We start from the raw sequence: 72,089 nt of genomic DNA on the forward strand, positions 1-72,089 counted from the left end.
ATATATATATATAAAATTCAATCTATGTTTGTTTATTTGTTTGTTTGTTTGTATGTTCCGAGTTGGCTCCGAAACGGCTGAACCGATTTATTTGAAACTTCCAGAGATCGTAGGTGGCCAAAGTTGACCGATTTGCTTGAAATTTTCATTGAAGATTGGGGTTGGCATCTAGACAAAGATCCGCTACTTTATATTTCGATATTTGGAGGCGGAGGGGGCCTCCCTTTGTTTGACTTTTTTTAAAGTACAGTGAAAAAACTAAAATTTTCTAAATTATCTGAGATTTACAGAGAACATGTGGTGAGGTTATGGAATTAATATGGGGTACCTGATGATTTCATATGTGGACGGGGAGGGGGACCTTCTCCTTGCCCTACTTTTTGAAACTTGGAACAAAATTATGTGATTTGCTCGAAAGTAAAGTACAGTGAAAACAAAACTAAACTCCCCCCACTGAAATTTTACGGAAAAAATGGGTGAGGTTATGAAATTTATATCTGGTTCCTGATTATACCCTGCGCCACACTGTGGAACAGGGTATTATAACAGGTTGGCTGATAAGTCCCCGGTCTAACAAAGAAAAACACATTTTTATACCCTGCTCCACACTGTGGAACAGGGTATTATAAGTTAGTGCATATGTTTGCAACACCCGGAAGGAGACGAGATAGACACATGGTGTCTTTGGCAAAAATGCTTAGGGTGGGCTCTTGAGTCGATATAACGATGTCCGTCTGTCCGTCTGTCCGTGAACACATTTTTGTAATCAAAGTCTAGGTCGCAGTTTTAGTCCAATCGACTTAAAATTTGGCACAAGTTAGTGTTTTGGCTCAGAATAGATCCCTATTGATTTTGGAAGAAATCGGTTCAGATTTAGATATAGCTCCCATATATATATTTTGCCCGATATGGACTTATATGGCCCCAGAAGCCAGAGTTTTACACCAATTTACTTAAAATTTTGCACAAGAAGAACAGTTAGTACTATAGTCAAGTGTGCCAAATTTCATTGAAATCAGTTCAGATTTAGATATAGCTCCCATATATATCTTTCGCCCGATATGGACTAATACGGTCCCAGAAGCCAGAGTTTTATCCCAATTTGGTTGAAATTTTGCACGGGGAGTAGAATTAGCATTGTAGCTATGCGTGCCAAATTTGGTTGAAATCGGTTCAGATTTAGATATAGCTCCCATATATAGCTTTCGTCCGATTTACACCCATATGACCACAGAGGCTAATTTGTTGCTCCGATTTAGTTGAAATTTTGCACAGGGAGTAGAATTAGCATTGTAGCTATGCGTGCAAAATTTGGTTGAAATCGGTTCAGATCCAATATATATCTTTCGGCCGATTTACACTCATATGACCACAGAGGCCAATTTTTTGGTCCGATTTAGTTGAAATTTTGCACAGGGAGTAGAATTAGCATTGTAGCTATGCGTGCCAAATTTGGTTCAGATTTAGATATAGCTCCCATATATATGTTTTCTGATTTCGACAAAAATGGTCAAAATACCAACATTGTCCTTGTAAAATCGCCACTGCTTAGTCGAAAAGTTGTAAAAATGACTCTAATTTTCCTAAACTTCTAATACATATATATCGAGCGATAAATCATAAATAAACTTTTGCGAAGTTTCCTTAAAATTGCTTCAGATTTAAATGTTTCCCATATTTTTTACTAACATTGTGTTCCACCCTAGTGCATTAGCCGACTTAAATTTTGAGTCTATAGATTTTGTAGAAGTCTATCAAATTCCAGATCAAGTGATATTTAATTGTATGTATTTGGGACAAACCTTTATATACAGCCCCCAACACATTTGATGTATGCGATATGGTATCGAAAATTTTGATCTACAAAGTGGTGCAGGGTATAACATAGTCGGCCCCGCCCGACTTTAGACTTTCCTTACTTGTTTTGTCAAAATTCGTTTTTATTATTCCACATAAAGGGTGATACGGTCAAAATTTGGGCAATATAAACTTGACGTATTTCTTTCAATTTTGCATTTAAGAAACCTGAACACCCCTCATTTTGAAGGTGTGTGTGTGTAGAATGTTGCTCCTATTTTGATTTTGCAATTCACTCTTCAGTTGTCAAAATGCCGTCCAAGCAAGAAGAGCAGCGTATCAAAATTTTGCTCGCGCATCGCGAAAATCCGAGCTACTCGCACGCAAAGCCGGCAAAATCGCTAAAAGTTGCCAAATCAACCGTTACAAATGTAATTAAAGTGTTTGGGGAGCGTTTGTCGACAGCCAGGAAGTCTGGATCGGGGGGAAATCGAAAACCGGAAGCCGCTGAGACGACAAAGAGAGTTGCCGGTAGTTTCAAGCGAAACCCTAACCTCTCTCTCCGAGATGCCGCAAATAAGCTGGGCGTATCGTCTACAACCGTGCATCGAGCCAAAAAACGAGCCGGACTATCGACTTACAAGAAGGTAGTGACTCCAAATCGCGATGATAAACAAAATACGCCAAAGCGCGATCCCGGAGGCTGTACACGACGATGCTGACGAAGTTTGACTGCGTGGTATTGGACGAAGAAACCTACGTCAAAGCCGACTACAAGCAGCTTCCGGGACAGGAGTTTTATACGGCAAAAGGAAGGGGAAAAAGTGTTTGAATAAACGTCTGCTGCCTTTCCTGAAGAAACACGGTTGTTCCGTACTGTTTTGGCCGAATTTGGCATCTTGCCATTACGGTAAAAAGGCCATGGAGTGGTACGTCGCCAACAACGTGCAGTTGGTTCCCAAGGACAAGAACCCTCCCAACACGCCAGAGCTCCGCCCAATTGAGAAATACTGGGCTATTGTCAAGCGGAAGAAGAAGGTGGACAAGGTGACTGTACAAAATCTGATGGCAGGTGTCAAGCGTGAGGCCCGGCAATTCGGATTTGGAAAAGCGAAAGCCTAACTGAATATTTTTCCTGAATTTTATACTAATTGAACTTGAAAAAGAAATTTAATTTGATTTTTTAAATAAACGATTTCACCGATTTACACGCGTTTTCCCTTGACCCAATTTTGACCGTATCACACTTTAGTTCCCTTCAAGAGCAATACAACGATTATAATGACCTTCCAATTTTTTGATACCATTTTGGTAGTACTCCTTCGATTTTGCTTCAAAATAGGCCTCAGTTTCGGCGATCACCTCTTCATTGCAGCAAAATTTTTTCCCTGCGAGCATCCTTTTTAGGTCTGAGAACAAGAAAAAGTCGCTGGGGCCAGATCTGGACAATACGGTGGGTGGGGAAGCAATTCGAAGCCCAATTCATGAATTTTTGCCATCGTTCTCAATGACTTGTGGCACGGCGCGTTGTCTTAGTGGAACAACACTTTTTTCTTCTTCATATGGGGACGTTTTGCCGCGATTTCGACCTTCAAACGCTCCAATAAAGGGTAATACGGTCAAAATTTGGTCAATATAAACTTAACGTATTTCTTTCAATTTTGCATTTAAAAAACCTGAACAACCCTCATTTTGAAGGTGTGTGTATGTAGAATGTTGCTCATATTTTGATTTTGGAATTCACTCTTCAGTTGTCAAAATGCCGTCCAAGCAAGAAGAGCAGCGTATCAAAATTTTGCTCGCGCATCGCGAAAATCCGAGCTACTCGCACGCAAAGCTGGCAAAATCGCTAAAAGTTGCAAATCAACCGTTACAAATGTAATTAAAGTGTTTGGGGAACGTTTGTCGACAGCCAGGAAGTCTGAGTCGGGGGGAAATCGAAAACCGGAAGCCGCTGAGACGAAAAAGAGAGTTGCCGGTAGTTTCAAGCGAAACCCTAACCTTTCTCTCCGAGATGCCGCAAATAAGCTGGGTGTATCGTCTACAACCGTGCATCGAGCCAAAAACGAGCCGGACTATCGACTTACAAGAAGGTAGTGACTCCAAATCGCGATGATAAACAAAATACGACGGCCAAAGCGCGATCCCGGAGGCTGTACACGACGATGCTGACGAAGTTTGACTGCGTGGTAATGGACGACGAAACATACGTCAAAGCCGACTACAAGCAGCTTCCGGGACAGGAGTTTTATACGGCAAAAGGAAGGGGAAAGGTAGCAGATATTTTCAAGCACATAAAACTGTCAAAGCTCGCAAAGAAATATCTGGTTTGGCAAGCCATCTGTACCTGTGGCTTGAAAAGCAGCATTTTCATAGCTTCCGGGACTGTCAACCAAGAAATTTACGTGAAAGAGTGTTTGAATAAACGTCTGCTGCCTTTCCTGAAGAAACACGGTTGTTCCGTACTGTTTTGGCCGGATTTGGCATCTTGCCATTACGGTAAAAAGGCCATGGAGTGGTACGCCGCCAATAACGTACAGGTGGTTCCCAAGGACAAGAACCCTCCCAACACGCCAGAGCTCCGCCCAATTGAGAAATACTGGGCTATTGTCAAGCGAAACCTAAAGAAGACCAAAAAAACTGCTAAGGACGAGCAGCAGTTCAAGGCAAACTGGCTTTCTGCGGCGAAGAAGGTGGACATGGTGGCTGTACAAAATCTGATGGCAGGTGTCAAGCGTGAGGCCCGGCAATTCGGATTTGGAAAAGCGAAAGCCTAACTGAATATTTTTCCTGAATTTTATACTAATTAAACTTGAAAAAGAAATTTAATTTGATTTTTTAAATAAACGATTTAACCGGTTTACACGCGTTTTCCCTTGACCAAATTTTGACCGTATCACCCGTTAACACCATATAATAGTCACTGTAGATGGTTTTTCCCTTCTCAAGATAATCGATAAAAAATTGTTCCATGCGCATCCCAAAAAACAGAGGCCATTACTTTGCCAGCGGACTTTTGAGTCTTTCCACGCTTCGGAGACGGTTCACCGGTCGCTGTCCACTCAGCCGACTGTCAATTGGACTCAGGAGTGTAGTGATGGAGCCATGTTTCATCCATTATCACATATCGACGGAAAAACTCGGGTGTATTACGAGTTAACAGCTGCAAACACCGCTCAGAATCATCAACACGTTGTTGTTTTTGGTCAAATGTGAGCTCGCGCGGCACCCATTTTGCACAGAGCTTCCGCATATCCAAATATTAATGAATGATATGACCAACATGTTCCTTTGATATCTTTAAGGCCTCTGCTATATCGATCAACTTCATTTTACGGTCATTAAAAATCATTTTGTGGATTTTCTTGATGTTTTCGTCGGTAATCACCTCTTTCGGGCGTCCACTGCGTTCACCGTCCTCCGTGCTCATTTCACCACGCTTGAATTTTGCATACCAATCAATTATTGTTGATTTCCCTTGGGGCAGAGTCCGGAAACTCATTATCAAGCCAAGTTTTTGCTTCCACCGTATTTTATCAAAATACGAAATTCCTTTTTTCCATTTTTTTTTTCACAATAACAAAAGTTGCTTCACAAAAGACGCTCTTTCTCACAAACTTATTGACTTACATACGTCAAATTTTGACACGAATCATTTGAAAGTTGGTACTATATAAAAATAATAGGTTGGAACTATATAAAAATAATACTAACGACGCCATCTATGTGTCAGACCGGGGACTTATCAGCCAACCTGTTAAGTTAGTGCATATGTTTGCAACACCCAGAAGGAGACGAGATAGACAAATGGTGTCTTTGGAAAAAATGCTCAGGGTGGGCTCCTGAGTCGATATAGCCATGTCCGTCTGTCCGTGAACACATTTTTGTAATCAAAGTCTACGTCGCACTTTTAGTCCAATCGACTTCAAATTTGGCACAAGTATGTGTTTTGGCTCAGAATATAACCCTATTGATTTTGGAAGAAATCGGTTCAGATTTAGATATAGCTCCCATATAAATGTTTTTCTGATTTCGACAAGAATGGTCAAAATACCAACATTTTCCTTGTAAAATCGCCACTGCTTAGTCGAAAAGTTGTCAAAATGACTCTAATTTTCCTAAATACATATTTCAGATTTAAATGTTTCCCATATTTATTTTACTAACATTGTGCTCTACCCTAATGCATTAGCCGACGTAAATTTTGAGTCTATAGATTTTCTAGAAGTCTATAAAATTCTGTCCAGATCGAGTGATATTTAGATGTAAATATTTGGGACAAACCTTTAAATATAGCCCCCAACACATGTGACAGATGTGATATGGTATCGAAAATTTAGATCTACAAAAAGCGCAGGGTATAATATAGTCGGCCCCGCCCGACATTAGACTTTCCTTACTTGTTTTTACTAACATTGTGTTTCACACTAGTGCATTAGCCGACTTAAATTTTGAGTCTATAGATTTTGTAGAAGTCTATCAAATTCTGTCCAGATCGAGTGATATTTAAATATATGTATTTGGGACAAACTTTATATATAGCCCCCAAAACATTTGACGGATGGTATCGAAAATTTAGATCTACAAAGTGGTGCAGGGCATATATAGTCGGCCCGCCCGACTTTAGACTTTCCTTACTTGTTATACCCACCACCATAGAATGGTGACGGGGTATAATAAGTTTGTCATTCCGTTTGTAACACATCGAAATATCGATTTCCGACTATATAAAGTATATATATTCTTGATCAGGGAGAAATTCTAAGACGATATAACGATGTCCGTCTGTCCGTCTATCTGTCTGTCTGTCTGTTGTAATCACGCTGCAGTCTTCAATAATGAAGCAATCGTGCTGAAATTTTGCACAAACTCGTCTTTTGTCTGCAGGCAGGTCAAGTTCGAAGATGGGCCATATCGGTCCAGGTTTTGATATAGTCCCCATATAAACCGACCTCCCGATTTGGGGTCTTGGACTTATAGAAATCGTAGTTTTTATCCAATTTGCCTGAAATTCGAAATCTAGAGGTATTTTATGACCATAAAGAGGTGTGCCAAAAATGGTGAGTATCGGTCCATGTTTTGGTATAGCCCTCATATAGACCGATCTCCCGATTTTACTTCTTGGGCTTATAGAAACCGCAGTTTTAATTCAATTTACCTGAAATTGGAATCTGGAGGTATTTTAGGACCATAAAGAGGTGTGCCAAAAGTGGTGAGTATTGGTCCATATTTTGGTATAGCCCCCATATATACCGATTTCCCGATTTTACTTCTTGGGCTTCTAGAATCCGAAGTTTTTATCCTATTTGCCTGAAATTGGAAATCTAGAGGTATTTTCGGGTCATAAAGAGGTGTGCCGCAAACGGTGAATATCGGTCCATATTTTAGTGTAGCCTCCATAGGAACGATCTCCCGATTTAACTCCTTGGGTTTCTAGAAACCGTAGTTCTTATCTGATTTGCCTGAAATTGTAAATATTCTGGTATTTTAGGCTCACAAAAACGTGTATCGGATTAAGTTGTTATTGGTCCATTTGGTAATGCATCCATATAGACCGACTTCACTTCTTGAGGATGTATTTAGAAGGCGCACTGATCATGAAAGTTGCTTGAAACTCAATGTTAAATTTCCAGATTTTACTTCTACAGATTTAAGATTTCAAATCAAGACGTTATTTTATAATTTTCTTGCACACTTACAAGAGATGTTAATGTTTCCTCTAAAACTCACACAAAAATGATTCTTATAAATCCAGAATCTGATATAGTCCTCATAGGTGAAATCTAAGTACATACAGAGAAACAATTAAACTTTACCGAGTTACTTGAAATTTATAGAGGACTGGGGAGAGGTTACGATATTAATAGTTGATACCTGATTTTGTGATATTTGGACGGAAGAGAGGCCGCCCCTTTAGGCTTATTATTTGCTATATCACTTTTCGATATTTGGTCGGGGAGGAGGTCCTCCTCTAAAAATGCAAAAAAAAAAATCTTAAGTTTTCTTGAAATTTACAGAAGCAGTGGGGGAAGGTTATGAACGAAGAGGCAACCTTCCTTGCCCCACACTTGAAGGAAAGTTTCAAGAATTTTCAGGGAAGGTTAGGGGTGCTATTCACTACGGTGTTTGTCGATATTGTATCGGGGAAAGTGACGTCCCTTTAAAACAATAGAGCAAAATTTAAACATCTCCGATCTACTTGAAATTTACAGGAAACGTGGGAAGAGGTGATTAAATTTATACATGATTTTTAGATTAGTATATCATTTTTGGATATTTGGTTGGGGAAGGGGAAAATTGAAATAAACTTTGTCGATTTACTTCGATAGAATTTATAAGGACAATTGAGTAGTTGTGAAATTAATATAGGGTACGTGATAGTCCGATATCAGGTCGGAGTGGAGCGAAGGTGGGGAAAAGTTCCCTTTTGCCGGTTTTTTTTTTCTTAAATTGAAAGTAGAGGGTTGTCCGTAAATGGGAACTCGGTACATAATTTTATGATTTTTGCACAGGCTTCTGCCAGACTTCTTTTTAGTAAAGAACTTAAATTTACATGAAATTGGCAGCCAACGTATAGGGTGCATCATTTTCCAACATTTTAGCAAATGTTAATGTGGTAAATTTTTTTATTACTTTTGCTTTTTCCGATTTATTGGATGGGAAACAGTAATTCTTTGTATGTTATTGTAATATAGTGCTTAATTATAAGATATGTTGAGGAGAAGGATACCTTTTCTTGACAAACCACATTTAAAATTCACAAGAAATATAGAAGATTGTCCAACTACTTGAATACAGAATATTATGCTATTTAAAAAATTTGGAGGAAAGGGTACACCCTCTCCCCGAAATTTTTTAAGACGAATCGTTTTACATACGCATATCCGCCGTATATGTACCTATAAACGAAAAAGCAAGTAGTCCGATTTGTTTGAAAGAATTAAAATCTTTTCGAATTTGTTTTCAGCACGAAGGATATGGTTGACTATGTTAACGCAAAATGTTCCTAAAAATACGCTTCGGAAGGCGCAGGAAAGCGGGCCGGATTACGCTAATTTTCTATAAAAGCAAAGTTTTGACAAAATTTTCTACAAAAATAAAATTTTGACAAAATTTTCTATAAAAATAAACTTTTGACAAAATTTTCTATAAAAAAATTGGACAAAATTTTGAGAAATGTTGATATAGAATTAAACTTTTGAGAATTTTTTTTTCTGTATGTTCGGATAAACCACTGTGCGAGAAGTCTCAATAACATCAATATCTACCTGTAGTAACAGCATCCAGCATTGTACATATGGCTAAACATACAAACGTTGCATCAGCCACGCATAAATATGTATGTTGGTGCGTTTACCCCTGAAATGCATTTTTACGCTCTTTTTACAACATCAACAACAACATGCGATGCAATGCAAAAATGCATATTGATATTCTATCAACTTGCCTAAAGAGACAATGATCAACAAGAAGACGATAATGATTTTGATATTTTTCTCATTCCTTTTTTGCATGGAGAATTTTTTATATTCTGTTTTCGATAGTTAGTTGAGTTGCATTGTTACAGCCAAATAAAACGATCAATTTGGATCACTAAAATTATAAAATTTTCGAGTTTTAATTTTTGAAATAATAGCCTATAAAAAAGCTTATAGGCTCAACATTGGTGACCCCGACGTGATTGATTGGAATCACGTATTTTTAGTGCCAAGTCGGGTATTAAAATATAAAAATTTCGTCGGATTTTAAGCCAAAAAAAAAACTTGAGACTTGCTCAGACAGCGAATATTGCGTAATCCATTGCGTAATTATAAAAGCTGAATTTTGGATTTTTGATTAAAAATTGGAAAAATATGCCAGATTTTAATACATCATCATCATCTAATTCCAAGGAATCGGGTAAGGAAAGCTCCGATTTATCGCAGTGCTTAAAAAAAGTGGAATTAATCGGTAAGCAGCTGGAGAAATTTAATAAGCGCATTACTTCCGATGAATTGCAAACACTGGATGAAGCTGATCTGTCCGTCCGCCTCGATTATGTTGAAAGTTTAAATACAAATTTCGAAAATTCCCTATCAATTGTGGAAAATTATCAAGGAGATAGTTTGGATGAAACTATCAGAGACAATTTTATGAAATCTTATTTTGAAGCAAAGGCAAAACTAAAGCGGAAAATTGTGGCCAGTGGCGGTACACGTTCTTTACCTTCATCATCAACTTTTCGTCAATTTTCGATAGAGGAACCAAGAAATATTCGCAAAACTCGACTGCCAGAACTAAAAATTCCAGCTTTCAGTGGTTCATACACCGACTGGCCGAACTTTTTTGCTATGTTTACCACAGTTATAGCCAACGATATGGATTTAACCAATATAGAAAAGTTCCAGCATCTACGGTCTCTCTTAACTGGATCTGCTTTGGATACGATATCATCTTTGGAGCCGAATGATGCAAATTATGATAAAGCAATTGAATTACTTAAAAATCGATTCGATAATAAATTGCTTCTTTTTCAGATGCATATCAAAGAGGTTTTTGGGTTGAAAAATGTTGAAAAAGGGTCTGCATCCAGTCTTCGCCAGCTTAACGATAAACTCAACGCTCATATACGAGCCCTCGAAACGATATGTACCAAAGAGCAATTGGCAGATGGATTTCTCGTTAATTTAGTGGTTTCTAAACTGGATCACCAAACACAAGCCAAGTGGGAAGAAGAGTTGCAAAATGATAGATTGCCAACATGGCCATTCATGGCTTCCTTTCTTGAACGAAGATGTCGTATGATGGAAAATCTTGAGAGCTCTATGAAACCAACCACATCTAATCAACAATCAAGTAAGAAATCGAATTCCCAAGGTCGAAATGTTTTGATAGCTTCCGGAGCCAAGCAATCGTTTTGTACATTTTGTAATGCAAATGATCATTACATATCGAATTGCTCACAGTTTTCAAATCTCTCCCCAACGCTACGTTTTAGAGAAGTAACAAGTATATAAGGCCGCAAGTTCGGCCAGGCCGAATCTTATGTACCCACCACCATGGATTGCGTAGAAACTTCTACGAAAGACTATCATCCACAATCGAATTACTTGGGTTGTGGTATCTTAAAACTTCTTAACATCGTTTTCTAAATTGTGATTTAGTCCATACATGGTATATATTAGACAAAAAAGTTATGTATAGTTAAGTCTACAAATAATTACGAATCGATATGGACTTTTTGTACGTAGAGAGCCAGAATTGAAATATGGCTATATATAATTATGGACTGATATGAACCAATCCCTGCATGGTTGTTGGATACCATATACCAACATCACGTACCAAATTCCAACCGAATGGGAAGAATTTTGCCCTTCCAAGGGGCTCTGGGGGCCAAATCGGGGGATCGGTTTATATGGGGCCTATATATAATTATGAACCGATATCGACCAATTTTTGCATGGGAGTTTGAGGCCATATATTAACACCACGTACCAAATTTCAACTAAATCAGATGAATTTTGGTCTTCCAAGGGGTTCCGGAGGTCAAATCTGGTGATCGGTTTATATGGGGGCTATATAACTATGAACCGATGTGGATCAATGGTTGCATGGTTGTTAGAGACCATATACTAACATCACGTACCAAATTTCAGCCGGATCGGATGAAATTTGCTTCGCTTACAGGCCTCGCAAGCCAAATCGGAGGATCGGTTTATATGGGGGCTATATATAATTATGGACCGATGTGGACCAATTTTTGCATGGTTGTTAGAGACCATATACTAACACCATGTACCAAATTTCAGCCGGATCGGATGAAATTTGCTTCTCTTAGAGGCCTCGCAAGCCAAATCGGGGGATCGGTTTATATGGGGGCTATATATAATTATGGACCGATGTGGACCAATTTTTGCGTGGTTGTTAGAGACCATATACTAACACCATGTACCAAAATTCAGCCGGATCGGATGAAATTTGCTTCTCTTAGGGGCCTCGCAAACCAAATCGGGGGATCGGTTTATATGGGGGCTATATATAATTATGGACCGATGTGGACCAATTTTTGCGTGGTTGTTAGAGACCATATACTAACACCATGTACCAAAATTCAGCCGGATCGGATGAAATTTGCTTCTCTTAGAGGCCTCGCAAGCAAAATTTTGGGGTCCGTTTATATGGGGGCTATACGTAAAAGTGGACCGATATGGCCCATTTGCAATACCATCCGACCTACATCAATAACAACTACTTGTGCCAAGTTTCAAGTCGATAGCTTGTTTCGTTCGGAATTTAGCGTGATTTCAACAGACGGACGGACGGACGGACGGACGGACGGACGGACGGACGGACGGACGGACATGCTCAGATCGACTCAGAATTTCACCACGACCCAGAATATATATACTTTATGGGGTCTTAGAGCAATATTTCGATGTGTTACAAACGGAATGACAAAGTTAATATACCCCCCATCCTATGGTGGTGGGTATAAAAAGACTAAATTTGTGTCTTAACTGTTTAAGAAAGGGTCATAGACTCCAGAAATGTAAGTTTGGGCCCTGCAATATCTGCCAAATGAAACACCACTCGCTATTACATATCGATAATAATTTTGAATCACTATCAACACCCACACAAGCTAACAACAACATCAATCAAGGGCACCCACCATCTTCCTCGCAGCCACCGCAAGTACAAACACAATCTACTCTCGTTTCATCAAATCCTACCCAACAATTCGAAACTGCTGATGGTACAAATATTTTGTTAGCGACCGCTATTGTTTTGGTTAAAACTAATTCTGGCGTATTCGTTCCATGCCGAGCGATTCTAGATTCGGCCTCCCAGCTAAATTTTATAACAACTCGATTTGTCAATCAGGCCCAGTTAAAGGTGAGAAATTCAAATATCGTAATATCTGGTATCGGCGAAGGTAACATTTTGGCTGATAAATCGACAGAAATATTAATAAAATCATGCCACAGTGAATATTCTGTTTCATTCGTAGCTGTTGTGATACCATCAATTACAGAATACCAGCCAAATCGAAATCTTAAGGTAAATGATTTCAAAATCCCTCATAACATTAAATTAGCTGATTCCAACTTTTGTGAGAGGGGAAGAATAGATCTACTTATTGGCGCTGGCCTATTTTTCGAACTAATGAGTGTTGGCCAAATACGCTGTGGAAATAATTCGACAATTTTACAAAAAACCCGTCTTGGATGGGTGGTATCTGGTGGGGGCGCATCTCACTCGAATGCATGTTCATTAGCCGCTGCATCAAAGGCCATTACAAAAGGCGAACATGAATCGTTGGCTGATATTGTAAAGAGCTTTTGGGAAGTAGAGCAGAATTTTGGAAACCCTGGGCAGCTTAATTCCGACGATGAGTTCTGTGAGCAACATTTTATTGAAAACACAGTGCGTCTATCCTCTGGTGAATATTCAGTTTCATTACCAAAGAAAATAAATTCAAATGAACTTGGTGATTCTTATGGGAGAGCCCACAGTCGATTTCTCAATTTAGAGAGAAAATTGAATAAATTGCCTGCAGTAAAGAAAAAATACAGTGAGTTCATGAGTGAGTATATCGATCTAAAGCACATGAGTCTCGTCACAGATATTCCTCCACAAACCAAAACTTATTTTCTGCCTCACCACTGTGTGCATAAGGAGGAGAGCACAACTACCAAGCTCAGGGTAGTATTTGATGGGTCGGCAAAAACAAACACAGGCCTTTCATTAAACGAAACTCTTCATTCGGGCCCTACTATACAGGCCAAATTATTTAATACGATACTTCGTTTTAGATTTTTCAAAATCGCTTTAAGTGGCGACATATGTAAGATGTATAGATGTGTTCTCATTAATCCACCAGATGATTACCTCCAATGTATATTGTGGAGAAATAGCTCTAGTGAGGACATACAAATATACAAGCTGAACACAGTGACTTACGGCACAAAACCCGCCGCCTTTCTTGCTATACGTGCAATGCATCAGCTTGCTTTTGATGAGAGAGAATTGTTTCCCATTGGTGCAAATATCGTCACTAGAGATTTTTATGTGGACGATTTGATCTCCGGAGGGGATTCAATAGAAGAGGTCATTGAAATAAGAGAACAAATCACGTCTCTTCTGAAGAGAGGAAACTTTCAAATACGAAAGTGGTGTTCTAATGATGACTCCGTCTTGGAAAATGTGCCTGCTGGTGATCGTGAAACTTTTTTAGAATTTCATGATGGGACAAATATCACTAAAACCCTGGGCCTTGTTTGGAATCCAAAGTTGGATAATTTTATTTTTTCATTTTCGCATTTTTTAGAATCAACAAATATTTCAAAGCGGACTGTTTTATCGTCTATAGCCCGTCTATATGACCCTCTGGGGCTAATTGGGCCTGTCATAACTAAGGCCAAAGTTTTTATGCAAAACTTGTGGAAAATTAAATTGGATTGGGATGAGAGCTTGCCCCAAGATTTGCACACTGCTTGGTTGCAATATGTTTCAAAATTTTCGTTTGCTAGCCAATTCGAATATCCTAGATTTGTTTTACTTCCAGATTCGGATGTTCAAATACATGCCTTTTGCGATGCGAGCATATCAGCCTATGGAGCCTGTATTTATGTGAGATCAGAGCACGAAGGAGAGATTCGGGTGAATTTATTATGCTCCAAATCTAGAGTGGCACCCCTTAAAGTTCTAACGATACCAAAATTGGAATTATCAGCAGCGCTGCTTCTCGCTGAACTTTTGGATGATGTTTCAAGTACTCTGGGCAAAGGTTATGAATGTCACTGCTGGTCGGACTCCATGGTAGTATTGTCGTGGCTGCGGGAAGAGTCTTCGAATTACAACATTTTTGTAAGTAATAGAGTGAGTCGTATCCAAAATCTGACCAAAAATATGATGTGGCACCATGTGCCTACCGCTAAAAATCCTGCGGATATATTATCGAGAGGTTCTACACCAGAAGAGCTGGTGAAGTGTAACCTGTGGAAAAATGGACCCTCTTTTTTATACAAAAATTTTGAACATTGGCCAAATAATATGAATTTCATTGAAGATTTGCCTGAACGTCGACGTGCAGTTCTAATTGCTTCGACGGTATATGATTTTGCTTTGAATTGCAAATTTCTAAATTCTTTCTATAAAATTCAACGGATTTTTGGATATGTATATCGTTTCATGAATTTTTCAAAATTTAAATCCGGCGAAAATACAATGGAAATGATATTAAAATGGGAACTAAGATACTTTTTCGAAACATTCAAATAATTAATTTTTCAGCTGAATATAAAGCCTTGAAATCAAAATCAAATATTTCTACATCTAGCAAATTACTCGCGCTTGCACCATTTATGGATTCTGATGGGTTGATTAGAGTCGGCGGGCGGTTGCAAAATTCGTATTTAAATTTCGACGCTCAGCACCCAATAATTGTTCCGAAAAGCCACCCACTTACCAAGTCAATGGTCATTTACTTCCACGAAAAATTTCTGCACGCGGGTCCTCAAAGTCTTTTGGCAAATATTCGTCAGCAATATTGGCCTCTAGGAGGCAGGAAAACTATCAGCCTAATAATTGCTAAATGTATAAAATGTTTTCGCTTAAAGCCTAAAATAGCTGAGCACATAATGGGCAGTTTGCCGCACGAAAGAGTTCAGCCAAGCAGGGCATTTTCTATAACTGGAATTGATTTTTGCGGGCCTTTTTATTATAAATCAGAGGTACGAAATCGGCCACCATTAAAAAGTTACATATGTATATTTATATGTTTTGCAACTAAGGCGATACATATGGAATTGGTATCCGACTTATCTACATCGTCGTTCCTGTCATCCTTAAAGCGATTCATCTCGATTCGAGGCAAACCAAAAACTATTTGGTCGGACAATGCCACAAATTTTGTAGGAGCCAAAAACGAATTGGGTGAACTACGGCAACTTTTTTTCAACCAAACGAGCATGCAGCAAATCCAAAAACACTGTTTTGAGGATGAAATCAATTGGAAATTTATACCGCCCAGATCACCGCACTTTGGGGGCCTTTGGGAGGCTGCGGTTAAATCGGCCAAGTATCATTTCTATCGCACAGTGGGGCAGTCAGTTCTTTCATTTGATGAATTAAGGACCCTGGTATGTGAAATATGTGCCGTGTTAAATTCTAGACCTCTATGCCAAATATCAGAAGATCCAAACGATCTCGAAGTGTTGACACCTGGCCACTTTTTAGTTGGCGCCCCATTAACAACAATTTCGGAGCCCGATGTAACAGATTTGAATATTAATAGATTGAATAGATGGCAAAAGGTTTGCTATATGCAGCAAATATTTTGGAAGAAGTGGAGTTCTTCTTATCTGGCCCTTCTTCAAGAGCGGTCAAAGTGGAAGTCACAACGCAAAAATGTTGCCATCGGAGATATGGTACTTGTAAAAGATGACAATCTGCCACCTTTGAAATGGCTTTTGGGACGAGTTGTAGATGTTGTAAGAGGCAACGATGAAATAGTTCGAGTGGCAATCATAAAAACCATCAACGGCATAATTCGACGATCAGTTGCCAAATTAGCCGTACTACCCATTAATGATAATGTTGTTGAAACGCACAGCCTTCCAACGGGGGGAGGATGTTCGGATAAACCACTGTGCGAGAAGTCTCAATAACATCAATATCTACCTGTAGTAACAGCATCCAGCATTGTACTGGCTAAACATACAAACGTTGCATCAGCCACGCATAAATATGTATGTTGGTGCGTTTACCCCTGAAATGCATTTTTACGCTCTTTTTACAACATCAACAACAACATGCGATGCAATGCAAAAATGCATATTGATATTCTATCAACTTGCCTAAAGAGACAATGATCAACAAGAAGACGATAATGATTTTGATATTTTTCTCATTCCTTTTTTGCATGGAGAATTTTTTATATTCTGTTTTTCGATAGTTAGTTGAGTTGCATTGTTACAGCCAAATAAAACGATCAATTTGGATCACTAAAATTATAAAATTTTCGAGTTTTAATTTTTGAAATAATAGCCTATAAAAAAGCTTATAGGCTCAACACTGTAAAAAAAAAAAATTCTGTAGAAATAAAATTTTCTGCAGAAATAAAATTTTGACAAAATGTTCTATAGAAATAATATTTTGACAAAATTTTCAATAGAAATAAAATTTTGACAAAATTTTCAATAGAAATAAAATTTTGACAAACTTTTCTATAGAAATAAAATTTTTCAAAAATTTTCTATAGAAATAACATTTTGACAAAATTTTCTATAGAAATAAAATTTTGACAAAATTTTCAGTAGAAATGAAATGTTACCAAAATTTTTATAGAAATAAAAATTTTCTATAGAAATAAAGATTTTCTTTGGAAACAAAATTTTGACAACATTTTCTATAAAAATAAACATTTGACGAATTTTCTATAAAAAAAAAAATTGGACAAAATGTTGAGAACATTTTCTGTAGAAATAAAATTTTCAATGGAAATAAATTTTGACAAAATTTTCAATAAAAATGAAATTTTGACAAAATTTTCTATAGAAATAAAATTCTGACAAAATTTTCTATAGAAATAAAATTTTGACAAACTTTTCTATAGAAATAAAATTTTCCAAAAATTTTCTATAGAAATAAAATTTTCCAAAAATTTTCTATAGAAATAAAATTTTCCAAAAATTTTCTATAGAAATAAAATTTTCCAAAAATTTTCTATACAAATAAACTTTTACTTAAAAATTTTCAATAGAAATAAAATTTTGACAAAATTTTCAATAGAAATTAAATTTTATCAAAATTTTCAATAGAAATTAAATTTTATCAAAATTTTTTATATAAATAAAAAATTTTCTATAGAAATAAAAAATTTCTATAGAAACAAAATTTTGACAAAATTTTCTATAAAAATTTTGAGAAATGTTGCTATAGAATTAAAATTTTGAGAAAATAAAATTTTCTGTAGAAAATTTTGGCACTAGTGGAAACCGTGGCCCTGAGTCGAATTAGCGATGTACATCTGTCCATATGTCTGTGAACATATTTCGATAATCAAAGTCAAGCTGCAACCTAGTGTTTTGGGTTATAATCGATCAAGTTTCAATTTTCGATATACTAGCCGATCGTATATAGACTTTCATGTACACCCTCAAAAAAAAATCGCTTCTCTAACATATGTTCCAAACATATTTTGCAGGAAGCACATATATTATTGGATATTGCCGAAACACTATTATGTTTGTTTTATGTGAACATATTATATGTTTGGAAGCATTTTGAGCCCAAAAATATTATATGCTTGGAAGAATTTTCTCCCCACGAAGATTGTGCTCATTCCCTCACATAATTTTCACTTCCACGAAATGTTTAGTTCTTGGCACCTGTTTCTGTAATACAAATAGTGTTGAAGAAATTATTCAATTTTATAATTTTTTTTTTAAATTTTACCTTTCGCCTGGACGGAGAATCGAACCGGGAACCTTGCAATTTGTAAGCCAACACACTACCACTGGGCTACGTAGCTGTTATAGTCACCAATAGACAATTATTATAAGTTATATTTATATAGCATAGTTTGCAGCGCCCACGAGCCCATGCAAACATTACATTATTTAACAGAAATATACATTTGTTGGCTACGTGGTGCAGTGGTAAGCATACGTTCCGATTTATATTAACGAACCAAGAAAAAAATTGTGCCCATAATGCCAAAATGATAAACAAAACACATGTCCACACATACATAAAATGCTGCTCTCAAGGCGAAAACACATGCTGTTTTTTTTTCAAATGTGTATTCTCTTGGTCCGAATGTCTATTCTCTTTACTCCGAATACTCATTCTAATATTCAAATTAAATAATATTTAGAGTTAAGCATTTCATATTTTTGGCCTTATCATAAAACAGTTTTCCGAAACAACATACAAGCGGTTTCACAGAAATTGCTCTCTTTTCATTCTCTCGCTGTCATTGGCGGAGCTAGAAATTTTCTCTGGGGGGGGCTATGCCCCCCCAGGCACCCTTCAAAATTTTGTCGAAATTTCCGAAGCGATAAATTACGCCTATTGATAAAACTATACATCCTCAATTTTATTGCGGTGTTAAAGGCAATATGCAGCAAAATCAATCAAAAACAAAAAAAAAACTCAATCACAAAAATTAGTTGTATCAATTAATTTTTTAATTGGCTTTGATGATTGATACTATCATTTTTTTTTTTATTGAATACATTTCAATTAAAAACAAGTAAGTAAAGTCTAAAGTCGGGCGGAACCGACTATATTATACCCTTCAACACTATGTAGACAAACATTTGTGTTACCATCTCAACTACTTAAAATTTGCTGGGAGCTATATAAAGGTTTGCATTTCCAGATACAAATACTTTTAATGGAAACAATTTTTTGTACTTCTACAAAAACTCTAGAATTAAAATTTAAATCGGCTAACGCCCTGGGATGATACACAATGTTAGTAAAAAATATGGGAAATATGAAGTGAGAGAAATTTTAATGCAATTGTACAAAAGAGATTTATGATTTTTCAGGCGATACATATGTATTCGAGATATAGGACAATTAGAGTAATATTTACAATTTTTGCTACTCAGCAGTGGCGATTTTACAAGGATATTGGTTAGATCTCGCCAAGATATGTGTAGGGCGACTTGGAGCCTTATTTAAAACTCATCCGTTCTGTGGAAATTTTGGCATTGCAGTGTGTAGGATATGGCTAAGATATGGGGAAATCATCACAGAATTTTGTGTAAACTGTGAGAATTTTGGCCATATTTGTATTCTCTGTGGAAACTATCCAGTCAATTGGAGGAAAATCCCATTGAAAATGGGTCTAAAATATGAAACAATCGACCATATTTCCCCAACTCTGGTGTACGTATATATGGGAGCTATATACAACCTGAACCAATTTTGACTTAATTTGGCATGCATAGTTAGAATAATAATTCTGCTATCTATGCGAAATTTCACGTAAATGGGAGTATAACTTTGCGCCCCCTGGTCATATGAGTGCAAATCGGACGGGAGATATATACGGGAGCCATATCAAAATCTGAATCGATTTCAACCAAATTTGGCACAATTACCTATACTACTAAACGTACTCCTTGTGCGAAATTTGAAGCCAATCACGGCAAAACCCTGGATTTTGAGGCCATATAAGTTCAAATCGGACGAAAGATATATATGGGAGCTATATCTAAATGTGAACCGATTTCAATCAAGTGTACCAAGCATTGGTAGAATGCCAATTCTACCCTCTGTGCAAAATTTCATGAAGATCGGTAGTAAACTTTGGGCTCTGTGGTCATATGAGTCTAAATCGGACGAAAGATATATATGGTAGCTATATCTAAATCTGAACCGATTTGGCTGATATTTTGCAAGATTTGCGAGATTCATTAAATATTTGGATGTACAGTATTTCAAGAAAATCGGTTGATAAACACGCTAACTATGACCACATCGTAGATAATTATATATGGCAGCTATATCTAAATCTGAACCGATTTTTTTCCAAAACCAATAGCAATTGTCTCTGTCTCAAGAAACGGCCCTATGCCAAATTTGAGGACGATCGGACTTAAATTGCGAGCTGTACTTTGTGCACAAAATTACATATACAGACAGACGGACGGACAGACAGACAGACAGACGGACATCGCTAAATCGACTCAGATTTTAATTCTTACCCGATCGGTATACTAAAAGATGGGTTTATGACCACTATTTCTTGGCGTTATATACAAATGCACAAACTTATTATACCCTGTACCACAGTAGTGGTGAAGGGTATAATTAATTAGATCAATTAATTTCATGGTTGAAGACAAAAAATATTTTATTGTGTGTGGGAGCCGGTTCCACGACACCGCTATAAATAATCAAATAGCAACTTACCATTATTTAATATAACAAAAAATAAAAGCATTGCTTTAAGTATGTGTTTGAAAAATATTTTATTTAAAATGTGTGTTTTAAAACAGGACTAGAAATCATAAAGCAAAACATAAACTTAACATATTCATCGTGTATAAAAAATACTAAGAATAAAAAATTAAATAAAAGGCAAAAAATAAATTGAATATTATAAAACGTCTATCTTCGATTAGTTTTTAAAAATTCTGTGAGAACAGAATACAACGAAGCAACTGTTGAGAGCAGCGGTGCCAACTCTGTGGATTTTTCGTGATTTTGACGATTTTAGATGGTAAATTGGGCATGTGACGATTCATGATTTTAATCAACGTAGTTATAAATTGACTATTTTTGAAAATGTGCGTCTCAAGTTTCCTTTTAGTGTTTTTATTACGTGTTTTTAGTTGTAATGTAAATATCAATACTAAAAAATATGCACAATCTTAATTGGATTAAACACATCGCAAAGCTTGAATTAAAATATAAAACAACTGTAGCTTTGATTATTCTGGGGGGGGGCATAGCCCCCCCCAGCACCCCCCTAGCTACGCCAATGCTCGCTGTGTTATGTTGATATCTTTCGTCAACCCTCCCAGTTTCAATCTCTATTTCTTTCTCTATACTCTCTCTGTTGCTCTCTGAATAAAATATCACGCATATATATGTTTACTCGAAATTTTTAAATTTATATATGTTTACATTCACACACATTATTTTTATAAAACATTCATAATATAAAACATTTCATAATATTGCCCGATTTTTGCAAATTTGGATTTATTACCCACACTAACTGAGCGTTTCCTCTTATTTAAAAATGGACTCAATATTAGAGGTATACTAACTCTGTAGGTGTAAAATCAAGTATAGATTCTAATATCAGGTATTTCTGTTCATATTGAAATTAACATGTACTTAAACATGTTCTTAAATATGAAATTGGGGTTTACTTACCAAACACATATCAATGATACCCCCCATATGATTATGTTTACTAAATCAGTATGGGTGGTTTAGGGTATGAGATAGTCGGCCCCGCCCGACTTTCTTCTTTACTTATTTGTTTTTTTAAATTTGTTTCTTCAAAAGTGAACTATGTCTGAAATGATATCAAATTTGAGATCAGTTTAGGTTTGTTCGAATTGACTTCACTGAAGATTTCTTGATTGGATTTAAAAATGAGTATCTTTATATGAAAGAAACAACCTGTGAAAAATTTGAGATATAAAGGTTTTTTACTGAACATTTTTTTCCCAGTAAAGACTTACAAGATAGCACCCAGAACATAGGGGTATGTGCGATATATTGCATAATATCAATTAGAAGTGTATTATAAAATATTTAATTTTAATTTGAAACCGGTAAATGAATTAATGTTAATTGGTAATTTATTTTCACACAAAAAGGCCATGAATTGATTACACTTTGTGTCCGCTACCCTGTATGGTATGATCAATACCATGGCATATGTGTGCCTACTCATTACTCAATTCACATTAACAGGCAAACATCAAAAGAAGAAGGGACATTTCTGTGTTCATTCTTTTATGTTGGCGTCATCGTTAGGAAAAACTACAACAAAAACTACAGAAACACCCTCATGACAAATGACGAATTATTTTGCACATATGTATGTATAGTACAACACAGCAATATTTACATATAGATTTCAACACAAAACAAAAGCACTTTTAAATTCATACAATGAGTTGGTATGTGGATAAAAGCAATGCGGTAATCATACATACGTAAGAACGCACATTCTTTGATTCTGCTCAAATTTGTCTTATGGAACTTCTGTCATCGAAATATTTTGTATTTATACACACTATGCATAAACACATACTCACACTCGCCCATACAAATCCAATGGTGATCTTTCGTATAGCAACAGCTAAAGTGCTATTCGGCTGATCGGCTTTAGCCAGAGAGTTTGGTGAGTTTATCCACCATACCATTAGCGTTTAATGTGTGTTGGTCTAACACACCTATAGAAGTGTACTCAAAGACAATTAGATTTTAATATTTATGGGTAGATTAATCTCCTGCAATAGATATAGAGACACACTCTCACAGTTCTCCAAATAGCCATATGATTTAAAAAAAATGCATTATGGCGCAAAATTATTTATTTGGTGAAATTAAATTAATATGTAAAAAACACACTAAACATTGTGCTAAATTATATTTGAAATGGATGAATAAAAATGTTTATCCGCAAAATATACACGGAGGAAACATACGGGTTGGAAATTTTGTCAACATTTTATTTCTATAGAAAATTTTGTCAAAATTTTATTTCTATAGAAAATTTTGTCTAAATTTTATTTCTATAGAACATTTTGTCAAAATTTTATTTCTATAGAAAATTTTGTCAAAATTTGATTTTTATAGAAAATTTTGTCAACATTTTATTTCTATAGAAAATTATGTCCAAATTAGATTTCTAGAGAAATTTTTTCGTGTTGTTGCATTGCTGCAGTAATTTTGTCAACATTTTATTTCTATAGAAAATTTTGTCAAAATTTTATTTCTATAGAAAATTTTGTCAAAATTTTATTTCTATAGAACATTTTGTCAAAATTTTATTTCTATAGAAAATTTTGTCAAAACTTGATTTCTATAGAAAATTTTGTCAACATTTTATTCCTATAGAAAATTATGTCCAAATTAGATTTCTAGAGAAATTTTTTCGTGTTGTTACATTGCTGCAGTAACAAAACGAAATAAAAATAAGATTAAGGGACTTAGGTTAGGTTATGTGGCAGCCCGATGTATCAGGCTCACTTAGACTATTCAGTCCATTGTGATACCACAGTGGTGAACTTCTCTCTTATCACTGAGTGCTGCCCGATTCCATGTTAAGCTCAATGACAAAGGACCTCCTTTTTATAGCCGAGTCCGAACGGCGTTCCACATTGCAGTGAAACCACTTAGAGAAGTTTTGAAACCCTCAGAAATGTCACCAGCATTACTGAGGTGGGATAATCCACCGCTGAAAAATTTTTTGGTGTTCGGTCGTAGCAGGAATCGAACCCACGACCTTGTGTATGCAAGGCGGGCATGCTAACCACTGCACCACGGTGGCTCCCAGATTAAGGGACTTGTAGTTATATGAAAAGATGATGTACAGTGGGAGTAAAGATGATTCAATTTGTAAGAGGAATATTCCTAGATGTTTTCTTCATAAGGAGTTAGCATAAAGGGCCCAAAATTGAGTTATCTATCCCAGACAGATCTATACTAAAGGCTGTGGAAAAGTTCATTCGCCCGAACCGAAACATGTACAGTCTAGGCGAGTATAGATTTGTATCTGGCGTTTTTTTTTTCAATGACTCTATTAATCAAGTTCCTTAATCTAAATTTGTCCATAAAGCTCGATTGATAACTGTAAAATTGGACGCTAAATGCCTGTTTCGGCATCAGGCTAACATGAGAAATTTTTTTCATTTTTTTTGCTGTAGACAATTTGGTCAAAATTTTCTTTCTAAGAAAAATTTTTCCAAATTTTATTTCTATAGAAAATTTTGTCAAAATTTTATTTTTATAAAAACTTCTTCAAAATTTTATTTCTATAAAAATTTTATCAAAATTTTATTTACTCAGAAAATTTTATCAAAATTTTATTTCTTTAGAAAATTTTGTCAAAATTTTATTTCTATTAAAAATTTTATCAAAATTTTATTTCTATAGAAAATTTTGTCAAAAATTAATTTCTATAGAAAATTTTGTCAGAATTTAATTTCTATAGAAATTTTGTCACAATTTTATTTCTTTCGAACATTATGTCAAAAATGTCTTTCTTTCGAACATTTTGTCAAAAATTTATTTCTATAGAAAATTTTTTTAGTTTTTGTTCTGTAGACAATTTTGTCAAAATTTTATTTTTTTAGAAAATTTTATTTCCAAAAAAAATTTTGTCAAAATGTTATTTCTGTAAAAAATTTTGCCAAAATTTTATCTATATAGAAAATTTTGTTCAAATTTTATTTCTATAGAAAACTTTGTCAAAATTTTATTTCTATAGAAAATTGTGTCAAAATTTTATTTCTCTAGAAAATTTTGTCAAAATTTTATTTCTATAGAAAATTTTTTCTAAATTTGATTTCTTTAGAAAATTTTGTCATTATTTTATTTCTATAGAAAATTTTGTCATAATTTTATTTCTATAGAAAATTTTGTCCAAATTAGATTTCTAGAGAAATTTTTTCGTGTTGTTGCATTACTGCAGTAACAAAACGAAATAAAACTAAGATTAAGGGACTTGTAGTTATATGAAAAGATGATGTACAGTGGGAGTAAAGATGATTCAATTTGTTTTCTCCATAAGGAGTTTGCATAAAGGACCCAAAATTGAGTTCTCTGTCCCAGTCAGATCTATACTAAAGGCTGTGGAAAAGTTCATTCGCCAGAACCGAAACCTGTACAGTCTAGGCGTGTATAGATTTGTATATGGCGTTTTCTTTTCAATGACTCTATTAATCAAGTTCCTTAATCTAAATTTGTCCATAAAGCTCGATTGATAATTGTAAAATTGGACGTTAATTGCCTGTTTCGGTATCAGGCTAACATGAGATTTTAAAATTTTTTTTTCTGTAGAAAATTTGGTCAAAACTTTATTTCAAAGAAAATTTTTTCTCCAAATTTTATTTCTTTAGAAAATTTTGTCAAAATTTTATTTCTATAAAAACTTTTTCAAAATTTTATTTCGATAAAAAATTTTATCAAAATTTTATTTCTATAGAAAATTGTCAAAATTTTATTTCTATAGAAGATTTTGTTAAAATTTTATTTCTATAGAGAATTATGTCAAAATTTTATTTTTTTAGAAAATTTTATAAAAATTTTATTTCCAAAGAAAATTTTGTCAAAATCTTATTTCCATAGAACATTTTGTCAAAATGTTATTTCTGTAAAAAATTTTGCCAAAATTTTATCTATATAGAAAATTTTGTCAAAATTGTATCTATATAGAAAATTTTATCAAAATTTTATTTATATAGAAAATTTTGTGAAAATTTGATTTCTATAGAAAATTGTCGGAAAATTTGATTTCTATAGAAAATTTTATTCAAATTTTATTTCTATAGAAAACTTTGTCAAATTTAATTTCTATAGAAAATTGTGTCATAATTTTATTTCTCTAGAAAATTTTGTCAAAATTTCATTTCTATAGAAAATTTTGTCAAAATTTGATTTCTATAGAAAATTTTGGCGAAATTTTATTTCTAGAGACAATTTTGTCAAAATTTTATTTCTATAGAAAATTTTGTCAAAATTTTATTTCTATAAAAAATTTTGTCAAAATTTTATTTCTATAGAAAATTTTGTCAAAGTTTTATTCCTATAGAAAATTTTATCAATATGTTATTTCTATAGAAAATTTTGTCCAAATTAGATTTCTAGAGAATTTTTTTTTTGTAGACAATTTTGTCAAAATTTTATTTCTAAAGAAAATTTTGTCAAATTTTTATTTCTATAGACAATTTTTTCAAAATTTTATTTTTAAGAAAATTTCGTCAAATTTTTATTTCTATAGAATTTTTTTTTGTTTTTTTTTTTCTGTAGACAGTTTTGTCAAAATTTTATTTCTATAGGAAATTTTGTCAAAATTTTATTTTTTAGAAAATTTTATCAAAATTTTATTTCCAAAGAAAATTTTGTCAAAATTTTATTTCCATAGAAAATTTTGTCAAAATTTTATTTCTATAGAAAATTTTGTCAAAATTTTATCTATATATAAAATTTTGTCAACATTTTATCTTTATAGAAAATATTGTCAAATTTTTATTTCTATAGAAAATTTTGTTCATATTTGATTTCTACAGAAAACTTTGTCAAAATATTATTTCTATAGAAAATTGTGTCAAAATTTTATTTCTCTAGAAAATTTTGTCAAAATTTGATTGCTATAGAAAATTTTGTCAAAAATTTAGAGGATGCTGATGAGGAATGTGGTAATTCCGAAACGAGCGTCCGTTCAACCATCTTGCAGTCTATAGGGCTTTGCCCAAATAAATTTGACAAACATTCTTTTCCTCTGTTGGTTAAGCTACACTTGTAGTTTAGTCAATGTATGGTTTTAAGCTGCAATAAAAAACAAGAATGCTTAAAGAACAAAACCAACAATAACAAAACAAAACGAATGGAAAAATTTATTTCTATAGAAAATTTTGTCAAAATTTTATTTCTATAGAACATTTTGTCAAAATTTTATTTCTATAGAAAATTTTGCAAAATTTTGTCAAAGGCCTCTGCGATATTATAGAACAGTCCTTCGCTACGCCATGTAATGTATTTACTTGTACTAAAATTAAATGATGCCCCAATAAATAATTTCCTCTATGGAGCATTATTATATTGGGGCGCTATTTCATCGAGCCCATCATAGGGGAGAAGTTGGCTTTGTTCTGCGTTGGATGTTAGTGGAAATATTTAAGTTGTTATTTTGTTTTTCATGTTTCTAATAATTTCTTTTCCAATAAAACATTTCTCAGACAAATATCCCAATAAAAAATTCAAATCATTTTCCATGTTAATAATTTTTTAGCACTCAATATTTCATAATGAAAAAATTTGAGGAATTTCAAAATTTGCAATAAATATTAAAAGTTAAAAATTCCACCGGAAAAGTGAATCAATGTGGACGCATTTACCAGACGCTTTTCCACAATAATTTTTCCATCCAACTACTGCCCACGTACTTCCGAGAAATATTTAGGTCCCTCTTCAGAAATCATGGGTCAACGCCACTTTCTTTGGCGAATGGATGATCAGACTGTCCGTTTTTTGTCTTTCCATTTGACGTTGGCTATTTTAACTCATGACACTCATTCGTTGCATACATTTTCCATCGTTGCTGTGTTTTTTGTTTTTATAGTTTTGTTTGGCCGATAATACTTGGCGCTTTTTTGTGGTATTCTGGTTCTGTACTCTTTTTTTTTTTGGCATCTATAATGTGTTCATTCTTATTGTATATTCATACTTATACAATTAACTTTTCAGAAAAGCAAGCAAATCGAGCAGCACCACAACAAAATATTGAAAATTAATATTTCATTTCGGAAAGTTGAGTCTAAGTGAGCAGACAACGGCCAGTTTTTAGTCGCAACGAATTAAAGTGAAATACGGATAAAGCATAAAGCTCGCGAAAAAGGCCATTAGTTTCCAAACGGCGCAACTGAATGAATTAAGAAAAACAATTAAAAGAAAACAGAGACATTTCTGTTATAAGACATCTGTGCCAGTGATTTTCCATCTGACGTTAATTGCATTCTTCAAGATGACTACAATGACAAAATTTCTAGCGATTTGTCTAATTTTAAGTGCAACAATGATGCTGTTTTCGGTACCGGTCGTAGAGAGTATAACTCCCCTTTCGAATGGCCAGTGCAAGGAATTAAGTAAGACTGAATGAATGTGATGTAAACGACAGACTTTGATAATCAGAATGACACTTACGGTACCGTCGTACTGGACAAATACTTCACAAAAAAAATTCTGATTCAATCACGAAATTAATTGATCCAATTAATTTTTAATTGAAATGTCTTCAATCACAGAAATTATAGTATCAATTAAAACATTAATTGAAGGTCAATTAAAAAGTTAATTGACCCAATTAAAAAATTAATTGATACTATTACTTTTGTGATTGATTTTTGTTTCAATTAAAAAAAATTTGTTGAATCAATTAAATTTTTAATTGAATATTTTTTAAAACTCAATTACAATTTTAATTGGAAAAATTTTCGTGAATTTTTTTTGTGTGTTGACGGACATCATAAAATATGTCGTCAACACTTAAACCAGCAAACATTTTAGCTTATATTGGATAAAAATATAACACCACGATAGAAGTATTTTACAAAAAAACCCTATTCAGGAATTTCGAAAATGCAACTTGGAAAATGTTTGTCATAACTCATGGCTTAGTTCCTAATGTAGAATAGCTAATCAAAACCAAAAATCAAAAGAAAAATATCGGAAATAACATTAAATTTTAAACTCAGTTTACATTTGTTCGCATTGGCTAACTTTGGCACGAGTTATGACCGACAAAACCATCACACGTTGCACGAAAGTGGCTCTGCCGTATTTCGGCCCATTGATCGACACTTTGTTATTTTTAGTGCCCTCTAACTCTCTAAAATGTCCCAGGCACAACAGTCCGACGGATTGAGATTCAGAGATTTTGGTGGCCGTTGTGTAGTAAAAATGAATCCAAGAATCTCAACTCTTCAATACTGACCTAAGGTAATTTTTCCCAATAATATTAGGGTAGCGATCCTAGGCCGTTTCAGCCGTCCACACCATTATCATCGCTTAAATTCTGGTGGCTAATCGAAGAAGTAAATTTTCCACTTTTCGGCAAATAAACTCGATCATTTTGTTTGTCCGCAAACTGCTCAAATTTGTTGCTCATGAAAAACAAAAAAAAAACAAATTCGGTAACTGGGCACTTTTGTGCAGGCGAAGCTATCCCTTCGCTTTTTTCTGTCTAACTTTTTTGTGCATCGGTGAGCCTTGCACTTCTTGGCACTTCAATGGCCTTAGTCAAAGCTCATTTTTATACCCACAACCATAGAATGGTGACGGGGGCATAAGCGTAGGAAGGCCTCTGGGGAGGGGGCTTAGACCCCCCAGAAAAATTTTAGCCCCCCCCCCAGAATTTGAAATTCTATTTATGATTTTCCATTTTTCAATAAATGTCAATAGTTTTTTTTTTTAATTTTTATAAAAATTAAACAAGTATATACAATCGCACAAAGTTCCGCTAAACTTTCATGAACAATCGATTACTTGGTTTGTGGTAGCAGTTGCCGATGGCAATGTTTGAAGTCAGATATTTATGAAATAAAGCTGTGGTTGAACTTATGATTGATGTATCTTAGTCAATTTAATTTAAAAAAATAGTAATTGATATTAAAACTATTCTTTCATAAATTAATATCTTAATAATGCTGCGAAAAAGCGTCGCCAAAAAAGTAGTGAAAATGTTCTTTTTGGGTATAGAAGTGGTGCAAAATTGGCGGAGAAGCAACAGCCGTTGCAATGAATTTGCATCACTTCTTAAGGTGAGATCCGAATTCAGTGTTTTGAATGTGAATTAAAACATTTTGTGATATTTTAACTAAATAATTTTTATATTGTTTTTATGATTTTTAATGCATCCTGACGCTTGTTTGAAACGTTTTTCCTCGAACAATTGCCAAAATTATCAATTTTTCTATAATGGATTTAGCAGTTTTGTGGCAAAATTTGAATAATTTGTACCAATTTATTTATGCTTACTCTTTTTTAAAGTATTTGAAAAAAAGAAAACAAAAAATTACACATAAAAATATGAAAAAAATCAAGTAAAAAAACTTCCTGTGTAGTTAAAATAATTGAGGGCATTTTTGGAAGTTCTTTTAAAGTTGTGCCTTTAGAACAACTCACAATTTTTTTTGCTGGTAAAAGTGTGGAACTACTTTTAGTTGCTTTATTATAAATTAATTGACGAGTTATTTTGATGTCTAATTTTTTATTCAATTTTATGAAATAAAACATTAATTGAACCTATAAGTTCAGTCTATAAATTTTTAGCTAGGGGGGCTATAGCCCCCCCTAGGAAAATTGTCTAGCTACGCTAATGGACGGGGGTATAATAAGTTTGTCATTCCGTTTGTAACACATCGAAATATCGATTTCCGACTATATAAAGTATATATATTCTTGATCAGAGAGAAATTCTAAGACGATATAACGATGTCCGTCTGTCCGTCTGTCTGTCTGTTGTAATCACGCTACATTCTTCAAAAATGAAGCAATCGTGCTGAAATTTTGCACAAACTCGTCTTTTGTCTGCAGGCAGGTCAAGTTCGAAGATGAGCTATATCGGTCCAAGTTTTGATATAGTTCCCATATAAACCGAGCTTCCGATTTGGGGTTTTGGGCTTATAAAAACCGTAGTTTTTATCCAATTTGCCTGAAATTGGAAATCTAGAGGTATTTTAGGACCATCAAAAAGTGTACCGAAAATGGTACCTATCGGTCCATGTTTTTGTATAGCCCTCATATGAACCGATTTCCCGATTTTGTTTGTTTTTTTTTTAACAAATAAATAAATTGTATAAATAAAATATGTGTTGTATGCATACTCGCGTTATGTTCAGCTCACGAGAAGTAGTTCAACCTTTGTGGCATAGATTTTGACCAAATCTGGCCTTCAATTCTCACTTAATCGTACTTTTTGGACGCGATGCAACCACGGTTGCCAATCGTGCCAAAAATAATCTACCAAAAGAAGAGTAGAAAATTTGACCAAAAATCTACCAAATTTTTTATTTATTTTTTTATTTTGAAGTTTGTGGTTATTCTTTTTTTTTCTCGAAATAAATGATTTACAATTTTGTTTTAAAAATTTATTTCAGTACTTAAATATCATATATTTTGACCACTCCTATTAGCGAAATTTTTTTGAGACTATAAATATCTCTTGAATTGCAAATGTGCTGTATTTTAAATGTTAGAACAATTTTAGCTTGCACCAACAAGGGAAAGTTACTAATTCTACAAAAAGGAAGAACTTACTCATAATGAATTTTGATAGTATGATCCAACACGAAAGTTAAAAATTTTAAAGATATTAAAATTACAGAAAATTTTGACAATATTTTATTTCTATAGAAAATTTTGTCAACATTTTATATCTATAGAAATTTCTTTTCCAAATTTTATTTCTATAGAATTTTTTTCTCAAAATTTTATTTCTACACACAAAAAAATATTTTTCTTATTCAATCACGAAATTAATTGATTCAATTAATTTTTTAATTGAAATTTCTTCAATCACAGAAATGATAGTATCAATTTAAATATTAATTGACAGTCAATTAAAAAAATAATTGATCCAATTAAAAAAATTAATTGATACTATTAATTTTTTTGATTGATTTTTATTTCAATTAAAACATTTGTTGATTCAATTAAATTTTTAATTGAATATTTTTTAAAACTCAATTAAGATTTTAATTGGAAAAAATTTCGTGAACATTTTTTCTGTGTATAGAAAATTGGAGAGGAATATTTTGCAAAATCTACCAAAACTTCAAGAATTCTATCAATATACCAAACAATAAAACCTACCATTTTTTGGTAGAATACTAGCAATTGCGGCAACCGTGGATGCAACACTGGCAGTATCGCGGTAACGAGCAGTGGTACTAGAATTGCTCACCGAACTTTATTTCTAAATGCAATAAATTGAAATGCTTTTATTGCCACTGGAATAAATCTTTCAGACCAGCGTTTTCAAAATTATACCATTGAACGGTCGTTTTGGTATGTTCATGGTCTACGGTTGAAATGTTTGTAAATACACCATTCCAACGCAGCTTCCACAATATTTTCCGAAAAAAGTTCGCATTTACTTTAGGCCAGACTCATGGAAAACAATTAGGGCATTTATTTCAGTGCATTGAAATTTACATGGTTTCAAGAGAAGGTCGGACGGACACCGTCAGATCGACCAAGAATAAGAACGACCAAGAATGAGGACGACCAAGAATAAGGAAATATCAAAAAAAGATATGAATATTGTTGTGTAATGGCTTGCACTAAGAAAAACTACACTGAAAAAAATATTGTCATGAGGCCAAAGATTTCATGTCCTTAAAATATGAATGTAAATTTTGCTTAGCGTAGAAGACGCATTTCTCTAATATAAAGTTTTTATCCTTGTCCAAAATTCGATAAAATTTTCAATAGAATAGTGTTGTCCTATAATTAAGCGATTGGACTTAAAAATGGATATCATAGCGTGAAAGAATTTTTTTTGGGCTAAGGTCTACTTGACTTTAATAATTTAGGAAAAATCTTTAAAATTAGTGAAATTGTCTTTAAATTTGTTGCCTTTTTGCATCTTCACTACAAAGCAAAAAGTCGTTCAAAAATAGGACATGTTTTTCAACACTTTATTTTAAAGACATTTTTACTTGAAACATAGCATAATTTCTACTGGAAATCGTGTCTGAATTTGGAAAATAAGTTTGACGTTAACTTATTTTTAAAGGGTTTCGATAGCATATGAAGAAAAAAAGCTGATAAAGCGAAAAATTAAAATTTGCTTCCTAGGGTTAAGTACACAAAACCCAAATTTAAAAGAGAATGGTGTCTTAAAAGTATCCTTACTTGAATTCTCTGTTTCTTTGGCTCGGAATCAATACCAAATTGTTAAAGAAAAAAAAAAAATATATAGAACTGGGCATGTTTTTTTTTTTCAGTGTAGATGAACGGATGGACTACTAATGATGAGATATATATGACCATAAGTTGTGATTAGAAATGTGTGTTCGTGATTTTAACCCTCTAAAGCCCAAGCCCGCCTTTAATACGGAAGCTTTTAGTAAAACATACCTTAAGACAACAAAAATGGACAAAATAAAAAGAAACATTATTTAAAACTATTCAAGAGAATTTGTAGCATATTCTGAACGTTACCGTATAAATTTTTCTTGCTTAGTTCTGTTGCTTTTGTGTCGTTAACATTGAAAATTTAATCAGCTGCCAAAAAGAAATTGGGGCATTAGAGGGTTAAGCTGAAAATCTCCATTTCTCGGTATAGGATAGAATCCCAGCAAAAAAATTTGGAAGTTCTTCCAAAGGCACAACTTTAAAAGCACTACCCAGGAAGTTCTTTTAATTCAATTTTTTATAACTTGGTTTTTTCATACTTTTAATGGATAATTTTCACTTTTTTTGTTTCAAATAGGTTAAAAACAGAGTAAGAATTCATAAAATGGTACAAATCATTTAAATTTTGTCGAAAAAAATGTTAAATCTAATCTGCAAAAAATTGTGAATTTTTGAAAATATCTGAGGTCAAACGTTTCCGGCAAGCGTTAGAATCCATTAAAAATTATAAAAAATTATAAAAATTATTTATTTGACAAAATATCACAGAATTTTTTAATTTACATCCAAAACATTGAATTCGGATCACATCTAAAGAAGTAATGCAAATTCAGTGCAACGGCTGTTGAAATGGAGGACTTCCGTCCTATGACAAGCCCATGTTAAATTCATCGCTTCTGCGTCAATTTTGCACCACTTCCGGATCCAAAAAGAACATTTTCATTACTTTTTTAGCGACGCTTTTTTTGCTAGGATGCCTTGTCATAGTGGGACACTAAATACGAGGGCAGTACGGAAACTTCTTAGCCTAGAACAAAAAGCGCGGTATAAACAGAAAAATGTTAAGTGTTTTGGATACTTCCATCTCTGTTATGAACACATGTTAAATTTTGTTTCGATCTGGCAACTCCTTCATATAGAAACAGATATTCAAAAAAGACGCATCCGCAATTTTTTTACAATGGAAAAATTAGAAATGCGTGCTATCATTAAATATTTACATAAAAAAGGTTTATTGGGACAAGAAATTCATAATGATATGGTGAATGTGTTAGGTGAAAGCGCTCCTTCATATGCAACAGTAAAAAAAATTGGGTTGCTTAATTATTTAAACGTGGTCGTACAAGCATTGAAGATGAACCACGTAGGGGGCGTCAAAAAACAGCAACAACAACTGCCAAAGTGCATGATATGGTATTAAATGATCGACGAAAAAAAGTGCGTGACATTGCTAATATCATGGGCATCTCAAATGATCGAGTCCATTTAATTTTGCATGAAGAACTACAGGTGAAAAAGCTTTCTGCAAGATGGGTGCCGCATTTGTTAACAGTCGATCAAAAACGCATAAGAATGAACATATCTCAAGCTTGTTTGGATCGTTTTAAGCGAAATAAAATGGATTTTAAGCATCGTTTCATAACTGTTGATGAGACATGGATCCACCACTATAATCCAGAGACAAAAGAACACTGAACTGAAGCTGGAGGAAGTGCCCCAAAGAAGGGCAAAACAATTCAATCGATAAGGTTATGGCAACGGTTTTTTGGGACTTCAAAGGTATTTTATTGTTTGACTATCTGCAAAAGGGTAAAACAATAAATTCAGAGTACTATTGCAACCTTTTGGATCAATTAAATGTACAAATTCAACAAAAAAAACGTCCTGGCTTACAACACAAAAAAATAATTTTTCATCAAGACAACGCACCAGCGCACAAGAATGTTTTAACAATGGCTAAAATCAACGAGTTAAAGTACGAGTTGCTTAACCACCCACCTTATTCTCCTGATTTAGCTCCCAGTGACTTTTACTTGTTCCCAAATCTAAAAAAAAAAATTATTGCTGACAAGCGTTTTACCTGAAATGAAGATGCAATTACACTTGTAAACCACTATTTTGAAGACCTTGAGGAAAACTATTTTAATCAAGGGATAGAATTGCTAGAAAAGCGTTGGACTAAGTGTATTGAAGTTTCAGGAGATTATATTGAAAAATAAAAATATTTTTGAAAAACTAACTATTCTCTTTCATTGATAGGCTAAGAAGTTTCCGAACCGCCCTCGTATAGGATTTTTATACCCTTCACCACTACTGTGGTACAGGGTATAATAAGTTTGTGCATTTGTATGTAACGCCAAGAAGGAGTAATCATAGACCAACCTTTTAGTTACGGATCGGCTTAGAATTAAATTCTGAGTCGATTTAGCGATGTCCGTCTGTCTGTCTGTCTGTCTGTCTGTTGATGTATTTTTGTGTGCAAAGTACAGCTCGCAGTTTTAGTCCGATTGTCCTAAGATTTGGTAAAGGGTCCTGTTTCGGCTCAAAGACGATCCCTATTGATTTTGGCAAAAATCGGTTCAGATTTAGATATAGCTGCCATATATATTTTTCACCGATCTGGTCATAATTGGCGTGTATATCAACCGATCTTCCTCAAATTCCGTACATCCGAATATTTTATGAGTCTCGAAAAACTTGCAAAATATCAGCAAAATCGGTTCAGATTTAGATATAGCTCCCATATATATCTTTCGCCCGATTTACACTCATTTGCCCACAGAGGCCAATTTTTTGCTCCGATTTAGTTGAAATTTTGCATAGGGAGTAGAATTAGCGTTGTAACTATGCGTGCCAAATTTACTTGAAATCGGTTCAGATTTGGATATATCTCCCATATAAAGCTTTCGCCCGATTTACACTCATATGACCACAGAGGCCAATTTTTAACTCCGATTTAGTTGAAATTTTGCACAGGGAGTAGAATTAGCATTGTAGCTATGCGTGCCAAATTTGGTTGAAATCGGTTCAGATTTAGATATAGCTCCCATATATATGTTTTTCTGATTTCGACAAAAATGGTCAAAATACCAACATTTTCCTTGTAAAATCGCCACTGCTTAGTCGAAAAGTTGTAAAAATGACTCTAATTTTCCTAAACTTCTAATACTTATATATCGAGCGATAAATCATAAATAAACTTTTTCGATGTTTCCTTAAAATTGCTTCAGATTTAAACGTTTCCCATATTTTTTTTACTAACATCGTGTTCCACCTTAGTGCATTAGCCGACTTAAATTTTGAGTCTATAGATTTTGTAGAAGTCTATCAAATTCTTCCAGATCGAGTGATATTTAAATGTATGTATTTGGGACAAACCTTTATATATAGCCCCCAACACATTTGACGGATATGATATGGTATCGAAAATGTAGATCTACAAAGTGGTGCAGGGTATAATATAGCCGGCCCCGCCCGACTTTAGACTTTCCTTACTGGTTTTAAAGAAGATTGTTTCAAATGGTGCTGTTCCCGAAGAAAAATTTAAAGTTTCTATATTGGGAGACTGCATCAAATTCTCGATTTAGAAGACCCAGTTTTGTCTCAGTTTTCAAGGAATCAAGAAAATCCAAAGAAAAAATCTCTTTCAAAAAAATCTCAACACATATATATCAGGATGTTTTTGTATTTGGGCCAAAAAATTCAATACAATATAAAAAAATTCACCGTATATCTTTTGTCTGACTCAGTATGGCATCTGTTTTACCTCAAAAAAAAGTTGCAGTATTTGACATTCCATCATAGAAACCCTGTACTTACCGTTCTTGGTCTAAATATATGCAATCGAAAAATTCATTAATGTCGGCAGAAATAAACGAAAATATGTTATTGTATAATAAAAATAGGTTACCCAATTTTTTTTTAATAATTCAAATTCAAGTGGCGTCACACTTAGTATTATTACAAGTGGAATCCGACTGTATTTATTGATAAAAGAGAGAGAGAGAGAGAGGGTGATAAATACATTTCCGTAGACAAAGTATGTGTATGGGTACACTTTCGTTCCCCATAAACAAAAAGTTTTCGGGATAGAATTCTTAAAAACTGGTATAAGATTTTAGGGAAATAAATTCACCCATATTTGATTTTAATTAAAATTGTACATGGGGTGGTGTTGATGAGGTTTACATGGCTATATATAATTATGGACCGCTATGAATTAATTCTTGTGTTGTTATTGGAGGAAGAATACTGCCATCACTTACGAAATTTCAAGCGTATCGGATGAAATTTGCTCTTCAAAGAGACTTCGCAAATCTAATCTTGGAATCAGTTTATAAGGATGACATACCTAAAAGTAGACCGATATGGCCCATATGCAAAACCATCCAACCACATCCATAACATATACTTGTGCCAAGTTTCAAGGTCGGAGATCGCTAGATCGGCTCAAAAAAAAAAAAAAAAAAAAAAAGCTCTTCAAGGCTTGAAATTAAAGCTGAAGGTATCACACTTTCCACTCAAGACCTTCATCTGTGTTAAATGAAGTAAATCATTGTGTAGGTTTAAAACTAAAGACCAAATTAGTTGAAAAACAAGTATACACGGCCGTAAGTTCATCCAGGCCGAATCTTATGTACCCTCCACCATGGATTGCGTAGAGATTTCTACGAAAGACTGTCATCCACAATCAAATTACTTGGGTTGTGGTATCTTAAAACTTCTTAACATCGTTTTCTAAATTGTGAGTTAGTCCATACGTGGTATATATTAGACAAAAAAGGTATGTATACGTAAGTCTACAAATAATTACTAATCGATATCGACTTTTGCACGGTACGCAGAGAGCCAGAATTGAAATATGGGGGTCGCTTATATGTGGGCTACATACAATTATGAACTTGTTATGGACCAATTTTTGTGTGATTGGGGATCGGATGAATTTCGCTTCTCCATAAGGCACCGGAGGTCAAATCTGGGGATCGGTTTATATGGAGGCTATATATAATTATGGACTGATATGAACCAATTCCTACATGGTTGTTGGATACAATATACTAACATCACGTGCCAAATTTCAACCGAATCGGATGAATTTTGCTCTTCCAAAGGGCTCCTGAGGTCAAATCTAGGGATCGGTTTATATGGGGGCTATATATAATTATGGATCGATTTCGACCAATTTTTGCATTGGTGTTTGGGGCCATATATTAACACCACGTACCAAAGTTCAACTGAATCAGATGAATTTGGTCTTCCAAGAGGTTCCGGAGGTCAAATCTGGAGACCGGTTAATATGGGGGCTATATAATTATGGATCGATGTGGACCAATTTTGGCATGGTCATTAGAGACCATATACTAACACCATGTACCAAATTTCAGCCGGATCGGATGAAATTTGCTTCTCTTAAAGGCTCCGCAAGCCCAATCTGGGGATCGGATTATATGGGGGCTATATATAATTATTGACCGATGTGGACAAATTTTTGCATAGTTGTTAGAGACCATATACTAACACCATGTACCAAATTTCAGCTGGATCGGATGAAATTTGCTTCTCTTAAAGGCTCCGCAAGCCAAATCTGGGGATCGGTTTATATGGGGGCTATATATAATTATTGACCGATGTGGACAAATTTTTGCATAGTTGTTAGAGACCATATACCAACACCATGTACCAAATTTCAGCCGGATCGGATGAAATTTGCTTCTCTTAGAGGCTCCGCAAGCCAAATCGGGGGATCGGTTTATATGGGGGCTATATATAATTATGGACCGATGTGGGCCAATTTTTGCATGGTTGTTAGAGATAATATACTAACACATTGTTCAAAATTTCAGCCGGATCGGATGAAATTTACTTCTCTTAGAGGATCGGTAAGCCAAATTTGGGGGTTCGTTTATATGGGGGCTATACGTCAAGGTGGACCGACATGGCCCATTTGCAATACCATCCAACCTACATCAATAGCAACTATTTGTGCCAAGTTTCAAGTCGATAGCTTGTTTCGTTCGGAAATTAGCGTGATTTCAACAGACGGACGGACGGACGGACATGCTGAAAAAAATTGATGAAGGATCCAGGGATGTTATTAAAGAGAAGTGATTGTGGAACAACATTCAATTTTTATGGTGGGTAGTTAAATAAACCTGCCAGGGATAAGCCTGTTACCCATCCAAAAAATGCTCTATCCTCTTGTTTCATAATTTAGCATCAGTTTGACGATGGACTTGGTTTGGTTAGGTGGCAGCCCGATGTATCAGGCTCACTTATATTATTCAGTCCATTGTGATAACGCAGTGGTGAACTTCACTCTTATCACTGAGTTTTGCCCGTTTCCATGTTAAGCTGAATGACAAGGCACCTCCTTTTTATAGCGGAGTCCGAACGGCATTCCACATTGCAGTGAAACCACTTAGAGAAACTTTGAAACACTCAGAAATATCACCAGCATTATTAAGGTGGGATAATCCGCCGCTGAAAAACTTTTTGGTGTTCGGTCGAAACAGGAAACGAACCCAGGACCTTGTGTATGGAAGGCGGGAATGCTAACCATTGCACCACGGTGGCTCCCCGGTGGACGATGGATTTATTGTTTGTGTATTCCTGATAAGTTTCTAGTTCTGTTTCATGCTATGTCAGATCTGATTCTCACATTTCCCTAGGACAAAAAAATATATATAGAAAATTGAGATAAGTGGCATAGGTAATGTTTCATGGTCTCCATGTGTTCTCAACATTAAGTGCCCGGCCATCGTGGCTGTCGTCATTTTCTTCTTCATAGCTCCTTGTCTTTTTTCTCGTAGGGTTCACTGGCATCTACTAGTATAGGCGTTTCGTTGTAGGCTTGCATCAAAGAGTCTTGCGTTAATTAAATCCAGTCCTCTTTAGGTCCTATCCCATAAAGATACACTGATCAAAAAAACATACTCAGTTCCAATGATTTTGTCTTTACACTAATGATTTTGGTATTGATTCCGAGCCAAAAAAGCGCAGAGTTGATGTAAGGATACCTTTAATACACAATGCTCTTTTCCAACTTTAGACTCGCATTCAAATTGAAATTCATTTCCTATTTTTGGACGCTTTTTTGCTTTGTGGTCAATTCACAAAAAGTTTGCGAATTTAAAGACGATTCCGTTAATTTTTCAGAATTATTTAAGCCAGGATGACCTTAATGAAACAATTTTGTTTTCATGTAACTTTAAGGACAGCACGACTTCTTTAAAAAAATTATCGACTTTTGGGCGAAGTTCGCATTAGTATTTTAAGGACGTGAAATCTTTGGCCTCACGACAATATTTTTTTAGTGCAGTTCATATTCGAGAAGTTTATGATTCCTCTAAATTTCAAATAAAAATGTTTCTTATAAATCCACAATCTGATGTAGTTTATCCATGTGTAGAAACATAAAAATTAACTTCGGAAACCTTACTACTTGAAGCAACACTGAAAAAAATATTGTCGTGAGGTCAAAGATTTCATGTCTTTAAAATACGAATACAAATTTTGCTTAGCATAGAAGACGCATTTCTCTAAAATAAAGTTATTTTCCTTGTCCAAAAGTCGATAAACCTTTCAATGAAGTCGTATTTTCCTTATAATTAAGTGATTTGACTTAAAAATGGGTATCTTAACACGAAAGAAAAAATTTATAGACTAAGGTCAACTTGACTTTAATAATTCAGAAAAATTCTTTAAATTTAATGAAATTGTATTTAAATTTGTTGTCTTTTGGCATCTTGACTACAAAGCAAAAAATCGTTCAAATATAGGACATGTTTTTCAACACTTTATTTTAAAGAAGTTTTTTACTTCAAACATAGCATAATTTCTACTGGAAGTCGAGTCCTAATTTGGAAAATAAAGTTGCCGTTAACTCGTTCTTAAAGGACTTTGATAGCATACATAGAAAAAAGCTGAGAAAGCGAAAAATTAAATTTTGCTTCCTAGAAGCAAGTACACAAAACCTAAATTTAAAAGAGAATTGTGTCTTAAAAGTATCCTTACTTGTAATCTTCGCTTCTTTGGCTCGGAATCAATACCAAATTTTTTAAAATAAAGACAAAATCTTTGGAACCGAGTATGCTTTTTTTTCAGTGAATCTTAAGGGGGGTAATATCGGTTTAAACGCAGCACATTTTTTTATGCCAAAAATTATTTATTTATTTATTCATTATTTATTACAATAAATAAATAAATATAGAATTTTGGCATTAATCTTCTGTTTTCCTTTTTATACCCTGCGCCACACTGTGGAACAGGGTATTATAAGTTAGTGCATATGTTTGCAATGCCCAGAAAGAGACGAGATAGACACATGGTGTCTTTGGCAATATTGCTTGGGGCCGGCACCTGAGTCGATCTAGCCATGTCCGTCTGTCTGTGAACACATTTTTGTGATCAAAGTCTAGGTCGCAGTTTTAGTCCAATCGACTTCAAATTTGGCACATGTCAAATTTGGTTGAAATATATATAGCCTCCATATATATGTTTTTCCGAAAATGGCCAAAATACCCACATTTTCCTTATAAAATCATCACTGCTAAGTCGATAACTTGTAAAAGTGACTCAATTTATATTTTATTAACTTTGTCATTCCGTTTGTAACACATCGAAATATTGCTCTAAGACCCCATAAAGTATATATATATTCTGGGTCGTGGTGAAATTCTGAGTCGATCTGAGCATGTCCGTCCGTCCGTCCATTATCGCTATCGACTTGAAACTTGGAACAAGTAGTTGTTATTGATGTAGGTCGGCCGGTATTGCAAATGGGCCATATCGGTCCATTTTTACGTATAGCCCCCATATAAACGGACCCCCAAATTTGGCTTGCGATTGCTCTAAGTGAAGCATCCGATCCGGCTGAAATTTGGTCCATAATTACATATAGCCCCCATATAAACTGATCCCCCAAATTTGGCTTGCGATTGCTCTAAGTGAAGCAAATTTCATCCGATCCGGCTGAAATTTGGTACATAGTGTTAGTATATGGTCTCTAATAACCTTGCAAAACAATGGCCCACATCGGTCCATAATTATATATAGCCCCCATATAAACCGATCACCAGATTTGACCTCCGGAGCCCCTTGGAGGACTAAAATTCATCTGATTCAGTTGAAATTTGGTACGTGGTGTTAATATATGGCCTCAAACACCCATGCAACAATTGGTCGAAATCGGTCAAGAATTATATATAGGCCCCATATAGACAGATCGCCATATTTGATCTCCGGAGCCCCTTGGAAGAGCAAATTTCATCCCATTCGGTTGAAATTTGTTACGTGATGTTAGTATATGGTATCCACCAACCATGCAGGAATTGGTTCATATCAGTCTATAATTATATATAGCCCCCATATAAACCGGTCCCCAGATTTGACCTCCGGTTTCTTTTGGAGAAGCAAAATTCATCCGATCTGGTTGAAATTTGGTACGTGGTGGTAGTATATGATATTTAACAACCATGTCAAAAGTGGTCCATATCAGTCCATAATCATTTTGGTTTTGGAGCCTCTTTGAGGAGCAAATTTCATCCGAGTCAGTTGAAATTTGGTACATTGTGCTAGTATATGGCCGTTAACACCCATGTCTAACTAGGTCCATATCGGTCTATAGTTATATATAGCCCTCAGATAAATTGATCCCCAATCATACAAAAATTGGTCCATATCAAGTTCATAATTCTATATAGCCCCCATATAAGCGACCCCCATATTTCAATTCTGGCTCTCTACGTACTGTGCAAAATTCCATGTCGATTCGTAATTATTTGTAGACTTACCTATACAAAACTTTTTTGTCTAATATATACCATGTGGACCATGGACTAACTCACAATTTAGAAAACGATGTTAAGAAGTTTTAAGAAGTTGGGTTAATACCACAACCCAAGTAATTCGATTGTGGCTAACAGTCTTTCATAGAAGTTTCTACGCAATCCATGGTGGAGGGTACATAAGATTCGGCCCGGCCGAACTTACGGCCGTATATACTTGTTTTTATTTCTAATACAATCTATCGAGCGATAAATCATAAATTCACTTTTGCGAGGTTGCCTAAAAATTGGTTCCGATTTAAATGTTTCCCATATTCATACCCTGCGCCACACTGTGGCGACTTAAATTTAAAGTTTATAAATTTTGTAGAACTCTAACAAATTTTGTCCAGATCGGGTCAGATTTACATATATTTAAATATATGGGAACATAAACCTTTATATATAGCACCCAACACCAGGGATCCGGAGCGGTCCATTTTTTTCGCTCCGCTCCGCTCCCGCTCCGGAGAAAAAAAAAACCGCTCCGCTCCGAGAAAAAAAATCGCTCCGCTCCGCTCCTCTTCGAGAAAATTATAGTACAAACATTGTATTATTTGTTCAATTGAGTTTTATTTTATTTAGAAAAATCGGGCGGTACATATATGGGAGCTATAGCTAAATCTGAACCGATTTCGATGATTTTTTGCACATATAGTTAGTGCTATAGAAGATTACATTTCGCCAACTTTGAGTAAGATCGGTTGATAAATAAGGGTTTTATGACCTAATTTGGCAAAATCGGGCGATACATATATATGGGATCTATATCTAAATCTTAACCGATTTCGTTGAAATTTTCAGACTTAAAGGGTGATACAGAAGATTATTTTGTGCTAAATTTGACGACGATCGGTTAGTAAAAAAGTGCAACGTGACCCCATTTGTCGAAATCGGGCAATACATATATATGGGAGCTATATCAAAATTTGATCCGATTTCTTCCAAATTCAATAACGTTCGTCCTTGTGCCCAAAAAAACTCCCTGTACCAAATTTCATCAAAATCGGTTAATAATTGCGACCGAAATCCTGTGAACAACAAATACATGGACAGACGGACGGATGGACAGACGGACACCAAGCGCTAGATCGACTCAGGAGGTGATTCTTAGTCGATCGGTATATATTTTATGGGGTCTAAAATCAATATTTCTTATAGGCACATTTTTTGGCAGATCAAACTTATTATACCCTAACCACTATGTGGTTTAGGGTATAATGACTTTAAAACAATGTGTTTAAAAATTTTATTAATTTTGAAGATTTTTTCAGAAATATTAAATCCATTTTGACTTCATTAAAACGAAATTTGCATATATGTTAGGATACACATTTTTATGTCGAATCATTTAGCTATAAGGATAAATAGACTTCATTGAAAAGTTTAGAGACTTTTAGACAAGGAAAAACTTTTTTTTAGAGAAATACGTCTTCTATTCTAAGCAAAATTCGTATTTGAAGCATGTGAAGTATTTGGCCTCCCGACAATATTCTTTGTGCTGCACCATCTACTATTTAATATGTGATAGAAACCAAATTTATGAAAATGGACCAAAAGGGACCAAATTCTGTTTGGTCTGACCATCGGACCAAATTTAAAAATTAGAAATCTTTTGGACCAATTTTGGTCCGATCGGACCAAAACGGCAACGCTGATTGGAATTGAAAGTCTATACACAGAGTAGAAGTAACTACTCTCCGAAAGTTTTTTTTTTTGCAACAGACGTAGAGAAGAGGTTTTGTTATATTTGTAATGTGTGTGTGTATGTTTATGTTTGCAACAACCTCCATCGACATCAGTCCGTGGTATACCTACGAATATTCTTACTCAGATCTAGTGTTACCTAATTTCGCTTTTTTCCCCTTTATTGTATAATAAATGTATATGCGCACATTTTTCAACCAAAATTGAAACTATCCATAATTTTAATTAAATTTTCGAGAACTAATATCAGAAATAAGAGAATGCTAGGATATAGTACAATAGTAAAGCAAATATGAATGTCCTTACACTGAAAAAAAAAAGCATGTCCGGTTCCAAAGATTTTGTCTTTACTTTAACAGTTTGGGTATTAATTCCGAGCCAAAGAAGCGGAGAATACAAGTAAGGATACTTTAGAGACGTAATTCTCTTTTAAATTTGGGGGTTATGTACTTGCTTCTAGGAAGCAAATGTTAATTTTTTCATTTTTTTAGATTTTTTTCGTCAGTTGTTATAAAAATCCTTTATAAACGAGTTAACGAGTTATTTTTTTCCATATTAAGACTCGACTTCCAGTAGAAATTATGCTATGGTTCAAGTAAAAAGCGTCTTTAAAATAAAGTGTTGAAAAACATGTCTTATTTTTTAACGATTTTTTGAGATGCAAAAAGGAAACAAATTTAAAGACAATTTTATTAATTTTAAAGAATTTTTCTTAATTATTAAAGTCACGTTGACCTTACCTCAAAAATTTTATCTTTCATGTTATGATACACATTTTTAAGTAAAATCACTTAATTATAAGGACAGTACAACTTCATTCAAAAGTTTATTGCCTTTTGGACAAGAAAAAAAAAACTTTATTTTAGAGAAATGCGTCTTCCATGTTAAGCAAAATTTGCATTCTTATTCTAAGGACATGGAATCTTTGACTTCACGACAATATTTTTTTCAGTGTAGAAAACTAAAAAATTAAATATAAATAAGATCGTTTAATTGCATTTATTTGACGTTCATTACAACCATCTTTGTAGTAATACGGGATGAAATTGATCGAAAGTACTGTTGTTACTTTTACAACACATACTAGAGATATATTTTGACATTTGCCGTTTTTGGAAACAATTACTAAAAAAACACGTTGTGTTTTCCCCAATGTACGTACGTACAAAAATACATATCGTACATTTTAAACGTTTGCTCACACTACGCTAAGTACTAGCTAAATTTGAAATTACCTACACAGTGTAATTTCAAAGTTACACATTCCATTCAAGTAATATTTTATTCGGAGCGGAGCGGTTTTTCATTTGGAAAACGCTCCGCTCCCGCTCCGCTCCGGATTTTAGAAATGCCGCTCCGCTCCCGCTCCGGCTAAAAAAGGGCTTGCTCCGCTCCGCTCCGGATCCCTGCCCAACACATTGTGGGGTGCTATATAAAAAGAAAATGTGGGGCTACAAAGTAGTGCAGTATATAATATGTATAATATGCAGTGTATAAAATGTCGGCCACTCTCGAATTTAGACTTTCCTTACCTGTTTTTTATTATGTTTACAAAAGTTTACTTTCGAAGTTTTCGAAAATTCAAAAGACAGTTCGAACAGTTTTTTACAATACAATATTCTCTTTATTTGTTATTGAGGTACATATGAAATGAGAGTCGTGCGATATAATATAGTCAACTATACCAGATTGTTTCTTTGAAATTCCACATAAATCATCAAAAATCATCTGCATATTTTATTCATTATCAAAAATAATAATTAAAACAATATACAATTTCTTTTTTCAGATCAATGGAATTGTTATTCAGCCAAAAATGAAGGATATTTCTGTAATAGTCGTGACACAAGCAGCACCGAAATAAGATGGTACTATGACAAGGGGACATGTCGCAAATTCAACTACAAAGGATGTAACGGCAATCGCAATCGTTTCTGTACAAAAGAGGCTTGCTTGAATAGATGCTATGGATGAATGAAAAACCAGCCTCCCTCCATTCATTCACCCCAACCAACCTAACTACACTATACACTTACATATACATACACTTAGAATAGATTATAGTTTTTACACTTACAATATTTTTTGTACAATTTACGCATTCAATATATAAAAATATTTATTTTAATAATAAAGATAATTTAAATGATAGAATCACCAAAAGAAATGAGTCGTCGTTTGTAGGTAAGATTGACGTTATTATTCTGTTGACAATGAAATGACCATTCATTCATTCATTCCATCTGGTGTCTATCAACTAAAATGACGGCAGACAATCGGTTGATAATTTAGGAAAAATGTGACAAATTGTCGCATTTTAAGAAGAAGGTGTCATTTGTCAACTATTTAAAGATATAGAATAAAATGGTTTTCTTAAATATTGTAAAAAGGTGCTTCGTGGATATTTTGTTAAAATTTTGAAATTTATATGAAAGCAAAAAGGATGGATATTTAATATGTTAAGTAAAAACACTTTAGACAGCAAATGGAATTATGTCCTCTTATGATATACAAAAGTTTGAAACAAGTATATACGGCCATAAGTTCGGCCAGGCCGAATCTTATGTACCCTCCACCATGGATTGCGTAGAACCTTCTACGAAAGACTGTCATCGACAATCAAATTACTTGGGTTGTGGTATCTTAAAACTTCTTAACATCGTTTTCTAAATTGTGAGTTAGTCCTTACGTGGTATGTATTAGACAATACGTAGAGAGCCAGAATTTAAATATGGGGGTCGCTTATATGGGGGCTATATGCAATTATGAACTTGATATGGACCAATTTTTGTGTGATTGGGGATCGATTTATCTGATGGCTATATATAACTATAGACCGATATGGACCCAGTTAGGCATGGTTGTTAACGGCCATATATTAGCACAATGTATCAAATTTCAACTGACTCGTATGAAATTTGCTCCTCCAAGAGGCTCCAAAACCAAATCTCGGGATCGGTTTATATGGGGGCTATATATGATTATGGACTGATATGAACCAATTCCTGCATTGTTGGATACCATATACTAACTTCAGGTACCAAATTTCAACCGAATCGGATGAATTTTGCTCTTCCAGGAGGCTCCGGAAGTCAAATCGGTTTATATAGGGCCTATATATAATTATTGACCGATTTCGATCAAGTTTTGCATGTGTGTTTGAGGCCATATTTTAACACTAAGTACCAAATTTCAACTGAATCAGATTAATTTTGGTCTTCCAAAAGGCTCCGGAGGTCAAATCTGGTGGTCGGTATATATATGAGGGCAATATATAATTATGGACCGATGTGGACCAATTTTTGCATGGTCATTAGAGACCATATATTAACACCATGTACCAAATTTCAGCCGGATCGGATGAAATTTGCTTCTCTTAGAGGCTCCGCAAGCGAAATCGGGGGATCGGTTTATATGGGGGCTATATATAATTATAGACCAATTTTTGCATGGTGTTAGAGACCATATACTACCACCATGTACCAAATTTCAGCCGGATCGGATGAAATTTGCTTCTCTTAGAGGATTCGCAAGCCAAATTTGGGGATCCGTTTATATAGGGGCTATACGTAAAAGTGGACCGATATGGCCCATTTGCAATACCATCCGACCTACATCAATAACAACTACTTGTGCAAAGTTTCAAGTCGATAGCTTGTTTCGTTCGGAAGTTAGCGTGATTTCAACAGACGGACGGACGGACGGACGGACATGCTCAGATCGACTCAGAATTTCACCACGACCCAGAATATATATACTTTAGGGGGTCTTAGAGCAATATTTCGATGTGTTACAAACAGAATGACAAAGTTAATATACCCCCATTCGTATGGTGGAGGGTATAAAAATAAATAACGGAAAGAATGTAGAACAAGTATATACGGCAGTAAGTTCGGCCAGGCCGAATCTTTATCCACCACCATGGATTGCATAGAAACTTGCACTAAAGACTGTCATCCACAATCGAATTACTTTGGTTGCGGTAACACTTGCCGATGGCAAGCTTAAAACTTCTTAACACCGTCTTCTCAATTGTAAGTTGATCCAGACGGGGTATACATTAAACAAAAAATGCCCATTAAATACGTAAATAATTCAGTTTGACAAAATTTTCTATAGAAATAAAATTTTGACAAAATTTTCCATAGAAATAAAATTTCGACAAAATTTTCTATAAAACTAAAATCTTGACAAAATTTTCTATAGAAATAAAATTTTGACAAAATTTTCTATAAAACTAAAATTTCGACAAAATTTTTTATAGAAATACAAATTTGACAAAATTTTCTATAGAAATAAAATTTCGACAAAATTTTCTATAAAACTAAAATCCTGACAAAATTCTGTACAGTAGTAAAATTTTGGCAAAATTTTCTATAGTAATAATATTTTGATAATCGGTTATATATAACTATGGGCCGACATTGACCAATTTTGGCATGTTTGTTAGCGGCCATATACTAGCGCAATGTACCAAATTTCATCACGTACCAAATCGGATGAATTTTGCTCCTCCAATAGCTCCGGAGGTCAAATCTGGGGATCGGTTTAAATGGGGGTTATATATAATTAAGACCGATATGAACTAATGTTTGCATGGTTGTTAGAGACCATATACTAACACCACGTACCAAAATTCAACCGGATCGGGTGAATTTTGCTCTTCCAAGGGGCTCCGGAGGTCAAATCTGGGGATCGGTTTATATGGACCAATTCCTGCATGGTTGTCAAAGACCATATACTAACACCACGTTCCAAATTTCAACCGAATCGGATGAATTTTGCTCATCCATGAGGCTCGGGAGGTCAAATCTGGGGATCGGTTTAAAGGGGTGCTATATACAATTATGGATCGATGTGAACCAATTTTTGTATGGTTGTTAGAGACCATATACTAACACCATGTACCAAATTTCAGCTGGAACGAATGAAATTTGCTTCTCTTACAGGCTCCGTAAACCAAATGTGGGGATCGGTTTATATGGGGGCTATATATAATTATGCACCGATGTGGACCAATTTGTGCATGTTTGGTAAAGACCATATACTAACACCATGTAGCAAATTTCAGCCGGAACGGATAATGACAGAATGTAGGTACTAACTACAAAGGTTTTCAACCCACCTTTAATCGAGGAAAAATTCTAAGACGACATAACCATATCCGTTTGCCTGTTGTAATCACTTTACAATCTTCATTAGTAGCGCTATCATCCTAAAATTTGGCACAGTTTCGTTTTTATGTTTGTATACAGGTCAACTTCGAAGATCGGTCCAAATTGTGATATAGCCTCCATTTTAATCAACCCCCCGATTTTGGAGTTTGGACTACTTCGATTTGCCTGAAATTGTAAATTACAAGGTATTTCAGGGTATAGTCTCCATATAGGCCGATCTCCAGCTTTGACTAGAAACTGCAATTTTTAGATCGTATTTGATTTCTTGGACTTGTAGAAACCATAGTTCTTATCCGATTTGCTAAAATTGGAAATTTAGAGATACTTTAAGCCCACAAATATCTGTGTCAAATTTAGTTTTTATTTAGACCGATTTCCAGTTTTCACTTCTTGAGGAGATAGAAGACACACTGGTCATCCAAATTACCCGTAACTGATCTAGAATTTCTAGATTTTTCCAAAACGAACATGTTCACTACTATTATGACGACGCTTTCTTTTTGCTAGGTACACATCATACTGTATTCAAGGTTGGCCTGTCACAAACTGTGACTTTTGCGACATACATTTGCGAAGGTATTATACTTATGTCACAAAAGACGTAAACCTACTGTAGAAAACCTAATTTTGAATAGAAGAAATCCTGAACATTTTTTAATTTAGTTTGACAGCATTCACTGTGAGTTTCTGCAGAAATTTGTGAAAACTTTCCCACGCTCAAGCCTATTTTCTAAGGTGGTATCGAAATTACCGTTGGTGAGTGTGCAAAATACCTTGGGGTTATTTTGGGTTTGGGTATGACAGCATTCACTGTGAGTTTCTGCAGAAATTTGTGAAAACTTTCCCACGGTCAAGCCTATTTTCTTAGGTGGTATCGAAATTCCCGTTGGTGAGTGTGCAAAATACCTTGGGGTTATATTGGACAGGAGATTGAACTTAAAGCTAAGAAAGGACGAGAAAATCCACGGTTACCCTGTACTCGTGCAAAAGGCAATAGGGAAAAAGTGGGGACTAAAACCTCCTCTTCGCACATACCATCGTCTTAGATATCATCGAATGTGCTGCCTAACTGACGCGACTAAAGTATTTTGAGTTTGCGACTTTTGTTACTTTTTCTACATCTACGACACGTATGTGACGTTTACGACGTATACTACTTTGCGACAGTCGCAAACCTAAAAAGTTTGATACAGACCCTCTCTGACTGTATTACGGACTGTCATCCAATGTCAAGTTCATTCAGTAGGTAATACCAAGTCGACCTCTGTCTTTTGAACAGAAGACAGTGTCACATGCATTCGAAAGGTGATCTTAAGACGACACCAACCATATGGCTGATGTAGATTTTAACCAAATAAAGAAATTGCCAATAACCTTGGCATCTAGTACATGCATACCATAATCCCACAACATTGTCAAACCAACTAAATATTGTTATTGCATTTCGGATAATTTGTATGGTAAGAATAGAATCCAATTTGATGAGATTGATTTCAATTGTTGGTCCGGTGATGTTGTACATCCACGTTGGTCTAAAGAACCACATACGATTCATCACTAAAGCAAAACGCAAGCAGTCAACAAACAAATGGTTCGACAAACACACATTGTCATCATTTCACAAACCCAATGACGCATATGGAACCGCTAAAGTATTTCTGTGTTTAATACAATAATGGGATGGGGAGCACGGATGATGCTGTTAATCATCTGAGAATAGGTCTACATAGAATGGTGACAGCCAAACGATTATCAGGTCAGATATGATGCGGAACAGGCGACCAAAGGCTTTCTATTCAGAGACTACTAATTATGCTAAATGGTATAAGACCTAAAATGAACAAATAATCCTGGATGTCATAGAAATGGATTTTACCATAATGTATATATTACATTTTGGTATTTCAATTAATACCACTCACTTTAATGTGGCTAAGACTATTATGGTTTTACATTACATGTCATCGAACAGTCAATGAGAACTAGCTGAGAGGAAGATGAATTTAAGTGATACGAGGAGTGACTTTTATATTTCGGAATAAGAGAACAAAAACAAATATTACACTGAAAATAATGCATGTCCGTTTCCAAAAATTTTTTCTTTACACTAATGATTTTGATATACAAAAAATCTAAAATTTTAAAGAAGATTTCATTAATTCTGAAGAATGTTTAAGAATTATTAAAGTCAAGTTGGCCTTAGTTAAAGAAAATTTTCTTCCATGTAAAGGTACCCAATTTCACGTCGAATCACTTAACTACAAGGACAAAATGACTTCATCGAAAAATTTTATAAACTTTTAGACAATGAAAAAATGCGCCTTCTGTGCTAAGCAAAATTCGCATTCGTATTTTAAGGACTTGAAATATCTGGCCTGACGACAATATTTTTCAATGTATTGTAACGTGGTTTTCTCGTGGTCTAAGGTAGGCCAGTGGTCGACCACGATTACTTTTTAAGGTTCCACAAACCTTAAATAAGAAACACATCGAAATATTGCTCTAAGACCCCATAAAATATACACAGAGAATATAGATTGGTTATGACAATCGAATTTATTGCCAACCTCCTTTTGGCAGTTGTAGCAACTACCAGTTGGCAGTTGTGACACCCAACAAATTCGGTTGACTCAATCGAACGATGGGAAACCCAACTAATACTATAATGGAGTTGGTTGTGTCAGACGATGAAATTGGTCATTGCTCCCTTCTTCATTTGGTTGTATCTCCCAACTTTAAAACACCATGACTGAATTGAATAACAAAATCCCACAAAATACTGAATTTTATTTATATTTTTTAGATGATAGGAAGGTACATATACCTAAATACAATATATTAATCTATATATATATAAAATTCAATCTATGTTTGTTTATTTGTTTGTTTGTTTGTTTGTATGTTCCGAGTTGGCTCCGAGTTGGCTCCGAAACGGCTGAACCGATTTACTTGAAACTTGCAGAGATCGTAGGGGGCGTTCATGTGGTGAAAATAGGGTACCTTATTTTTTGATACCTGGTCGCGGAGGGGGAACTCTCCTTTGTCGGACTTTTTGAAAATTGGACCAAAGTTGACCGATTTGCTTGAAATTTTCATTGAAGGTTGGGGTTGGCATCTAGACAAAGATCCGCTACTTTATATTTCGATATTTGGTGGCGGATGGGGACCTCCCCTTTTTCGACTTTTTAAAGTAAGACTACAGTGAAAAAACTAAAATTCTCTAAATTATCTGAGATTTACAGAGAACATGCGGTGAGGTTATGGAACTAATATGGGGTACCTGATGATTTTATATGTGGACGGGGAGGGAACCTCCCCCTTGCCCTACTTTTTGAAACTTGGAACAAAGTTATGCGGTTAGCTTGAAATTTTCATTGAATGTTGGGGTTGGCATATAGAGAAAAATCCGCTACATTATTTTTCGATATTTGTTCGGGGAGGGGGACCACCCCTTTGCCCGACTTTTTTTTAATGTACAGTGAAAACAAAACTAAAATCCCCCGACTGAAATTTTGCAGAAAAAATGGGTGAGGTTATAAAATTTATATCAGGTTCCTGCTTTTTTAATAAAAATAAAAGGGCATAGGGAGACATCCGCTTCTCTTAAGTACATACAGAGAGTTACTTGAAATTTACAGAGGACTGGGAGAGGTTACGATATTAATAGTTGATACCTGATTTTGTGATATTTCGACGGAAGAGAGGCCGCCCCTTTAGTCGTATAATTTGCTTGACATTTTCTGGGACTGCAAAAAAAAAACAAAAATTCTTAAGTTTTCTTGAAATTTACAAAGGCAGTGGGGGAAGGCAACAGTCAACCTTCCTTGCCCCACACTTGAAGGAAAGTTTCAAAAATTTTCAGGCTAGGTTAGGGGTGCTATTCACTACGGGTTTTTTTCGATATTGTATCGGGGAAAGTGACGTCGCTTTAAAACAATAGAGCAAAATTTAAACATCTCCGATCTACTTGACATTTAGAGGGAGCGTGCAGTACAATTAGTAATATAGTCATGTGTGCCAAATTTGATTGAAATCGGTTCAGATTGAGATGTAGCTCCCATATATATGTTTTTCTGATTTCGACAAAAATGGTCAAAATACCAACATTTTCCTTGTTAAATCGCCACTGCTTAGTCGAAAAGTTGTAAAAATGACTCTAATTCTAAACTTCTAATACATATATATCGAGCGATAAATCATAAATAAACTTTTGCGAAGTTTCCTTAAAATTGCTTCAGATTTAAATGTTTCCCATATTTTTTTTTACTAAAATTGTGTTCCACCCTAGTGCATTAGCCAAGTTAAATTTTGAGTCTATAGATTTTGTAAAAGTCTCATTCTGTCAAATTCTGTCCAAATCGAGTGATATTTAAATGTATGTATTTGGGACAAACATTTATATATAGCACCCAACACATTTGACGGATGTGATATGGCATCGAAAATTTAGATCTACAAAGTGGTGCAGGGTATAATATAGTCGGCCTCGCCCGACTTTAGACTTTCCTTACTTGTTAATTTTGTAGCCAATATGCAAAAAGTCAACAAATTTGAAGACGAGAGAAGTTCACCACTGTGGTATCACAATGGACTGAATAGTCTAAGTGAGCTTGATACATCGGGCTGCCACATAACCTAACCTAACCTAACCTAGAGGGAGCGTGGGAGGAGGTGATTAAATTTATACATGGTTTTTAAATTAGTATATTATTTTTCGATATTTGGTTGGGGAAGGGGAAAATGAAATAAACTTTGTCGATTTACTTCGATAGAATTTATAGGGACCATTGAGTAGTTGTGAAATTAATATAGGGTACGTGATAGTCCGATATCTGGTCGGAGTGGAGCGAAGGTGGGGAGAGGGTTCCCTTTTGTCCGTTTTTTTTTTTTTTTACATTGAAAGTAGAGTTGTTCGTAAATGGAAACTCGGTACATAATTTTATGATATTTGCACAGGATTCTGCCAGTCTTCTTTTTAGTAAAGAACTTAAATTTACATGAAATTGGCAGCCAACGTAGAAGGTGCATCATTTTCCAACATTTTAGTAAATGTTAATGTGGTAAAATTTTTTACAATTTTTAATTTTTCCGATTTATTGGATGGGAAACAGTAATTCTTTGAATGTTATTATAATATAGTGCTTAATTTTCAGATATATTGAGGAGAAGGATACCTTTCCTTGACAAATCACACTTTAAATTCACAATATAGAAGATTGTCCAACTACTTGAATACAGAACATTATTTAAAAAATTTGGAGGAAAGGGTACACCCTCTCCTCGACATTTTTTAAGACGAACCGTTTTACATATGCATATCCGTCGTATTTGTACCTATAAACGAAAAAGCAAGTAGTCCGTTTTGTTGGAAAGAATTCAAATCTTTTCAGCACGAAGGATATGGTTGACTAAGTTAACGCAAAATGTTCGTACAAATACGCTTCGGAAGGCGCAGCGAAGCGGGCCGGGTTACGCTAGTACATTATAAAAAAATGTTCAGCCTTAAAAGTATACCCTCCAGCATGAATAGGTTGGGGAATCGACAGATATTGGAGCTAAATCTTTGGTAACCTTAGCATATTAGTATTTATAGATGGTGTCCGAACTGTCTATAGCCCGTCTAAAACACACAATAAATTAAGTAAAGAAATTGGTGTGGAGTTTTAAAAAACGACATACGAACCTATCCCCGATGGTCACTTTCTTGGGGTTTCATATATATATAAGGCAGATTTAGAGATAGATTTTTTCAGAGCCGCCGTGTTAAACACTGTATCATTGAGTACCCCGTAGCTATTTGTTTGCAATATAGCCAATATTGCTGTGTATTATTTTAGTTTCTCAGCCAATATAGTGCACTACGGCCAGTTTCGCACGGCGCGAGTTGTTAACGACAATATTTTATAGGCAGTCCACGGATGAGGCAGATAAACTTCGAAACGAATAAGAAATATTTCGTTTTCAGTTGTAATTATTTGATATTAAAAAAACACACTATACTTCAACGTTGATGTTGACATTTCAAAAATATATTCAAAGGAATTCGGCTGTGAGTACCAAACGAAAGTGCTGACTACTAAATAACAGTTACAAAGGTTTTATAAGGTTTGTTGTGCCTATCGAATTCGATCAAACTTTTTCAAAAGAGAGACATTTAGTTTAGACAACTAATTGTCTTGTATTACAAACAACAAATGGTAGAAGGAACGAAACAACGATTGTAAATAAAGTAAAATGAATGACACATCTGTGACTTGATTGTAAATGTAGAATTATCACAATGGACTGAATAGTCTAAGTGAGCCTGAATCTTAATCGGGCTGCCACTTTAACCTTAAACTACAATAGTCGATTTTCAACCTATCTGTTTTCTGTGTGTATATATTCTGGGTCGTGGTGCAATTCCGAATCGATCATGTCCGTCCGTCTGTTTAAATCACGCTAACTTCCGAATGAAACGAGCTATCGACTTGAAACTTGGCACAAGTAGTTTTTATTGACGTAGTTCGGATTGTATTTCAAATGGGCCATATCGGTCCACTTTTACGTATAGCCCCCATATAAACGGACCCTCAGATTTGGCTTGCGGAGCTTCTAAGAGATGCCTATTTCATACGATCCGGCTGAAATTTTGGTACATGAAGTTTGTATATGGTCTCTAACAACCATGCAAAAATTGGTCCACATCGGTAAATAATTATATATAGCCCCCATATAAACCGATCCCCAGATGTGGCTTGCGGAGCCTCAAAGAGAAGCCAATTTCATGCGATCCTGCTGAAATTTAGAACATGGTGTTGGTATATGGTCTCTAACAACCATGCTAAAATTGGTCGACATCGGTCCATAATTATATAAAACCCCCATATAAACAGATCCCCAGATTTGGCTTGCGGAGCCTCTAAGAGAAGCAAATTTCATCCGATCTGGTTGAAATTTGGATCATGATGTAGTATATGGTCTCTAACAACCGTGCGAGAATTGGTCCATATCAGTCCATAACTATATATAGCCCCCATATAAACCGTTCTCCAGATTTGAACCCCGGAGCACCTTGGAGGAGAAAAATTCATCCGATCCGGTTCAAATGTAGAACGTGGTGTTAGTATATGGTCTCTAACATCCATGCAAAAATTGGTCTATATCGGTTCCATAATCATGGTTACCACTCGAGCCAAAAATAATCTACCAAAATTTTATTTCTATAGAAAATATTGTTAAAATTTTATTCCTATAGAAAATTTTGTTAAAATTTTATTTCTATAGAAAATTTTGTTAAAATTTCATTTCTATAGAAAATTTTGCTAAAATTTCATTTCCATAGAAAATGTTGTTTCTATAAAATATTTTGTCAAAATTTTATTCCTTTTGAAAATTTTGTTAAAATTTTATTCCTTTTGAAAATTTTGTTAAAATTTTATTTCTATAGAAAATTTTGTCAAAACTTTATTTCTATAGAAAATTTTGTCAAAATTTTATTTCTATAGAAAATGTTGTCAAACTGAATTATATACGTATTTAATCTGTCCTTTTTAATTTAATATGTACCACGTATGGACTTACTTACAATTTAGAAGACGGTGTTAGGAGGTTTTAAGACACCTTTCCACCGGTAAGAGTTACCGCAACTCAAGTAATTCGATTGTGGATGGCAGTGTTTAGAAGAAGTTTCTACGCAATCCATGGTGGAGGGTACATAAGCTTCGGCCTGGCTGAACTTACGGCCGTATATACTTCTTTTTACTAACATAGTCCCTGGGCATTAGCCCGCAACTCAAGTAATTCGATTGTGGATGGCAGTGTTTAGAAGAAATTTCTACGCAATCCATGGTGGAGGGTACATAAGCTTCGGCCTGGCCGACCTTACAGCCGTATATACTTCTTTTTACTAACATAGTCCCAGGGCATTAGCCGACTTAAATTTCAAGTCTATAGATTATAAATTTTGTTCATATAGAGTCAGATTTAAATGTATGTGTTTAGGACAAAATCTTTTACCGAAAATGCGGATTTACAAAGTGGTGCAGGGTATAATATAGTCGGCTCCGCCCGACTTTCCTTACTTGTTATGTGTAAAATACAAGAGGGAACGGAAGCAATGAGCAGTCTGTTAATTTGATGAAGCGGCGACGGATAGTGGAGTTGTGATAGTGGCGAGCTGCGGGCGGATGGACGTTGGTGATGAGCGGTGTGATGCTGACTGATAACGATGAAAAGACGGTGCGATGCTGACTAGTGAAGATGATGAAGCGGTGCGATGTTATGCCGACTGGTGGGATGCCGAAGAAACGGTGTCATGCTGACCGGTGACGATGATGAGACGGTGCACTGAAAAAAAATATTGTCGTGAGGTCAAAGATTTCATTTCTTTAAAATACGAATGCAAATTTTGCTTAGCATAGCAGACGCATTTCTCTAATATAAAATTTTTTTCCTTGTCCAAAAGTTGATAAACTTTTCAATGAAGTCGTATTATCCTTATAACTAAGTGATTTCACTTAAATATGTGCATCATAACATGAAAGAAAAAACGTTTGGGCTAAGGTCAACTTCACTTTAATAATTCAGAAAAATTCTATAAATTTAATGAAATTGTCTGTTTAGTGTAGTTTTTCACCTTTTTATTTTTTATAAATGAATTCTTAAAATTGAATTGTATCTCCACTTATTTTTAAGCTTTAAATTGAATTAATTGAATTAGTGAATTATCCTATTAATTTGAATACAACCATGAGTTGTAAAATTGTAAATGAAATCCAAACCAGTATTTGTATCACTAAGTGGCAACACATTTTTTCATTCCGTTTTGAGCCGAGGTGACTGGGCAAAAAACATTGTAACATACCTTCTTCTTTACTCACTACTACTTGCTGTAAGCACACCTCATCTCCTTCCACCTCTGTTGAATAAATGTAAGTTAATAAGAAAATCCCTCTTTCTTTTACACTGGCATTTGTGGTAAGGGTTACCACGTAAGTATTTTCTTCACTCCTGAGCCTTCTCTGGCATGAGTCTAAGCTCCTCGTTACATCTTTTACACGGTGGTGTGACTCCCAATAGTATTTGAACCTAAGTTCATCTTCAATATTGGTCTTAAGCCAATATACGCAGACTGTCCTTTGGATGGAACCTAAGTTCCGGCTTTTTTACTATAGTATTTTCCTAAGGAAATACTAGAGCGTTCATTGTCTTTAAATTTGTTGTCTTTTTGCATCTTGACTACAAAGCAAAAAATCGTTCAAAAATAGAACATGTTTTTCAACACTTTTTTTTAAAGACGTTTTTTACTTGAAACAATGCATAATTTCTATGGGAAGTCGAGTCTTAATCTGGAAAACAAGGTTGTCGTTAACTCGTCTTTAAAGGACTTTTATAGCATATGAAGAAAAAAGGCTGAAAAAGCAAAAAAATTAAAATTTGCTTCCTAGAAGCAAGTACACAACCCAAATTTAAAAGAGAATTGTGTTTTAAAAGTATCCTTACTTGTATTCTCCGCTTCAATACCAAAACTTTTAAAGTAAAGACAAAATCTTTGAAACCGGGCATGCTTTTTTCAGTGTGTGATGCCGACTGGTGATGATGATGAAACAGTGTGATGTTGATAGGATCGGGTCCATTGGTGCTCGTGAACGGGTTGCAGATGGTTTCGTGCCGACTGGTGCTCGTGGACGAGGTAACGATAGTGTCGTGCCTTCTGATGCTCGTGAACGGAGAGCCGATGGTGTCGTGCCAACAGGTATTCGTGGACAGGGATGGTGGTGGTGCTGTTCGGTTTCTGTAAATAGAATTGTAAATAGATTTGGCTAGAATTCAGTTGAGTGATGCGGACGAACGCCGTAAGCAGCCGAACTGCGTAAGCGAACGAATCGCGTAAGGGGTTGGGAGGAGTTGGTGGTAGTTTGCGAAGGGAGCCACCGTGGTGCAATGGTTAGCATGCCTGCCTTGCATACACAAGGTCGTGGGTTCGATTCGTGCTTCGACCGAACACCAAAAAGCGGTGGATTATACCCGCCTCAGTAATGCTGGTGACATTTCTGAGTGTTTCAAAGCTTCTCTAAGTGATTTCACTGCAATGTGGAACGCTGTTCGGACTCTTCTATACAAAGGAGGTCCCTTGTCATTGAGCTTAACATGAAAACGGACAGCACTCAGTGATAAGAGAGAAGTTCACCACTGTGGTATCACAATGGATTGAATAGTCTAAGTGAGCCTGATATATCGGACTGCCACCTAACCTAACCTACGATGCGAACGATGCGCGTTATGTATAGAGAAGTGGATGTGAACGAATCGTGTCAAGATGAATCGGTTGTTGTTATCGGAAGTTCGACTGCGGTCGGTGCTGCTAGCATTACTACCCGTCAAGCTTCGGGTGATTCATGTCATCGTCCCGACAAAACGACATTCTTAAGAAGGCCGTGACCGCAACCAAACGAGAATTCCCCACATATATCTTATTTACCTTGGGTGTTGGAAGTAACTTCCCTACAGTATCACTTGTACCTCGCCCAAGTAAGAATGGCAAAGGATATGTGTACATTGACGCAGAGCACATAAGAAGGACAGTGGTACGAAGGGAAATAAATGTGGGAATTAAAATTTCACAAGGAGCACAATTGATAGTATAGTGTGCGAAATTTGGTTGAAATCGGTTCAGACTTAGATATAGCTCCCATATATATCTTTCGCCCTATTGACACTCATATGACCACATAGGCCATAGTTTTTACTTTAAACTTTAAGTCTAGAAATTTTGAAGGAGTATAGACATTTTGTCCAAACCGATTCAGATTTTAAAATGTGTATAAAGGAATATAAACCTTTATATATAGCACTCAACAAATTTGATATGGTATTAAAAATGCAGATCTACAAAGTGGTGCAGGATATAATATACTAGGGCCCGCCCGACTTTAGATCTTCCTTACTTGTTTTAGATGAAATCAGCAACTCACTGCTTCTGATCCTATTTTTTTTTTTTGTTGCTTCCTTTTTTTGTTGGGTTATTTAAAATTATTTTATATTTAAAAAGTACAATTTATTGACCATTTTATCAATTTAAATTTACGAATTTATTCATCATATAGCGGCCGGTATGAGGAATGCAAATGCTTGACTTCCCTAAAATGGCCCAAATTATGTGTCAATCATTTCCAGTGATGGATGTCTTCTTAAAGATCATTACCTAATAAGAAAGTTGATGAGTTGAAGGATTTTCGACTTAATTGTAAGAAGGTGAAATAATTCTTGTGCCACTGAAAGTAATTATCGTATAATCAATCCAAATACACTAGCCCAGATAAGGTTTGACAGGAGTGTGTCAGACACCGAAGTAGTTCGTTAGTTCAATCTAATTAATGGGAAGCTGTCACATGCCATCAACCTCATCAATTTTCATTGGAAGACAATCGCATTGAAAATTGTCCGTAACACTGACATTTCAAATCGAGACTTTTTTGTGTTGTTTCCTCATCGAGAAACATGACATAAACATCAAAACAGTACGCTTCAAGTATGCATATGCAGCACCAATAAATCACTCATATTAAATATTGAGTTTTTTAAAGTGGCATCTATAAAAAATAGCTAAGAAATTCTTTGAATTTTTTCAAATACGTTTTTCGATATGAAATCTCATGATTTTCTATACTAGGTATGGAAAATATATAAATTTTTTATAGTGTTTTTGTTTTTTGTTTTGTTTTAACAACAATTTGAAATAAGAAAAATGTTGACAGTTCCTTAATGATTTGTGATGTTCTTTAAATTTCAATCTTATCAATTAACATTCCAATATGATGATGGCAAATTAAATAAATAAAAAAAAAAAATTGTTTATGTAGAAAAATCTAAAAATCTGTGGCAGAATCGCTTGATTGGGGAGTAAATTATTTTTATTGTATGACTTGCTATACCTTCTTTAACTTCAGAAAATAGGTATGCCGAGTATGGTGTGTATCCACATTTTGAGATCTTAGGCTTCTAGAAACCGCAGAGTTTATAAACTTTTCAATGAAGTCGTTTTATCAATATAAGTGTTTCCACCTAAAATTGGGTATCCTTAAAAGAAAGAAATTTCATTTTACTAAAGTCAACTTGGCTTAAATACTTCTGACAAAATCTTCAAGATTAATAAAATAGCTTTTTCAATTTGTTGACTTTTTGCATCTTGGCTACAAAATGTTGAAAAGTAGGAGATGTTTTGCAAAACTTTATTTTAAAATCTTTTTTTTAAAAACAAACAAATTAAAACTACGGTTGCCACTCGAGTTAAAAATAATCTACCAAATTTTGAAGAAAATGTTACCAAATAATTATTAAACCACAAAGTATTGTTTTGCAAAATTTTATTCTTAAAAAATGTTGTCAAAATTTTATTACTATACAAATTGTATTCTATAGAAAATATTGTCAAAATTTTATTCTATAGAGAATTTTGTCAAAATTTTATTTCCATAGAAAATTTTGTCAAAATTTTATTTCTATCGAAAATTTTGTCAAAATTTTATTTCTATCGAAAAAATATTGTCAAAATGTTATTTCTATAGCAAATATTGTCAAAATGTTATTTCTATAGAAAATATTGTCAAAATTTTATTCTATAGATAATTTTGTCAAAATTTTATTTCTATAGAAAATTTTGTCAAAAATTGATTTCCGTAGAAAATTTTTTTCTAAATTTTATTTCTATAAAAAATTTTGACAAAATTTTAGTCTATACAAAATATTATCAAAATGTTATTCCAGAAAAAATTTTGTCAAAATTGTATTCTATAGAAAATTTTTTTAAAATTTTATTTGCACAGAAAATTTAGCAATACCAAATCTTGTCAAAATTTTATTTCGTAAATTTAAGTTGTTGTTTTTTGATCTCAGCTTATTTAAAAACAACAATATGGATTGAAGAGAAACCAACAATAACAAACAAAAGTAAATTTAAATAGATAAAATGTGAATAAATTTTACTTTTTAAATATAAAATAATTTTAAATAACCAAAAAAAAAATTAATTAAAATTTTATTTCTATAGAAAATGTTATGTTATTTCCATAGAAAATTTTGTAAAAGTTTTATATACATAGAAAATTTTGTCAAAATTTTATTATATAGAAAATTTTGTCAAAATTCATTTCTATAAAAAAATTTTGTGAAAATTTAATTTCTATAGAAAATTTTATCAAAATTTTATTTCTATAGAAAATTTTCACGAAATTTTATTCTATAGAAAATATTATCAAAATTTTATTCTATAGAAAATTTTTTCAACATTTTATATTATAGAAAATTTTGTCAAAATTTTATTTCCATAGAAAATTTTGTCAAAATTGTATTTCCATAGAAAATTTTGTCTAAACTTTATTTTCATAGAAAATCTTGACAATATTTTATTTCCATAGAAAATTTTTTCAAAATTTTATTTCTATAGAAAATTTTTTCAAAATTTTATTTCTATAGAAAATTTTTTCAAAATTTTATTTCTATAGAAAATTCTGTCAAAATTTGATTTCTATAGAACATTTTGTTAATGTTTTATATCCATAACAAATTATGTCAAAATTTTATTTCTATAGAAAATTTTGTCAAAATTTATTTCTATAGCAAATTTTTTCAAAATTTGGTTTCTATATATATATATTTTTTTTTAACTTGAATTCCATAGAAAATTTTGTCAAAATTTGATTTCCATAGACGATTTTGTCAAAATCTTATTCTATAGAAAATTTTGTCAAAATTTTATTTCTATAGGAAATTAAAGATATAAAAAGTTTGTGAAGTACCTTTTAGTTGGAGAGGGATATTTTGCAAAATCTACCAATCTACCAAATAGTAAAAAAATCTATTCGACTAACTGTGGCACCCGTGTAACCAAGTACGCAAAACTCAAATTTAAAAGAGAATTGTCTCTTAAATGTGCCCTTACTTTAATTCTGCGCTTCTTTGGCGCGGAATCAATACCAAACTCATTAGTGTAAAGACAAAATCTTTGGAATGAGACATGCTTTTTTTAGTGTACTATTAAAGGATCATTCAGTTTCGTTGTTGATTTTTTTTTGACGTCAGGTTTCGATTTCGAAACGACTTTTTTTCTTTCAGATTATTAAACGTTGATATGACTTTAATGCCAAGCGTAGGTTCATGAGCATAATTTTTCGAATATCTTACTCGCGCACAACAATTAAACTTCTCTGTTGAGTGCTTTTTAACATATCAACATATTATTTGTAAAATTATATGTTTTTTCTTACAGTACATAATAGTCTTCTTGTCAGTATGACACTTGAGAGTCTTATTATTTTTATTCATATTTGAAGTAATAAAAATAAATTCGAATTATATAGAATATAGAAAAAATGTTTTTGAAACCCATTATCGGTCATATGTCAAAATATCTACGTATCTTGAGATCACCACAATCGATGACATTGACTACTGGCAGTACCACCCAACTCAAACAGAGTCAAAACAAACGTCCCATAGAACCGGCAAAGGTACGCTTGGGTTTCATTCCTGATGATTGGTTTACATTTTTCTATCAAAAGACTGGAGTGACAGGGCCCTATATGTTTGGTGTGGGTTTACTGAATTTACTTTTCTCCAAAGAGATTTATATCTGTGATCATGAATTCTATAATGGCCTTGCAATGGCTATCCTTTGTGTGACTGCCGTGAAAAAACTTGGTCCCTTGGTTGCCGATTACTGTGACAAAGAAATAGAAAAAATCGAACAGAATTGGCGTGAAATGCACCAAGATGAATTGAAATCATATGAAAATCTAATCGCTCAAGAACGCCACGAGCAATGGCAAGCCGAGGGCAGTCTTATGCTAATGCAAGTGAAAAGAGAAAATATTGCCTTGCAACTTGAAGAAGCCCATAGGAAGGCCATGATGAAAGTTTATGAAGATGTTATGCGTCGTTTAGACTATCAGGTAGCGTGTCGAAATATTGAAATTCGTATTAATCATAAACACATGGTCAATTGGGTGGTTCAAAAGTCATTGGAAGCTATGCCCGAGATAGAGAATGAGGCTGAGAGAAAGAAATATCGAGCTGATTTATCAGCCATGGCCTTGCGATTGAAGGATTAATTATTACCATGGGAGACAAAATTCTACGAGTACATATATTTGTTAATAATATTTAATAAACAGTAGCTGAGATATATAAATCAGCAATGACTAACTTCGATTTTCATGTTTGAAATAGTCACCCTAAAAACGAATTCCACAATTGGATTTCGTGAGCTTTTATAAGCTGCAATTTTCAATTTATGTACCAGAATATTAATTTTATGTAAATGAGTTTGTTTTTTTTTTAAGCAATAAGTCGAAATGGAATTTTGCTCGATTTCAGTTAATTTTTATACCCATCCCCACCCAGAGAGAAGTTCACCAATGTGGTATCACAATGGACTGAATAGTCTAAGTGAGCCTGATACATCGGGCTGCCACCTAATCTAACCTATACGATACCCATCGCCATAAATGGGGGAATAATACGTTTGCAATTCCATTTGTAACACATCAAAATATATATTTCCGTCTATATAAAGTATATAAATATGTCCATGATCAGAGAGAAATTCTAAGACGATATAACCCTGCAATAATGGCGCTTTCTTCCAGTAAATTGACACAAATTCGTTTTTGTCCCCACCCAAGTCAAGTTCAAAATATTTGCTGCATCAGTCCAGTTTTTGATCTAACCCCCATATAAAAAAAACCGACCGATTTGCAGTCTTGGAAATTGCAATTTTTATCCGGAGTGAAACTTTGGGCTCCGTGATCATATGACCCTAAATCGGACGATAGATATATATGGGAGGTATATCTAAAATTGAACAAATTTAGAACTTGTATTGTATCCATTGTACTCGTTGTGCCAAATTTGAAGCAAATCTAGTTAAAACTGTGACTTCTAGGACCAAATAAGTTCATATCCAAATAAGGAACATATGTGGAAGCTATATTTAAATCCGAACCGATTTCAAGCCAAATGGACTAAAACTGCGACCTAGACTTCGATTACAAAAATGTATTCTAGACAGACGGACATGGCTAAATCAACTCAGGAGCAGGCCCACAGCAATATTGCCAGACACCATGTGTCTATCATGTCTCCTTGTGGGTTTTGTAAATATATACACTAATTCCACCGAGTGGTTCAAGGTAAAACAAGTATACACGGTCGTAAGTTCGGCCAGGCCGAATCTTATGTACCCTCCACCATGGACTGCGTAGAAACTTCTATGAAAGACGGTCATCAACAATGATATCTTACAACTTCTTAACATTGTTTTCTAAATTGTGAGTTCGTCCATAAGTGGTATATATTAGACAAAAAAGTTATGTATAGGTAAGTCTACAAATAATTACGATTCGACATGGACTTTTGCACGGTACGTAGAGCGCCAGAATTGAAATATGGGGGTCGGTTACATGGGGGCTATATAGAATTATGAACTTAATATGGACCAATTTTTGTGTGATTGGGGATCGATTTATCTGAGGGCTATATATAACTATAGACCGATATGGACATAGTTAGGCATGTTTGTTAACGGCATATACTAGCACAATGTACCAAATTTCAACTGACTCGGATGAAATTTGCTCCTCCAAGAGGCTCCAAAACCAAATCTCGGGATCGGTTTATATGGGGGGTATGTATGATTATGGACTGATATGGACCACTTTTGGCATGGTTGTTAAATATCATATACTACCACCACGTACCAAATTTCAACCAGATTGCTTCTCCAAAAGGCACCGGAGGTCAAATCTGGGGATCGGTTTATATGGGGCTATATATAATTATGGACTGATATGAACCAATTCCTGCATGGTTGGTGGATACCATATACTAACATCACATACCAATTTTCAACCGAATCGGATGAATTTTGATCTTCCAAGAGGCTCCGAAGGTCAAATCTGGGGATCGGTTTATATGGGGGCTATATATAATTATTGACCGATTTCGACCAATTTTTGCATGGGTGTGTGAGGCCATATATTAACACCACGTACCAAGTTTCAACTGAATCAGATGAATTTTGGTCTTCCAAGAGGCTCCGGACGTCAAATCTGGTGATCGGTTTATATGGGGGCTATACATAATTATGGACCAATATGGACCAATTTTTGCATGGTCATTAGGGACCATATACTAACACCATATATTCAGCCGGATCGGATGAAATTTGCTTCTCTTAGAGGCTCCGCAAGCCAAATCGGGAGGGTACGGTTTATATGGGGGATGTATGTAATTATGGACCGATGTGGACCAATTTTTGCAAGGTTGTTAGATACCATATACTAACACCATGTACCAAATTTCAGCTGGATCGGATGAAATTTGCTTCTCTTAGAGCAATCGCAAGCCAAATTTGGGGGTCCGTTTATATGGGGGCTATACGTAAAAGTGGACCGATTTGGCCCATTTGCAATACAATCCGACCTACATCAAAACAACTACTTGTGCCAAGTTTCAAGTCGATAGCTTGTTTCGTTCGGAAGTTAGCGTGATTTCAACAGACGGACGGACGGACGGACATTCTCAGATCGACTCAGAATTTCACCACGACCCAGAATATATATACTTTATGGGGTCTTAGAGCAATATTTCGATGTTGTACAAACTGAATGACAAAGTTAATATACCCCCATCCTATGGTGGAGGGTATAAAAAGGTGTACCGAGTATGGCCCCAGCAAAAGAACTGGAAATTGTTCAACAAACATTTAATTTTAGGAGCATCCCAAGATTCTCCATTATTTTTTTCCACTTTCAATGAAGTTCTTGTGAACCAGTTTTAGGAAACACGCTGTTTGGCAGTTTAAAATGAAAATTTAAATTTTGGATAATTAAATGTCACATAAAAGGAAAGAAAATCAACACAAAAGTAAACAAGTATAAACGGCCGTAAGTTCGGCCAGGCCGAATCTTATGTACCCTCCACCATGGATTGCGTAGAAACTTCTACGAAAGACTGTCATCCACAATCGAATTACTTGGGTTGTGGTATCTTAAATCGTTTTCTAAATTGTGAGTTAGTCCATACGTGATACAAAATAATACAAATAATTACGAATCGATATGGACTTTTGCACAGTACGTAGGGAGCCAGAATTGAAATATAGGGGTCGCTTATATGGGTGCTATATACAATTATTGATATAGACCAATTTATGTGTGATTGGGGATCGATTTATCTGAGGGCTATATATAACTATAAACCGATATGGACCTAGTTAGGCATGGTTGTTAACGGCCATATACTAGCACAATGTACCAAATTTCAACTGACTCGGATGAAATTTGCTCCTCCAAGAGGCTCCAAAACCAAATCTCGGGATCGGTTTATATGGGGTCTATATATGATTATGGACTGATATGGACCACTATTGGCATGGTTGTTAAATATCATATACTACCACCACGTACAAAATTTCAACCAGATCGGATGAATTTTGCTTCTCCAAAAGGCACCGGAGGTCAAATCTGGGGATCGGTTTATATGGGTGCTAAGTGGTTTCACTGGAATGTGGAACGCCGTTCGGACTCGGCTATAAAAAGGAGGTCCCTTGTCATTGAGCTTAACATGGAATCGGGCAGCACTCAGTGATAAGAGAGAAGTTCACCACTGTGGTATCACAATGGACTGAATAGTCTAAGTGAGCCTGATACATCGGGCTGCCACATAACCTAACCTAACCATGGGTGCTATATATAATTATGGACTGATATGAACCAATTCCTGCATTGTTGTTGGATACCATATACTAAAATCACGTACCAAATTTCAGCCGAATCGGATGAATTTTGCTCTTCCAAGGGGCTCCGTAGGTCAAATCTGGGGATCGGTTTATATGAGGGCTATATATCATTATGAACCGATTTCGACCAATTTTTGCATGGGAGTTTGAGGCCATATATTAACACCACGTACCAAATTTCAACTGAATCAGATGAATTTTGGTCTTCCAAGAGGCTCCTGAGGTCAAATCTGGCGATCGGTTTATATGGGGGCTATATATAATTATGGACCGATGTGGACCAATTTTTGCATGGTTGTTAGAGACCATATACTAACACCATGTATCAAATTTCAGCCGTATCGGATGAAATTTTGCTTCTCTTAGAGGCCACGCAAGCCAAATCGGGGGATCGGTTTATATGGGGGCTATATATAGTTATGGACCGATGTGGACCAATTTTTGCATGGTTTTTATTTACCATATACTAACACTATGTACCAAATTTCAGCCGGATCGGATGAAATTTGCTTCTCTTAGAGGCCTCGCAAGCCAAATCGGGGGATCGGTTTATATGGGGGCTATATATAATTATGGACCGATGTGGACCAATTTCTGCATGGTTGTTAGAGACCATATGCTAACACCATGTACCAAATTTCAGCCGGATCGGTTGAAATTTGCTTCTCTTAGAGGCCTCGCAAACCAAATTTGAGGGTCCCTTTTATATGGGGGCTATACGTAAAAGTGGACCGATATGGCCCATTTGCAATACCATCCGACCTACATCAATAACAACTACTTGTGCCAAGTTTCAAGTCGATAGCTTGTTTCGTTCGGAAGTTAGCGTGATTTCAACAGACGGACGGACATGCTCAGATCGACTCAGAATTTCACCACGACCCAGAATATATATACTTTCTTAGAGCAATATTTCGATGTGTTACAAACGGAATGACAAAGTTAATATACCCCCCATCCTATGGTGGAGGGTATAAAACATAATAAATATAAAAATTTCACACTCGCGGGGATTTGATCTTGTGCCTATTGTCTTTTTCACTTCTTTAAAAATTACAGGAAAATTACCGTTGGCCAGATTTAAACCTGTGTTCTTTATTATACTCTCCACCATAGGATGGGAGGTATTAAATTTGTCATTCAGTTTGTAATACATCGAAATTTTGGTCTAAGACCCCATAAATTATATACATTCCCTACGGGAAATTGGTGCAAATTGCTACTGACGGACATATCACAGGGCTGGAACCGGTGCTCCAGTTTGTCGCAAATTTTTAAATAGTCATGAAATTAAAATCTTATTGGATGTACATATTTATTGAAATACGATTATCAGAATCCAAAGTTCCAAAGTCTTGCACTTCTGATGCGATTCTTGCCAAAAAGGAAACAGATACCCAATATAGTTTGTCCGAGACTGATTCATGAGTACCTGTCTATAGGGTGCTCTTACTAAATTGTCGCAGGACATGTCCTTTGTAATGAGTCCAAGACGTGTCCTAAAGTGTAAATTTACCCCGTCAATGACAAACCCATGTTAAAGTGACCGGTCCCTTCTATACGTTTCGACCAGAACTGGGACTGGTCCAGACACACCAGGGACTAGTCCTGTACCGGTCCTGTGGATGGTCCATTTCCCGTAGGGTATATTCTGGGTCGTGGTGAAATTCTGAGACGATCTAGCCACGTCCGTCTGTTGAAATCTAACTAAATTCCGAAAGAAACAAGCTACCGACCTGAAACTTGGCACAAGTAGTTTTTGTTGATGTATGTCACATGGTATTGCAAATGGGCCATATCGGACCACTTTTACGTATCGCCCCCATATAAACTGACTCCCAGATTTGGCTTGCGGAGCCTAAAAGAGAAGCAAATTTCATCCGATCCGGCTGAAATTTGGTACGTGGTGTTAGTATATAGTTTCCAATAACCATACCAGAATTGGTCCATATCGGTCCATAATTATATATAGCCCTTTATAAGCCGATCCCCAGATTTTACCTCCGGAGCCTCTTAGGTTAGGTTAGGTTAGGTGGCAGACCGATGTATCAGGCTCACTTAGACTATTCAATCCATTGTGATACCACATTGGTGAACTTCTCTCTTATCACTGAGTGCTGCCCGATTCCATGTTAAGTTCAATGACAAGGGACCTCCTTTTTATAGCCGAGTCCAAACGGCGTTCCAAATTGCACTGAAACCACATAGAGAAGCTTTTAAAACCCTCAGAAATGTCACCAGCATTACTGAGGTGGGATAATCCACCGCTGAAAAACTTTTTGGTGTTCGGTCGAAGCAGGAATCGAACCCACGACCTTGTGTATGCAAGGCGGGCATGCTAACCATTGCACCACGGTGGCTCCCGGAGCCTCTTCGAGCAGCAAAAATCATCCGATCCGGTAGAAATTTGGTACGTGGTGTTAGTATATGGTCTCTAACAAGCATGCAAAAATTAGTTCATATCGGTTCATAACTATATATAGCCTACATATAAACCATTCTCCAGATTTGACCTTCGGAACCTCTTGAGGGAGCAAAATTCATCCGATCCAGTTGAAATTTGGTACATATTGCTCGTGTATGGCTGATAACAACCATGCCAAAATTAATCTAACTTACAATTTAGAAGATGATGTTAAGATGTTTTAAGATGCCTCGCCATCGGCCGCAACCCGAGTAATTTAATTGTGCATGACCGTCTTTAGTACCCAGCAAAAAAATTTGGAAGTTCTTCTCAATGCACAACTTTAAAAGAACTTCCAAAAATGCTCTACCAAAGATGCACAGGAAGTCCATTTGAGTCAATTTCTTTATAACTCGCTTTTTTCATATTTTTAATGAGAATTTTATTTTTTTTGTGTTTCAAATAGGTTAAAAACAGATTAAGAATTAACAAAATGGTACAAATTATTTAAATTTTGCCGAAAAAAATGCTAAATCTTTTGTAGAGAATTTTCGAATTTTTGAAAATATTTGATCACAAAAGTTCCAGACAAGCGTTATAATGCATTAAAAATCATAAAAAATTTTTAAAAATATTTATTTGTCAAAATAAAACAAAATTTCTTAATTGACATCCAAAACACTGAATTCGCCTCACACCCTAAGAAGTGATGCAAATTCAGTGCAGCGGCTGTTGAAATGGTGGACATCCGTCCTATGACAAGCCCATGTTAAATTCATCGCTTCTGCGTCAATTTGACACCACTTCCGAATTCAAAAAGAACATTTTCACTCCTTTTTTGGCGACGGTTTTTTTGCTGGGTAGAAGTTTCTACGCAATCCATGATGGAGGGTACATATGATTCGGCCTGGATGAACTTACGGCCGTATATACTTGTTAATATATGTATTCACTTTAGGATTTTTGAGCATTTTGTATACGAATTAAGGGAATGGTATATTCAAAAATATATCTTAAAACACATTTTCCTGCATATCTCAAAAGATATCATCAGTGCTTCAAAATTTATAATGGATTCATAATTCCCAAATAGTTTGGATTTTCGTAATTTTTTTGGCAATCCCCCATTACTAATTTGCGTACCAAGTATATATGCTTTATTCTCAATATATATAAGGCGCACGAAGATCCACTTTTTTACCGCAAAATTTTCTTCAGTGATGAGGCGCATTTTTGAATGAAGAGATATATCAAAAAGCAAAATTGCCATATTGGGAACAAAGATAATACAC

At 34.9% G+C, this 72,089-nt stretch overlaps 3 protein-coding genes across 3 annotated transcripts; all 3 read left to right on the top strand.

Moving 5' to 3' along the window:
• The first annotated feature begins 12,357 nt into the window (after positions 1-12,357).
• On the top strand, positions 12,358-16,451 carry LOC142235526 (uncharacterized). The gene is made up of 3 exons (XM_075306779.1): positions 12,358-14,892; positions 15,402-15,515; positions 15,576-16,451. The coding sequence occupies exons 1-3, from the start codon at positions 12,358-12,360 to the stop codon at positions 16,449-16,451; spliced, it is 3,525 nt and encodes a 1,174-aa protein (XP_075162894.1).
• Positions 16,452-27,771: 11,320 nt separating this feature from the next.
• LOC142219584 (uncharacterized) lies at positions 27,772-46,592 on the top strand. The gene is made up of 2 exons (XM_075288507.1): positions 27,772-28,133; positions 46,228-46,592. The coding sequence occupies exons 1-2, from the start codon at positions 28,013-28,015 to the stop codon at positions 46,410-46,412; spliced, it is 306 nt and encodes a 101-aa protein (XP_075144622.1). The 5' UTR covers positions 27,772-28,012; the 3' UTR covers positions 46,413-46,592.
• A 17,294-nt stretch (positions 46,593-63,886) lies between these two features.
• Positions 63,887-64,798, top strand: LOC142219585 (ATP synthase subunit b, mitochondrial-like). Its single transcript, XM_075288508.1, has one exon. The coding sequence runs from the start codon at positions 63,967-63,969 to the stop codon at positions 64,702-64,704; it is 738 nt and encodes a 245-aa protein (XP_075144623.1). The 5' UTR covers positions 63,887-63,966; the 3' UTR covers positions 64,705-64,798.
• The last annotated feature ends 7,291 nt before the right edge of the window (positions 64,799-72,089 follow it).

This window comes from Haematobia irritans, chromosome 1, assembly GCF_050003625.1.
Source record: "Haematobia irritans isolate KBUSLIRL chromosome 1, ASM5000362v1, whole genome shotgun sequence".
Classification (NCBI taxonomy): domain Eukaryota; kingdom Metazoa; phylum Arthropoda; class Insecta; order Diptera; family Muscidae; genus Haematobia; species Haematobia irritans.

Excerpts from the sequence above, each read along its gene's own strand:
- LOC142235526 (XM_075306779.1), top strand. The coding sequence starts at position 12,358 with ATGAAACACCACTCGCTATTACATATCGATAATAATTTTGAATCACTA. Across the intron at positions 14,893-15,401 it reads CAGTTCTAATTGCTTCGACG|CCTAAAATAGCTGAGCACAT; the intron begins GTATATGATTTT and ends TTTCGCTTAAAG. Across the intron at positions 15,516-15,575 it reads CTTTTTATTATAAATCAGAG|GCGATACATATGGAATTGGT; the intron begins GTACGAAATCGG and ends TTTGCAACTAAG.
- LOC142219584 (XM_075288507.1), top strand. The coding sequence starts at position 28,013 with ATGACTACAATGACAAAATTTCTAGCGATTTGTCTAATTTTAAGTGCA. Across the intron at positions 28,134-46,227 it reads TGGCCAGTGCAAGGAATTAA|ATCAATGGAATTGTTATTCA; the intron begins GTAAGACTGAAT and ends TTCTTTTTTCAG.
- LOC142219585 (XM_075288508.1), top strand. The coding sequence starts at position 63,967 with ATGTTTTTGAAACCCATTATCGGTCATATGTCAAAATATCTACGTATC.